General features: G+C 36.3%; 7 protein-coding genes, 1 non-coding gene and 4 pseudogenes across 10 annotated transcripts; 9 read left to right on the top strand and 3 right to left on the bottom strand.

Annotated features, from left to right (window-relative positions):
* The first annotated feature begins 840 nt into the window (after positions 1-840).
* Positions 841-947, top strand: LOC147929389 (small nucleolar RNA R71). The gene has a single exon (XR_015579032.1). It is a non-coding gene; the product is annotated as a small nucleolar RNA R71 (small nucleolar RNA).
* A 13,634-nt stretch (positions 948-14,581) lies between these two features.
* Positions 14,582-18,138, top strand: LOC104738153 (myrosinase-binding protein 2-like; annotated as a pseudogene). The gene is made up of 7 exons (XR_015578792.1): positions 14,582-14,807; positions 14,904-15,335; positions 15,430-15,861; positions 15,958-16,389; positions 16,486-16,917; positions 17,014-17,456; positions 17,556-18,138. The product of XR_015578792.1 is annotated as a myrosinase-binding protein 2-like (transcript).
* A 7,297-nt stretch (positions 18,139-25,435) lies between these two features.
* On the top strand, positions 25,436-26,224 carry LOC147929388 (secreted RxLR effector protein 161 pseudogene; annotated as a pseudogene).
* Positions 26,225-30,985: 4,761 nt separating this feature from the next.
* On the top strand, positions 30,986-54,300 carry LOC147929385 (uncharacterized). Its single transcript, XM_087480594.1, has 5 exons — positions 30,986-31,157; positions 31,247-31,518; positions 52,721-52,728; positions 53,818-54,253; positions 54,295-54,300. The coding sequence occupies exons 1-5, from the start codon at positions 30,986-30,988 to the stop codon at positions 54,298-54,300; spliced, it is 894 nt and encodes a 297-aa protein (XP_087336720.1).
* On the top strand, positions 33,828-43,048 carry LOC104736495 (uncharacterized). Its single transcript, XM_087482665.1, has 21 exons — positions 33,828-34,363; positions 34,465-34,549; positions 34,632-34,671; positions 34,751-34,999; positions 35,283-35,382; positions 35,469-35,543; positions 35,853-35,951; positions 36,399-36,515; positions 36,602-36,717; positions 36,804-36,903; positions 37,591-37,949; positions 38,074-38,401; positions 38,822-39,033; positions 39,344-39,562; positions 39,770-39,956; positions 40,110-40,345; positions 40,709-40,801; positions 40,883-40,984; positions 41,213-41,573; positions 41,795-41,932; positions 42,018-43,048. Exons 1-21 carry the CDS (start codon positions 34,232-34,234, stop codon positions 42,762-42,764), a joined length of 4,095 nt encoding a protein of 1,364 aa, XP_087338791.1. The 5' UTR covers positions 33,828-34,231; the 3' UTR covers positions 42,765-43,048.
* Positions 43,175-46,481, top strand: LOC104736493 (uncharacterized). The gene is made up of 8 exons (XM_010456493.3): positions 43,175-43,850; positions 44,251-44,415; positions 44,512-44,604; positions 44,691-44,806; positions 44,921-45,019; positions 45,105-45,410; positions 45,533-45,697; positions 45,865-46,481. The coding sequence occupies exons 1-8, from the start codon at positions 43,509-43,511 to the stop codon at positions 46,139-46,141; spliced, it is 1,563 nt and encodes a 520-aa protein (XP_010454795.1). The 5' UTR covers positions 43,175-43,508; the 3' UTR covers positions 46,142-46,481.
* On the top strand, positions 46,490-47,578 carry LOC104736492 (uncharacterized protein At4g04775-like). Its single transcript, XM_010456492.2, has 2 exons — positions 46,490-47,038; positions 47,117-47,578. The coding sequence occupies exons 1-2, from the start codon at positions 46,868-46,870 to the stop codon at positions 47,393-47,395; spliced, it is 450 nt and encodes a 149-aa protein (XP_010454794.1). The 5' UTR covers positions 46,490-46,867; the 3' UTR covers positions 47,396-47,578.
* LOC147929387 (uncharacterized) lies at positions 47,746-48,747 on the bottom strand. The gene is made up of 4 exons (XM_087482327.1): positions 48,675-48,747; positions 48,506-48,628; positions 47,878-48,412; positions 47,746-47,806 (listed from the first exon to the last, which is right to left on the bottom strand). The coding sequence occupies exons 1-4, from the start codon at positions 48,745-48,747 to the stop codon at positions 47,746-47,748; spliced, it is 792 nt and encodes a 263-aa protein (XP_087338453.1).
* On the bottom strand, positions 48,794-49,567 carry LOC147929386 (uncharacterized; annotated as a pseudogene).
* On the bottom strand, positions 50,024-52,011 carry LOC104736491 (uncharacterized). Of its 2 annotated transcripts, none has more exons than XM_010456491.3 (6): positions 51,849-52,011; positions 51,610-51,742; positions 50,796-51,526; positions 50,575-50,695; positions 50,366-50,461; positions 50,024-50,251 (listed from the first exon to the last, which is right to left on the bottom strand). In XM_010456491.3, the coding sequence occupies exons 1-6, from the start codon at positions 51,902-51,904 to the stop codon at positions 50,168-50,170; spliced, it is 1,221 nt and encodes a 406-aa protein (XP_010454793.2). In that variant the 5' UTR covers positions 51,905-52,011; the 3' UTR covers positions 50,024-50,167. The 2 variants fall into 2 exon arrangements, with proteins under 2 accessions (XP_010454793.2, XP_087338792.1); XM_087482666.1 differs by having other exon boundaries at positions 51,610-51,754; positions 51,849-51,976.
* Positions 54,301-55,651: 1,351 nt separating the features above from the next.
* LOC147929384 (putative FBD-associated F-box protein At1g05080) lies at positions 55,652-57,117 on the top strand (annotated as a pseudogene).
* An 11,594-nt stretch (positions 57,118-68,711) lies between these two features.
* LOC109128476 (protein RESPONSE TO LOW SULFUR 2) lies at positions 68,712-69,271 on the top strand. Its single transcript, XM_019234865.2, has one exon. It carries the CDS (start codon positions 68,828-68,830, stop codon positions 69,110-69,112), a length of 285 nt encoding a protein of 94 aa, XP_019090410.1. The 5' UTR covers positions 68,712-68,827; the 3' UTR covers positions 69,113-69,271.
* Positions 69,272-70,463: the final 1,192 nt, after the last annotated feature.

The following is a 70,463-nucleotide window of genomic DNA, read 5'->3' as shown; positions in this document are numbered from 1 at the left end:
GCTTGAACTTCACTGTCCTCGGTGACAGCTTCCTTATAGAATTGGATAGCTTTAGCCGTGAACTCCCTTGGATTTTGAACAGCCTTTCCAGGTAGTTGGATTGGCTTAGGAGCTGATGTAGAAGCAATGTTGCTCTCCATGAACTTGGCTTTAGAATTCAAACTCTCAAACTTAATATTCAGATCATTGTAAGAAGAATCCAGCCTCTGGTTTAGTTCAGTCAACTTATTTGCTGCCTCAAGCTGGCCATTTGCTTGTCCAAGTAGCAACTGCTGCATCATAGCTCTTAAATCTGGTTCCTGGCTTTGGTTGGTCTGAAACCTTGGTGGGAGACACATTAGAGCCTGGAAACCTTGTTGCTGCTACTTGGTGACATAATTGTGCTGTTGTTGGGGATGTTGAGGAGGATAGACTTGGTCTTGTGGATTTGCAAAATTAGTACTTCTGTAAGACAGATTGTTGTTCTTGAACTGGTTGTAAGGCTTGAAATCACCTTGGTTCTGTACATAACACAGCTCAGCCATTTCATTCTCCCCAGCTTGAACTGTTGTGTCTTCCTCAGCAAGAAAGTGAATGTTTTTCTGCTGACTAAGCAGAATCTTGTCCAACTTGTCATGCACAGTCTTCAAATCTTTCTTTTACTTCTCATCCTAGACAAATCTGATAGTCTTATCATAGTCTTCATTGTAGTTCCCATCAGACTAGGCCAAGTTTTCTACCAGTTCCCATCCTTCATACACATGTTTGTTGAGGAAGTTGCCACTAGATTCAGTGTCCAACAACATTCTAATCTTTGGTAGAACTCCTCTGTATAGTGTGCTAAGGAGAGACTCATTACTAAACCCATGATGTTGACATTGAGTTTGGTAGCCTTTAAACCTTTCCCATGCTTCACAGAAAGTCTCATTATTCTTCTGTGCAAAACCTGATATTTCATTCCTCTATCTAACAGTCCTTGCATTAGAGAAGAACTTGGCCAGGGAAGCTTTCTTGCAGCTATCCCAGGTTGTGATAGATCCTGTTGGTAAAGTCTTCTCCCACTAGTGAGCCTTGTCTCCAAGAGATAATGGAAAGCTTGAAATTGTCTTCACTTACACCATTGATCTTTGTGAGGCCACAAAGCCTATCAAATTCATCAAGATGATCTAAGGGATCTTCCATTGGCAGACCATGGAATTTGTTTGACTGGATCATTGTGATTAGCCCACTTTTTATTTCTAAGTTATTATTGGCAACTGCATGAGGTACTATGCCAGCTCTTTGTGTATGAGTATTTGGTGCATCTCCTGCTCCAATCTGCCTTGGTATTTGCATTGGTGGATCCATCAGCAACTGTTGTTCCTGTTCCTGAAGGATTCTGGTTCTTTTTTGCCTCAAATCTCTTGGTAAACGGTTGATGTGCTCAATGTACCTCTCAAGGTTCTTGTTTCCTTTCGATCTGGTTTGCATCAACTGACTCGATCACCTACTCGAACTGAAACTCGGTCGAGCACCGGCGCCAAACAATTACTCAAATGGCAACGACGCCAAATTGAAACATATCTTTTTGTGGTTCTTAATCTATGAATGTATGAATGCAATCAAACAACAGACATAAGCTAAGATGAAGATGAATGATCAGGTGGAATGCAAGAGGTTTCAATTACTCTTATGCAGCTACAGTATATGAGATGTCAATCCATATTGAGTAAGATGCAAGCAATCAGGATGTGAACACTTATCTAAGTTAAGCCAAATATAAAAGATGTTTTGTTCTAACAACCTAGTGATAATGATGAAATACAAAATGTGAAACTACTAAGATCAAAGACTAAATGCAAGGTGAACAGTGTAAATAAAAGAGAAAATATCCTAACAAGGGCTAGAATTATACTAATGCAAGACAGTAATGCAGCAGGATTAAACAGGAATGAAACTATAAAGATGCAGAACATAAACAAGAACTCTGGAAAGGAGCTCGAGCAGGCACTCGATCGAGTGACATGTCGAGTGGAATGCTACGAAGAACATAACCAAATTAAACAATCAAAATAGAGCAGGATGAAAGTAAATCAAACAGAAAGCGAATAACAGTGATCAAATAGAGAAATCAATAAACACATAAGGTCCTAGGGATGGATTCATGGGTTGGACTTGAGTTATAATTTCCTAAACTGATCAACAAACATCAATCAACAATGAGCTATCTCTAGAAAATGATCCTCTAATACTTGTTAATCCATTCTCATGACAATAACAATCAAGCTTAGATACTCCTAGATCTAGTTCTCACTAGTTATTACATATAAAAGCAGACATTTAAGATCCAGATCATCATTTGTCAAAAAACACCCTATACAACCAATCTTTTGGGATAGGCACAGTAATCTCTAGCATTAGCTTTATCTAACAACTTAAACATTGGTATGATGATAAGAAGCTTAGGATCTGTTCTTACCCTCTCAGATATAAGAACAACATAGAGCATACCTAATCTAGAAGAGATATTTAAACAATCAAGCTTGATTAGTCTAAGCTACCATAACTCTCATCCAGCCTAATCCATCCCTAAGATCCTAACACACTACTCAAAATCACTAAACATGATGAACAAAATCATAAACCCAGAAATTAATGAAACTTACATGATTAGAAAGATAAGACAGAGATCTACAATATTGAACAAAGAAGTAAACTCAGATTCTCAATACCCAGAAAGTTACATAAGCAACAAGGTAAGAAAATCTAAGGACAGTGCATAAAAGGTAGATGATGTAAACAAAAAGCTAATATTCCCAAAAGGGTAAAAACTAGGTTTTTCTGATATTTTTCTCCCCTAAAGTGGCTTGTCAGCGGCCATAGAGTACAATGGGTTTATATAGGAAGGAAGGGAAGCCCTAAAATGGCTACATGACAAAATAGAGAGGCGGCTCGGTCAACTCGACCATATGCTTGGTCGAGTGCATGGTCGAGTCATGTCTTCTCCTACTTCTTTCAGTCGATCGAGTCCCTCTCCTCACACGGTCGAGTGTATGGTCGAGTGGACTTCCGTACCTTCGTTCTCTTCTGCTCTAGCTCCTTTCTCTGCTTCTCTTGAATGCTCCACTCTCCTGTAGTACTTCTCCATGCTCCATTGGGTCCTAAATCGCCTGTTTATGCAAGAAACAATGTAATGCAATGCAAATCTATTCTAATGCATAAACAGTCCTAAAACTACTCAATGATGACCTAACAAGCTAGTAAATCATGCAAAATATGTAAATAAATTAAGGTAAAACAAGGTAAAATATATGAACATTAGTCGTCCACTCTAATTTTTGATCATCCAATTCATCATCATCTTCCTCATTATTCTTCATTTACGTTCATATCAGAGTGGTGGATCCGGTTCCGGTGATTATTGTATCCGACAATTGGGTAAAAAACATAGATGCGAAAACTTGTCCGGTGTAGTATTGTTGTAATACATTTGTTTACTTTAATTTTCTTTCTTCTAATAACTCAACCGAGAAGCCATATAAATCATCTGTTTACGTTCAGTTTCTTTCTTGTAAGTCAGCTTCAAGCAATATAAATCAATTGTCATATGAATTTATGCAACATTTCGTCTTCCATGAAGTATTATAACTCAGTCGTGAAGCAACATAAATTACCTGTCATATGAATCTTTGCAACCTTTCGTCTTCTAGGAAGTATTATTGTAACGTCCATGGTTCCACCATCCTTAATGGGCCTCACGTCCTCTCACTAGGCCCATGAGCCCATCCATATCTGACGGCCGGTTTGCTATGTCCGGGAGGCTTTAAAGACTTGTTACCGTCCCTACAAATCACCACATGATCTTTCCCTGTGTTTATTCCTCACTCGCACAGTTTCGACAGTCACTTCCCGTAAGGTCACCCATCCAGAGACTACTCCAGCATAAGCACACTTAATTGTGGAGTTCTCTCAGGCCCCTTGACCGAAAAGATAAGTGCACTTTGGTGACATAGGTAGCCAAATCAATTCTTTTAAACCAATCTGCAAGTCTCTGAAACCGGGGTGTAACAATTCACCTCCACTAACAGATAGCAACGTCCTCGTTGTGAACAAAGACCGTCACCCCCTAATGGTGTGAGCCCACTCGACTCCACACTCCTCAGGGTTTGGCTCTGATACCACTTGTAACGCCCCGACCGCCACCTCTTAATGGATCCCATGTCCAATCCCAGTCCATGGTCCCATCATCCTTAAAGGGCCTCACGTCCTCTCACTAGGCCCGTAAGCCCATCCATATCCAACGGCTGGGAGGCTTTAAAGACTTGATACCGTCCCTACAAATCACCACATGATCTTATCCTGTGTTTTGTCCTATCTAGCACAGTTCCGACAGTCACTACCCGGAAGGTCACCCATTCTGAGACTACACCAGCATAAGCACGCTTAACTGTGGAATTCTCTCAGGTCCCTTGACCGAAAAGATAAATGCACTTTGGTGACATAGGTAGCCAAATCAATTCTTTTAAAGCACTCTGCAAGTCTCTGAAACTGGGTGTCACAATTATAACTCAGTCGTGAAACAATATAAATTAGACGTCGTATGAATCTACGCAACATTTTGTCTTCCTTGGAGTTTTATAACTTAGCCGCAAAGTAATATAAATCAATGACAGCGGCAACCAGTCGTACAACATCGATAAAAACCCTCAATCAGCCGGAAAAACGGTTTATTGTAGTTAAACTCAAAAATAAAGATTTGACACATACCAGAACACGAAAATACAAAAATGAGTGTAGACAAAATGTGAGAGAGAGAGAGACGAGCGATGAGATGAGAGAGAGAGAGTGACGAGATATGAGATGAGAGACGAGAGACGAGAATTAGGGTTCCTCGTCGAAATCGTCGAGAGAGATAACTTTTTTCCATTCGTGAACAGTAATACAACGGTTGAGTTTCTCTCTCTTTTGAAACAAAGGAAACTGGCAATAATAACGTGGAAGTGTTTGATGACTTGAATTTTTTTAATATTTTCGGAATTAAATATAAAATATTATTCTAAAGTGTTAATTGTAATTAAATCAAGAATTAAATATATGAATAATTTTTAGAAAATATATAATATATTAGCAAGATTCCGAAAACATCTGAGTAATTTTTTAAATATATTTAACATACAGTACATGGTTAGCTGCACGAGCGGATGCAATAAGAGAGGAAGGGGTCAGCTGACTCCATTAATTTTTTTTTTCTTAATGTTTTTAGTTAGAAATGGTTAGCTGTCTGTCTGTGTTCTGTGCCAAGGTAGGAGCTGCTCATGTCTAAGTTGTATGTCTTCATAATCTGTCCGACTTTTTTTTTTCTTTTTTTCTTCAATAAGTAGAAATCTCGAGGCTATCTGAGTGATTTAATCGAGGATGTTCCTTAACAGGTTGAATGTTCTCAAATGGCTGACATGGCAAAGGAGATTGTCAAAGTAAATGGATTTTTTGATGGTAATTTTCTTGTATGCTCTGTTGTTTTTAAAATGAATAACATATGTTTTGTATCCGCTTTACAACTTTTTGTTTGTATCATCCTTGCAGTTATTATGATTTTGAAAAGGAAGATTGAAGAGATAGAGCTTCCTACTCCTAAAGTGGGTATGTGATTATATATGAATGGATGGGTTACTTTTTGTTGTTTGAAAACATGATGGACAGTGTCTTATACGCTCGTAGTAAATGGCTTGTAAGTTTTACACTTCCACTTTGTTAATTGTTACCAATAGTTTTTTTTGATTAGGCAAATTCGGAGCTGTGTTTGCATTGTTACCAATTCCGATATTATACGCAACATTGGACTCTAGCCTCTTCAACCTTGTTGGTAAGACTATCACAAAACTGAATCCAAACCAAACTTTTTCTTTCAACTTCATGTTTTGATTATACATTTCATGTTTTGCTTTTATTTAAAGCAAGTTTTTGAAAAAAAAATTAGAACTTTGAGTTAAGAAATTTACCATTGAAGATATACTTTTTACTTGTATCTTATGAAAGTTTAGCTTCGAATTTATATTTTTTCTACTTAAAATAATGTGAACATCTTTTTACAATGTTACCGAGATGCTTTTATAAACTTGATCAACTAAATAAGGACGGTAAGAATTAATAGCGTCTCGAAGGTATGTTTTAAACAATTTCACATGTGGAATTATTTAATTTAAGTAAAGAAAGCAAAAAAAAATCAAAAATAACAAAACAAAAGGTACGTAGAAGATTTGAAGTCCTACCATTAATTCATCGTACAAATATGGTCCAACATTCGGTTTTGGTTTTCTGCCTTTCTCCATACCGTAAAACCATTGAAACTTTATAATAGTTATGTATTACGTTTTGCACATTCATCTCTGTCTATTAGTAGTACTTGTTAATTTTAAAACATATATAAATTTTTAAATATATATATATAGAACACAACACAACCACTATCTTTATTTTATTAATTTTGTCATCTGATCGTACAAAAACGCTTACCATACATAGTTTGCTAATTGATTTCTAATTTTTGTTTACCCCTTAAAACCATATCTAGAAATTACAAACTTATTGAGATTTTCAAAACTCTTCTTGGAATCGCCTGAGGTTAACTTTCTTCTTAAAGTGAATTTTGCTAAATGGAAATGGCAATGCATGAACGATGCATGGCAAGGCAACCCATTTACATGTCTGAGTTTTTTGTTTGTTTGTTGATTTATTTTTGTTCTTTTAAAAAAAAAATCTTTTGTTTGTTTGTTAAAGAGTCTTCACTAATGAGAAAAGGAAACAGATTGGGCATGGACTTGGCAGCAGGATATATAGGGGAAAAGCGTTGGTTTGGCCGCCAATATATAGTTGGCGGCTGCGAGAGAGATTTGTGCTTGATCACCACCAAAGTTCAAAACCGAATAGTCAGCACACCCATCTCCGGTAAGTAAGCTGAAGGTTGCCAGCGAGCCCGACCATGCAGCAATATCTCTACCAAACGAACAGGGCCAAACGCAAGTAAAATCTCAGCTAACCCCGTGAACATACTCGCACAAATCAACATTCCGAACGAGACAAATAAGGACGGTGAGAATATAGTGTCTCGTATGATCTTTTTTTTTTTTTTTTTTGTGCGTCTCTCGTAGGATGTTATAATGATTTTCAGTTTTTCACGTGTGGAATAATTAAACCAATAAAGATAGCAAACTTACATTGTACATATATATGGTCCTTACTAATTTAGTGTATTTTTGTTTCTCCATCCCGTTAAAGTTATAAAAACTTTATAATAGTTATTTATTATATACTCATCAGTATATCAGTAAATCTGAAGGTTTTCGAGAGGTTGGTAATTTTAATCAAGCCCTTCTATTCTATATCTATCTAGCATGAATTGAGAACTGGATTTTTGATGAAGTTAATATTGGGAGATGGAAAATCGGAGATGGACAGTCAAGATGACAACCCAAAAATAGAAATCATGAAAATATTATTCTAAATTTTTTGAATAAATTAGATAAATATTAATATTAGTTTAAAAAGTTTAGCATTATCACCAATCTATAAATATATAGTTTACATTTATGCTTTTCTTAGTTTAGGAAACTCATGATATATAAAAGAATGTACAATTATGAGAGTCTAATATAATACATGTTATTATTCTAACACATTTTGTGTTTTTACCCTCGTCAATTATCAGCTAACCAAACAAATAGGTACAGATATACTTTAAAGCTAAGGTTTGAGGCATGAAAGCTAGTCCAAAGATTACGGCAAAGTTTATCCGGTGCTTTAGCAATCTCGGGATATATACAAGCTAATGATTTAAATCCAGTTCAAAGATGCTCCATGTATCAGAATGTTATGGATTCGATCAGCCATATGTATATGCTTTCTTAAGTTAAATAAGAACAAATTTACAATAGAAATTCAGTTGGAGACTTTAGTAAATAAAAATTATAAGAAAAACTTAAAAGTCTTCTACTTTTTTTTTCCCTGATATATTCAACGCGTGAAACTCATTGTAACAATTAACAACTTTCTTCTACTTCACATCTCCTCTCACTTACAGCATCTTTTAGGTTTTTTTTTTCTGATAATATATATTCCACGTACACGTGAAATTCATTATAACAACTTTCTTCGTACATATGGTCCAACCAATTTAATTACTGATTTCTCTATTTATTACATTCATCTGTACACATCTCTAGGTTTTCGAGAGGTTAGTGACTTTAATTTTTAATCAAGCCCTTCTAGCTAGCTAGTATGAATTGAGAGCTGGAGTTTTGATGAAGCTACTTGACGATCTTTAAACAAACAAATACAGATATACTAATTAAACTTAAAACGGTTTCAAATTTTTGTTACCTCTCAAGCCTCTTGAACTAGAGTTCAATTTTAGGATTTGTTATAACCGGATAGATATCTCTAGACGGGTTAGACGGGTGCAACACGGTAAAAATTGGAAGCTGGTTATTATCTTGCTTAAAGCTAAAGAGTGCAATTTTAACATCACAAGAACAAGACTCTCAGACGCTTAAAGCTAAAGTGTGGGACATCAGGACATGAAAACTATTACAAAGATCAAAAAGACATTACTATGGAAAAATTTATCCCGTACTCTAGCAATCTCGGAATGTTTGCAAGCTAATGATTTAAATCCAATTCAAAGATGCTCCCAATATCAGAATGTTATGGATTCGATTAGCCATATATCCTTTCTTAATTTAAATTAGAACAAAACTACCAGAGAAATTCAGTTGGAGAAATTCGGTTGGAGACTTTAAATTTGTAAATAAAAATTATAAGAAAATCTTTAAATTCTTCTAGGTTTTAATTGTTTTTGTCTGATACATTCCACGAGTTTGAAATTCATTATAACAACTTTCTTCGACGTCTTCACATCCCCACATACAAACCTTCTAGGTTTTGGTCTTGATAGACGTTAGTGAGTAAATTAGCAAGAAGGTTAAAAGTGTGAAAATGTAATTAGTAAAAAATAAAAAATAAAAGAATAACAATAAATAGGTAGTAGCATTACTCCACATCCCATAGCACTTCTTCAATCTAAACCGGAAATTAAACCGACTTCACCCCAATTTTCGATATAAACTTCAATATTTTATATCTTTTCAGGACACGGGCGTTACAAATATAATTCATATGCTTTTGCTAGGACATCATTCTCGGACCATTCGTTTAGGGCTATCGTGAGCACCTATTCATTTACCCAAATTTTGGTTCACATAGTGATTTATGATTTATGCACAAAACTCCATCACGCGGAGAATCAAATGAGCAATTCTCATTACAACACTACCCCAATACGATTTACTCTTTAGGTTTCTGCCCAACAATGTTGTATGTTCCATATTTAATCTATCAACTCAATAGCACCAAATTTTGCTCAGTCGTCCATTTGAGGCTTTTCCGGCGAGTAGAGGTTGAATCTTTTGTATTTGGAGTGGCTTCAGCACTGTTCATCCCTCCAAGAGTTACTTGCGTAGAAAATCTGGGAAATTCAATTGCTCTAACATATTGAACACTTTCATTACTCGTTGGAGTAAAAGAATAAAGAGATGGTTGAGATGAATATGACATCATTGATCCATAATATGGATTATAGTTTGAAACAGATGATGGGATTGGAAAATTTGGTGGAAACCCATAATTTGGGATATTTTGGGATTGGTTGAAATAAGAATTTTGATAATTGTTGGGATTTGGAAATGGAAAAGAGTAATTAGTAGAATTTTGGGTAGAATTGTTATTGGGATACATTCCAATAATACTAATAAAATTATATAAAGAATAGTTATTAGAGAAGAATTAAAATATAGTAGAAATGATGATATTTTTTATTGAAATAAAATGAATAAAGTCTCTATTTATAGAGTTTACAAAATAATGAATTTTGATATAAAAATTATTTTAGAAAAAAATTACTTACTACATAATAATTTATCTTAAAATGATAAGATAAGAAAAAAAAATTCTAAAATCTCACTCTCCAATGAAAATACAACACATGTCTCTCTCTCTCATAATTTTTTTTTCTTTATCGACAAACAAAAAAAAAACTTGAGCGTCCGCGCATGTCTTTGTGGTGCTCGAAAATTCAGATTCAACAAGAATTAATCCATATAGGTTTTTTTTTTTTTTTCAACACCCTCATTGCAGTTAGCTAGTCATTAAACAGTTGAATAAATTTTTCAACACTTCTATTATTAATGGTCTTAGTCACAGAAAATATTTAGTTATTATAAAAAGCCATGACAAAACCACAGAAAAGTCACAAATATGAAAAATTTGAATTTCGTGGGTTTTTGTGGTTAGTCGTGGTTAATTTAGCCACAAATTAGTCACAAAAAAAAGCTACAGATTTTAGATTTATAAAAGCTGAAAATTGTATTTTTTTTTTTTTTTTTTTGTGGTTAGTTGTGGCTAGTTTAGCCACATAATAGTCACAGAAAAAAACTGTGGCTATATATATCAACCAATAAGAATCTTAAATTTAAAAAATTTTATGTAGCCACGAATGTGTTGTAGCTTTCCGTGACTATGTGCATAAATTGTAAAAAAAATTATACCATAATTAAGTAGTTTCAATAATTTCAAATATAGCCATTTTTTTACTTTACACTAAAATGTAAGCATTATAATTAACTCTAAAACTAATCGGTACACTATTAACAACTTTATTATCTCTTTCTATATCAATTAAATAATTTGTAATAGTTTATATCCAAACTCATAAGTTGTATCAAATCCTTTGATTATCTATTACAATATATGTTTGTTTGCTTTACTCTATATTTATATCATATTGATTCTAAGTAATGAATTTCAGAATATATCAAATGAACCTTTAACTGAAATATGACTAAGTAGCAAGTAGGAAGAGAAAACCCTCATCGTACTTAGATAGTCCGAGGTGGGAGTCTTTCAGGCAGCAAGCCCAACCACGCAGCAATATATCTACCGTAGAAAAAGGAAAACAAAATCTCAGGTCAACCCGTGAACCCAGTTACACAATATCAAAATTCCGAACAAGACAAATAAGGACGGTGAGAATATAGTGTTTCCTAGGATGTTATAACGATTTTCACATGTGGAATATTTAATCAAACTTAAATATGGTCCAACTATTAAACCATCGTACATAAGGTCCTAACCAATTTAGTTTTAGTTTTTTGGTTTTCTACTTTTCTTTGTTTCTCCGTCCCGTTAAAATTATTGAAATTTTGTAAATATAGTTTTTTTATTACGTCCAACCAATATAAGTTCCTTAATTTAAATTAAACAAGTTTCCTAAACATCAAACTTGTTTTGATATTAATATTATTTTCAAATACTAAAGACTTTAGCACAATTTTAAAAGAGAAATTCAGTTGGAGAATTTAGTGAATAAAAGTGTGTCTCGAAGGGATGTTAGCGTTCCAATGATTTTCACGTGTGTCTTATAAACTGATCGGTGGGTCTCGAAAGGGATATTGCATTGAATTTCACATGTGGAAATCGATATTACAATCAATTTGACAGCAAAGCATTTTCAGAAAAAAAAAGGTACGTACAAGATTTGAAGTCTTGCCATTAAACCATTGTACATATGGTCCAACCATCTTAACTTCAGTTATGTTTTTTTTTTTCTAATAATATTGCACATGTGAAATTTATTGATATTACAACTTTCTTCGACGTCTTCACATCCCCACATACAAATCTGCTAGGTTATGGTCGATAGACGTTGGTGAGTACCTTAGCAAGTAGGTTAAAAATGTACAAAGTGTATATAGTAAAAAATTAAAAAAAAAAAAAAAAAAAAAAAAAAAAAAAAAAAAAGGTGTGTCAATTAATAGGTAGTAGCATTACGCCACATCTCATAGGCCATAGCTCTTCTCCAATCTAAGACTACGAAAACTTTGTAAAAAAATATTTTATATCAAAGGAATACATAAATTTTGTCATAATAAGTAATTATTTATTCTGAAATATATTCTCACTAGTATTAGAATACTACTTTATTATTTAAAAACAGGTGCGTCTTTTTATTCATCATAAGTCGTGAAAATTAAACAGCACGTTATTTTGTAGTCATTTTATGAATTTTTTAAAACCCCATAATCTGAACAATTTAATGATTCCATGTTTCTTATGCGCATATAACAGATACCTCAAGTGTAATATTTAATTAATCATTCACTAGGTGCAGGAGCCTCACACACGAGAGTAAACTTAATTATAATTAAAAAAAAAATGAGTTTGTAACTTTTAATTGTTGACATATATATATTATACGCTACAAATATTTTGTTTTCTTGGTTATATCAGTATTGCCGATTACATAGAGTATAATCTCTATAAATTTATATTTGGTAAATTAATAATCACTGTAAAAATTAATATATACTTCGATTCCAAGTTATATTAATGTAATGTTGGAAACAATTTAGTAATATAATAAATAATATATTTTTTAAAAAAACCTTTAAAGGATTACAAAAATAAATATGAACATATAGTGAAAATGAAAAAGAAAAGGATACTTGAATATGTTGGACTGTAACAGATAGACAGATTCATTGCTGGTTATAAACCGAGCAGTACTGAAAGAATTGTGCTTATAAACCCTAGTATTCCAAAATTAAGGTTTGTGAGCCATAAAAAGTGATAATGGTTAAACCTATAAAAAAGTAAAACTTTTTAAGTAATCTATACTAAATAAAAGTAGGAGCTATAAGTTTCTAAGGCTGTCCACGTAGTATTTTAAACAACCTATCCAGATTTGACCTGTCACTCATTAACATTATTTAAAATTTCCAGAATTTTCTATAGTAAGAATTATTTTAAAACAACCTATCAGGATTTGACATGTCGAAACCTTTTAAAAATTTAAAATACTATAAATATTGATGCAAAACATAAATTATCTTATTTATCTACGTTTGTGTTTTTTATTTCTTATGAGCTATAAAACATATTTTTGTGTATGATTTTATAGATGAGTTAATATTCTTTAATTAATTTTTTATTTTTAGGTCTAAGGAAGAAGGATTGACATCGCAAGACCTTGATTTGATGTTTGAATCAAGTTTTGGAGTTTAAGGAAGAAAGATGGACGACAAACACACATGTTTTATTAGCTATACATAGGCATGACCAAGGTTATGGTTGTCACGGTTATGATTTATTAACCATTGGTTGTGGTTAGAGATTTTGTTTAACCCTTAACTATAACCGTTTAATAAATGGTTAAACGGTTACGTTTAAATACGGTTCCGGTTCAAGCGGTTACGATTATATACGGTTACAGTTATTTGAGAATATGATACAGTTGGTATTATTTGATGATATAATATAATTGATATTATTTATTTAAAATTAATATGTTCTTATAGTGTACTCATATTTCTATATATCATATGATTCATATTAAATAAATTATTATTAGTATATTTATTATGTTTTAAAAATATTATAAACCAAGTAAGGATTTTGGTTGGAGAAGATTCTAAACGTGTGGATCTAAAACCAAATAAGCATATGGATAAAATTATCAATAATTGGATGCATGTCTTGATTATGCTGCTCTTCATGAATTTCACAAATTTTATGAGAAAAGAAATAGTTTTGTTCTTGGAGTTTGATGGGTTAACAAGTTGTGTGGTAGTCTTAAAAAAAAGTTTTTCAGTGGAAGAATGTGAAGAGTTGACGAGGAAGAAGAAGAAAAAGAGTATAACGTAGAACCAGACGGTAAAAGTAACAATGAAAATTATTACAAATTTTGATAATGAAAATGATAATACTAATTTAATTTTTTTATAAGATAATATTTTATTACCGTTATCAGTTTTCATCAAAATATATCTAAACCCAGGAAATACGTAAAATAAAAAAAGAAATACGGTAGTTGCCAAGAAAATACGTAAAATAAGATGTCGATCAAGCTAAAATTTAGTCAACAACTTTTTCCGACTTCACATCTTCTCATTTACAAGTCTTCTATATTTTTTTTTTTCCTGATAATATTCCACACGTGGAATTCATGATAACAACTTTCTATCATGTTTTGGTCGATAGACGTTGGTGAAAGTAACTTAGCTAGGAGGTTAAAAATGTGAAAGTGTAAATAGTAAAAGTAAAAAGGAGTGTCAATAAATAGAGAGTAGCATTACTCCACATCTCATAGCTCTTCTCCAATCTAAGGGTAATAGCACAAGAGGGAGGACTCTCTCTCTCTCTCTTCACTTTTTTGTCGACATTTTCTATTCACACGTTATGATAGTCCGATATGACTTCATCCTTGCTTTCGTATTTCACTTAGTTTTGTCATGCATCCATTGTTGTTTCAACTTATTGTATGTTCATATAATTTTCAATTATACTGAGCCACTGAGGTAATTAGGAAGTACGTTAAAAAAAATTTCAGTGTACTCCTTGGAAGATATAGAATACAATAATATTCTCATAGTAAAAGTGGAGATGTCAATTTATTGTCTCATTAATGATGCGTAAAAAATAGATTTTGTGTTACTACTTCTTCTAATGTTTTCTTTACCAAGTGTCCATTACGTTGTTCCTTCTTTCTTTGTGTGTCTCTGAGATAGGAATTTGATTCTTTCAGGTTTTCACTGAAGTTAAGATATCGAAGCAATGTCTGAGAAAATGGGACCCGTTGGTGGTAGCATGAAAGGTGCATTTGACGATAGTGTTTTCGATGGTGTCAAGAAAATAACCGTGGGAAAAGATATTGATTGTGTATCTTATATAAAGATCGAATACGAAAAGGATGGAAAATTTGAAACCGTGAACATGGGACGATTCGGGGAGAACTAAAAGAGGTAATATAAATAACTTGAATTTGTTATTCTTGAGTATGTTTTTACTAACTCTTTTAAAAGTTTTAATTTTTTTTTTTGATGGAAAATGAAATCAAGTTTGATATGGATTACCCGAAAGAATGTATCACATTCGTTGGTGGAAGCTACGATCAGGTTACCCGCTATAACGCAATGTTGATCAAATCGCTAATCTTCAAAACATCTTATGGAAGAACTTCCCCAACATTCGGTGATTCATCTGGGAAAGAATTCATGCTCGAGGGTAAAAATGGGGGAAAGCTTATTGGATTCCACGGACGCTCTGGTCAGGCTATTGATGCCATTGGTGCATACTTTTCGCTAGTTGAAAAGACAGCTGCTATGGGTGGTAACATGGGAGGTGCATTTGACGATGGTGTTTTCGATGGTGTCAAGAAAATAACCGTGGGAAAAGATATTGATTGTGTATCTTATATAAAGATCGAATACGAAAAGGATGGAAAATTTGAAACCTGTGAACATGGGACGATTCGGGGAAAACTAAAAGAGGTAATATAAATAACTTGAATTTGTTATTCTTGAGTATGTTTTTACCAACTCTTTTAAAAGTTTTAATTTTTTTTTGATGGAAAATCAAATCAAGTTTGATGTGGATTACCCGAAAGAATGTATCACATCCGTTGGTGGAAGCTATGATTATGTTACCCGCTATAACGCAGTGTTGATCAAATCGCTAATCTTCAAAACATCTTATGGAAGAACTTCCCTAACATTCGGTGATTCATCTAGGAAAGAATTCATCGTCGAGGGTAAAAATGGGAGAAAGCTTATTGGATTCCACGGACGCTCTGGTCAGGCTATTGATGCCATTGGTGCATACTTTTCGCTAGTTGAAAAGACAGCTGCTATGGGTGGTAACATGGGAGGTGCATTTGACGATGGTGTTTTCGATGGTGTCAAGAAAATAACCGTGGGAAAAGATATTGATTGTGTATCTTATATAAAGATCGAATACGAAAAGGATGGAAAATTTGAAACCCGTGAACATGGGACGATTCGGGGAGAACTAAAAGAGGTAATATAAATAACTTGAATTTGTTATTCTTGAGTATGTTTTTACCAACTCTTTTAAAAGTTTTAATTTTTTTTTTTGATGGAAAATGAAATCAAGTTTGATATGGATTACCCGAAAGAATGTATCACATCCATTGGTGGAAGCTATGATTATGTTACCCGCTATAACGCAGTGTTGATCAAATCGCTAATCTTCAAAACATCTTATGGAAGAACTTCCCTAACATTCGGTGATTCATCTAGGAAAGAATTCATGCTCGAGGGTAAAAATGGGGGAAAGCTTATTGGATTCCACGGACGCTCTGGTCAGGCTATTGATGCCATTGGTGCATACTTTTCGCTAGTTGAAAAGACAGCTGCTATGGGTGGTAACATGGGAGGTGCATTTGACGATGATGTTTTTGATGGTGTCAAGAAAATAACCGTGGGAAAAGATATTGATTGTGTATCTTATATAAAGATCGAATACGAAAAGGATGGAAAATTTGAAACCCGTGAACATGGGACGATTCGGGGAGAACTAAAAGAGGTAATATAAATAACTTGAATTTGTTATTCTTGAGTATGTTTTTACCAACTCTTTTAAAAGTTTTAATTTTTTTTTTTGATGGAAAATGAAATCAAGTTTGATATGGATTACCCGAAAGAATGTATCACATTCGTTGGTGGAAGCTACGATCAGGTTATCCGCTATAACGCAGCGTTGATCAAATCGCTAATCTTCAAAACATCTTATGGAAGAACTTCCCCAACATTCGGTGATTCATCTGGGAAAGAATTCATGCTCGAGGGTAAAAATGGGGGAAAGCTTATTGGATTCCACGGACGCTCTGGTCAGGCTATTGATGCCATTGGTGCATACTTTTTGCTAGTTGAAAAGACAGCTGCTATGGGTGGTAACATGGGAGGTGCATTTGACGATGGTGTTTTCGATGGTGTCAAGAAAATAACCGTGGGAAAAGATATTGATTGTGTATCTTATATAAAGATCGAATACGAAAAGAATGGAACATTTGAAACTCACGAACATGGGACGATTCAGGGAGAACTAAAAGAGGTAATATAAATAACTTGAATTTGATATTCTTGTGTATGGTTTTACCAAATTTTTTAAAAGTTTAAATTTTTTTTTTTGATGGAAAATGAAATCCAGTTTGATGTGTCTTATCCAAATGAATGCATCATATCTGTTGGTGGAAGCTACGATCATGTTAATCGCTATAAGGCAGTTCTGATCAAATCGTTGTTCTTCAAAACTTCATTTGGAAGAACTTCTCCAATATTTGGGGTAAGTCCAAGTGGGACAAAATTCATGCTTGAGGGGGAAAATGGAGGAAAGCTTCTTGGATTCCATGGACGCTCTAGTCAGGCTATTGATGCCATTGGTGCATATTTTTGGTCAGTTCATGCACCCCAAAAGATTGAACCAGTGGGTGGTAACATGGGATTGTATTCGATGATGGTGTTTTTGAGGGTGTGAAGAAAATAATTGTTGGGAAAGATATTGATTGTGTGTCTTATATCAAGATCGAATATGAAAAGGATAGTAAGGTTGAAAGCCGTGAGCACGGGACAATTCGCGGGGAACTTAAAGAGGTAATAGAAATATTTTGTGACTTTTTTTTTCTTTAGTCTGTTATTATCCACCATTTAAAAGTTTATAAATTATTTGTTTCTAATGGCAAATGAATCCAGTTTGCTGTGGATTATCCCAATGAATGTATCACAGCTGTTGGTGGAACCTACAATCATGTTAACCGCTATAACACAGTGCTGATCAAATCGCTACTCTTCAAAACCTCTAATGGAAGAACCTCGCAAATACTCGGTGAGACAAATTCATCTGGAAAGCCAGTTGGAAAGGAATTCATGTTTGAGGGTACAAATGGAAAAAACCTTCTTGGGTTCCACGGACGCTCTGGTCAGGCTATTGATGCCATTGGAGTTTACTTTGGAACCGGAGGAAATTAAAGAAGAGGGTTACAAGACGGTTTATTGGGTTCATCAGATCTAAGTCCATGTCGTGTCTATCTATTATGACCAATAAAAGACTTACTCTAGTTTCGTAAAATAAGGTACATCCTTTTGGGTCATTTGCAGCTCGAGTAAGCATTTCAGCTTTTGTTTGTTGTGTTTATGTGTAAAATAAGGTCCATGCTTTGGGATCATGTGATGTTATCTTTCCAATATCGTCTTTTATCTTGGTTCATTTTTGTGTGTGTGGGTGTTTTTTGTGATGAAGTTAAATCAAAACGATCTAATATATCACTCTTGTTCACTCTGGCGTTCATGTTTCTTGATATACCAATAAATGTTCGTTCTTCGCATATTTCATAATAAAAGTTTCTAAGAATTAATGATTTAAAAACCCAACAGCATAAATCATTACAAGCTAGTTACACAACAAAATAGTACTGCCAAACTAAAATGGTACAACCTCAAGTCCGTTGTTTGCCAATCCTGTTGGTCGAAACCTGTATAAACCCAAGCAAGTAAACGGTAATTGGGAATAGACTGAGGGAAGAGAGATGATGTATGCGGCCAACTTAATTAATTATGGAACAATTCTTGGGTTCACTCCTAGGGTGAACCCATTCATTCACTTCTCCTTATATTATCCAATGAAAACATAATATGTCACCTTGCATTTAAATTGTAAATATTTTGAAAGATCTAAAATAAAAGAAACAAAATAAACAAACAAAAACTAATAAAAAAAAATCATTAATAAACGTAACATTGCGTTAACGGCGTTGCAGTCTTTTCTTTTTAGGTTTTTGACGAACAATTATAATGGCCATTGATACATACTACCTTCTCTGCCTATGGGTATTAGCATGAACTTCTCCAATCTCTACCCTCCACCCTCTTTTGTGTGTGTATGTATACAGAGGAGGACTATGTTGGTTCATTTAATTTGGATTCAGAGGACGAAACGTGAAGACATTCGTTGGGAACAGAAGAGATACGACGATCCCTTTTTAATTAGATAAACTCATACTGTGAAGTGTGAATTTCCCACTTGTGTACTCCAGATAGACACACATATGCATATATCAGTATTCACACCAAAAAAGAATTCAGAGATGATCATTACCTACAATTAATTTCATATTTGGTGTTGCTCTTAATTCTGAGTAAAGGCAGATATTAAATGATAAAAGTCAACCATATCCCATCGTGAAGTTTAAATGCTTCTTGTTTTGGGTTTATAATTATGTTAGCTTAACCCTCTCGTCATGTGTTAAAAAATGTGAAGCTTGCTGACTTCGTTACTCTTTTTTTTTTTTATAAGTTTGATGGAGATAGAAAGTGTTTTACAACAAGTGTTTTTTTTGCAGAGTTTTGATCTCTGGAACTAAAACATAGTTATAAAAACAGAGTATGAACTATTAGACTCTTGAAGCAAACGAAACTTGGAAGCCGGTCTCATAGCTCTTGTCTCCTATTTTCCAAATGGTAGATAGTTGATTTCAAACTTACTTGTCTATAAATTTGACTAGGCTAGCTGCTGGTTTTGGGTCCTCTTAAACCACATCGTGGAAGGCAACCAGACCACCACAAAATTCAAGCTCCAACCCGGTTGGTTTACTTAAACATATATAGGAACAAAAGAGTCTTGAGTTTTCTAATGGGTTTTCTTCTTCGGGCATATAATTTGATTAAAAGCTTCAAGATTCTGTTCTACTTAGCTATCTTGCAATTTTTTCATCTTGCTTTACACTTGTACAGTGTCTAAAATGTGGAAACGAGTTTTAGATATTCAAGTAAGGATATAACAAAGTTGCAAAACCTTTTTTTAATAGAAAGCATAAACGTTAGCAAAACCAAAAGAGACAAATGAACTATCACCAAAATCACTCGTACAATTTCTTGGCCTAAAGAGTTCTGAGAGTTTTGGTTTGGTTCTTTGTAGCTTTCTCTTCATACTTTGTTCTCTTCATCGGTATTCCTATCCTCTTGCTTGTCCTAAAAGAAAACAGGAAATGTCATATGGATTATAGGAAAGCAAAGCATAAGGATAAATCATTTACCTGCAACACTTGTGAGGCAAATGACGTATTATATAAGGTTGGACTAGTAGTAGCAACAGATAATTGAATATCCAGAGTAAGACTTGAGTCCTGAAACATTTAATCAATTTAATCTTGTCATATTTGGATCAAAATTGGACAAAAAAAACAAAGAAAATGATATATGAAATACCTGAAATGATAACTTTTTTTTTGTTGTAGCATTAGTTGATGTTTTTGATGTACTACGTTTTTTTGTTTCAAGAACATTCAAATATCGACCATGGGGTCCAACTGTTTTGTTCTTTGGCCGTCCAATAGTTACTTTTCTTTTAATTCCGCGAGCATTTGAAACTTCCACGTCTTCTTCTTCTCCTTTCACAGGTTCAACATTTGAAGTTGGGAGCATCCATTCATTAGTTTTCACAAGTTCTTTTTTCTTTTCCTCCAGCTTCTTATTGATATTTTTAAAATTCTTCTTGGAATCGCATGAGGTTAACTTTCTTGTTAAAGTAAATTTTGCTAGATGGAAATGGCAATGCATGAACGATGCATGGCAAGGCAACCCATTTACATGTCTGAATTTCTTTTTGTTTGCTAATTAAGTTCTTTTTTTTGTGTTAATTTTTTTTGTTTCTTAAACAGTCTTCACTCTTCACTAATTAGAAAAGGAAGCGGATTAGGCACGGACTTGGCAGCAGGATAGGGGTATAAGAATATTTTATATTCTATGTGGCCTATGTCTTTCGGTTTAATAATAAAGTTGAAGTTTATATTTAACATTGTGGATTCTAATATTAAAGATGACACCGTGATGAATCAGTTTCGATTAATGTATTAGAATTTGGGTATATTGATAACTCTCTTCCTTTCTCCTAATTATATTATATAAGTAATATATACATGTATATGTTATGTCTATGCATTATTAAGGGGTGTTATTTCGAACCAGTACAATTAAGGGGTGCTGTTACGAACTAGTACAATTAAAGGGTGATATTACGAACCAGTACAATTAAGGGGTGATATTACGAACCAGCACATCTCTTCAAATGTGACTATATATACATGTATATATATGTGTGGTGTTGAATCATTACGGTAATGGTTGTGTTCTCATATTGTGAGAAACACTACCACACCAAAATCACAACAGAAAAGAGATTAGTGATCTTCTTCATCAAAGATCACGTGAAAGCAATAAGGAGTAAGGGAAGAGAAAATCAATTTCTGAAGACTTGAATCTATCATCAAGCATAGAGAAAGCAATGGATCAAGGTTTGTGTTTCTTGTTCTCTAAAACAAAGTGTTCATGGTTGAATTAGATCAAATCTAGATGATTTTTAGATTTGGTATGAGCAAACTAGATTTATTTAATTCACCGTTAGTCAAACGTAATTTATTTGTTTGATCAAGTGTTTACGTATTCATGCAATCTGGGTCATTTGTGATGATTAGAATTGATAACGACATCACTTATGAACCGGTGCGTTATGAATCATTAGTTATGTCTATTGAACGGTTAACGCATATTTAATGTGTAACAATATCACGATTGATAATACTTAATAAAATATGCATGGTTGTTGATGGAATTATAAGGATATGAGTAGTGATGTTTTCATGCACGTAAATATGTTCAGCGATTGACATAGTGGTTATGTTATTCTATTTAAATAGTGAATGGTTGAAAAAATTACTTATCATTAGATAACTGTTTTTTATTGCATACACGTATTCGATTCCAAGTATAAGTGCATGGAACTAGTGAGTTTATTTAAATTCATGTTGTACGTTCATAATTCTGGGTTTTTGTCTTATTGACAATTACCTCATATGAATTCGTAAAGTGAATAATTGCTTCCGCTGCAATTTTTATAAGTTTAGGGTAATTGTGTTCGTCTTTGTTCAAAAAAAAAAGAAAAAAAAGGGTAATTGTGTTCATAACATTAACACAGTAGAAAAATAATTTATACCCATTAAATAAATAAACATTTAAATGTTTATATGTGTATAACTTGTCAGTCATCAAAGTAGCCTTGTTATATTACATATAGATATTAAAATTTAAAATATTCATTAATTGATCATGATTAAAAAGAGATGCTAAAAAAATGCCATAAAAGTTTTGATTGATCAATTATTTTGTTATCTATATTCTTGAAGGTCACCCAAAGGTGGATCATTGAATATAGTTAATAATATTAAAAGAATTAATCATTTTCAATATAGTCAATAAATATGTATACCCAAAGGTAACAAATTTATTTGATTAATATGTGATTTGATTAATTATAAAATTATAAATTTAGCATGGCTAAAAATTGCCCTAAGGTTATTTAAATTCATGCATTTAAGTTAGGCCTTAAGAGTCTGTATAAAAGTGTCAAAGCACTAATAGGTAAGCATGTTTACATGTTTGCAGCTTCTTCAAACTTGTATGCATCTGCTAATTTTGTCGTAAAGTTCAATTGGCTGAATTACGGTGAATGGTCCGATCAGATCCGGTTTGCATTGGGTATAATGGCTTTGGACTCTGCAATACTAACGAATGTTGAACCTGCAGCCATAACAGCAGAGAGCTCCGAAACTGAAAAATCTCGTTATGAGATTTGGGAGCGATCTAACAGGCTGAGTTTGAACCTCATGAGAATGACGATGGCAGAAAGTGTTAAGTCATCTATGTCTAAGACAGAGAAAGCAAGGGAATTCATAGAGAAAATTAAGAAGTGTTCACAAATTTTGGCTGATAAGTCGATTGTAGGAAGTCTCATGAATGAGCTTACTACGAAAAAGTTTGACTGGTCTCAGCCAATTCATGATCATGTGACCCACATGTCTAACTTGGCAGCAAGGTTGTTAACCTTGGGAATGGAAGTTCATGAGAATTTATTGGTCTAATTCATTATGAACTCTCTACCTTTTGAGTTTAGCCAGTTCCAGGTGAATTACAACACCATTAAAGATAAATGAGACTTTAAGGAGTTAAAGGCTATGTTGGTTCAAGAGGAAGGGAGAATTAAGAAAATGAAGGATCATGTTGTCAATCTTGTGGGCTATGGAAATGCTAGCATCAATAAAGGAAATCCAAGTAGGAAGGACAAGATGAAGGATAAAGCTTTCATGAAAGGCCCTGAAAGTCAAATCCAGAAGGAAAAGAAGTGTTTCTTTTGCAAGAAAATGGGACACTTCAAGAAAGACTGTCCGAAAAGAAAGGCTTGGTTCGAAAAGAAAAGGATTCAGTTCGATTCAACCCATAAGAGGACCTGAACAATTCTTGTTCATGGGAAACAGAATGAAGGCACGAATTGAAGGCATTGGGAATTATAAGTTGATCTTGGACACTGGATGTCATGTAGATCTTGAAGGGTGTCTATATGTACCTGAGTGTGCTAGAAATCTTGTTTCCGTTAGTAGGTTGGACAATTTAGGTTTTGTTTTTTAGATTGCACACGGTTTTTTCTCATTGTACCGAAATGATTACCTTAATGGAAGTGATATAAAGTTTTCTGAATCTTTGTTTAATATTGAAAGTCAAGGCATTAAGCGTAGTGCATCTAATGAAAGTTCAGCTTTCTTGTGGCATCAAAGACTAGGTCACATTTCCAAGGAAAGAATTATGAGGTTGATAAAGAATGAAATTCTTCCTCACTTGGATTTTAGTGATCTAGATGTGTGTGTAGACTGCATGAAAGGAAAGCAGACTAAACACATTACAAAGAAACCAGCCACAAGAAGTACTCAAGTTCTTAAGTTAATTCACACTGATATATGTGGTCTGTTTGATGCTCCATCTTGGAGCGGTGAAAAATACTTTATCACCTTTATTGATGATTACTCACGTTCTGGTTATACTTATCTTCTGCATGAAAAATCTCAGTCTGTGAATATTCTAGAGATATTCATTAATGACGTGGAAAGGCAATTAGATAGAAAAGTAAAAGTAGTGAGATCTGATAGAAGTGGTGAGTTTTATGGAAAATTCACAGAAAATGGACAATGTCCTGGTCCATTTGCAAAGCTACTTGAGAGTAGAGGCATTTGTGCACAGTATACAATGCTTGGTACTCCTCAGCAGAATGGTGTAGCTGAGAGGCGAAATCGTACTTTAATCGAAATGGTTAGGAGCATGATAAGTAATAGTTCTTTACCCCTATCATTGTGGACATATGCATTAAAGACTGCAACGTATGTCTTAAACCGGGTTCCTAGTAAGGCAGTTCCTAAGACTCCTTTTGAACTGTGGATGGGAAGGAAACCAAGCTTAAAACATTTACGTGTTTGGGGATGTCCAGCAGAAGTAAAGTCATATAATCCACATGAAAAGAAACTTGATTCGAGGACTGTCAATGGCTTCTTTATTGGCTATCTGGAAAAATCAAAGGGGTATGTATTTTACTGTCCTAAGCATAGTACGAGAATAGTTGAAACGGGAAATGCTAGGTTCATTGAAAATGGTCAAACTAGTGGGAGTGGTGAACCAAGAAAGGTGGACATTCAAAAAGTTCAGGTTGAAGTTTCTTCACATGTTGTCACATCTAAGGTTATTGTTCATATTGTTTAAGTACAGTCAAATGAGGCAATAGAACAACATGATGATGCACCAATCCCAATAGATGAAAGGACAATTAATGAACATGTCGCTTTTCATGAAGAAAATGGTGTACCACAAGAACCATTAAGGCGATCTGGAAGGAACCGTAGATCTGCCATTTCAAATGACTATGTGGCTTATGCTGTTGAAAGTGAATGTGACTTAAGCATTGACGAAGACCCGAACACATTCCGAAAAGCCATGGAAAGTAACAATTCTGAAAAATGGTCTATTGTCGCGAAAGAAGAAATAAAATCTATGGATGATAATAATGTTTGAGACTTAGTAGAGTTACCAAACGGTTTCAAAACCGTTTGTTCTAAATGGGTATTTAAGACTAAACGTGACTCGAAAGGTAACATTGAAAGATACAGGCTCACCTTGTTGCCAAAGGTTTCACCCAAAAAGATAGCATTGACTATAAAGAGATCTTCTCTCCATTTTCAAAGAAGGATTCTCTTAGAATTGTTTTGGTTTTGGTGGCTCATTATGATCTGGAGATTCACCAAATGGATTTGAAAACCGCCTTTCTGAATGGAGAGCTTGAGGAAGAAGTATACATGGATCAACCTGAAGGGTTTGTGACCACATGAAATGAACATCTGGTGTGTAAGCTGAAAAAGTCAATATATGGACTTAAACAAGCTTCCAAACAATGGTATTTGAAATTTAATGATACCATTACGTCATATGGGTTTGTAGATGTTATCGTTGACCGATGCATCTACATAAAGATCAGTGGGAGCAAGTTTGTAATTTTAGTCTTATATGTTGATGATATTTTGCTTGATGCGAATGATATGGGTATGCTACATGATATAAAGAAATATCTATCTAAGAACTTTGACATGAAAAATATGGGTGAGGCATCTTATGTGATCGGAATAGAAATAATTCGAGATAGATGACAAGAATTACTAAGTTTGTCTCAGAAAGGATATATCAATAAGGTCTTAGAGAGATATAGAATGAGTGAATGTTCTGCTGGTAAAATTCCAATTCAGAAAGGGGACAAGTTCAGTAAAATGAAATGTCCAAGAAATGAATTGGAACGTAAAGAAATGGAAAGAATTCCTTATGCATCAATGGTTGGGAGTTTGAACTATGTTCAGACATGTACTCGACCAGATATCAGTTTTGCTATTGGTATGTTGGATCGATATCAAAGTAATCCCGGAATGGACCACTGGAAGGCTGCAAAGAAGGTTCTCAGGTACTTGCAAGGCACCAAAGAGTTCATGCTTACATACAGGAGATCTGATGACCTCGAGGTCATTGGATATTCAGATTCAGACTATGCCGGATGCGTTGATAGTACAAAATTGACGTTTAGATATTTGTTCTTGTTAGTTGGAGGAGCAATATTGTGGAAAAGTGGAAAGCAGTCTGTCATTGCTTCTTCCACTATGGAGGCCGAATTCGTGGCATGCTTTGAGGCCACAGTTCATTCATTGTGGCTGTGGAACTTTATCTCAGGGCTTTGGATTGTCGACAACATAGAGAAGCCGCTGAGAATTTACTGTGATAATTCTGCAGCTGTTTTCTTTTCAAAGAATGACAAGTACTCAAAAGGTGTTAAACACATGGAGATAAAGTATTTGTCTGTCAAAGAAGAAGTGCGGAAACGTAAAGTGTCTTTTGAGCATATTAGAACGGATATGATGGTTACAGATCCGCTAACTAAGGGATTACCACCCAATGTGTTCATTGGCCATGTAGAGTGTATGGATGTTATAGATAAGACCTTGCTGTTTTGATTATAGGATGCTTATTATGTATGAGACACTATGAATTCACTTAAAGTTATGTTTTCGTTTTTTATTAGACATGTTATCATTAAAGTATGTGTATACATTTATGGTTTATAGATAACATAACTGTTTTGAGAATTAAGGTTTTTCTCAATATAAAATAATAATATAAAATTTGTGATACATGGAAGGGAGAATGTCGTTCAATGATGTGTGACCGCCATGATTTGATCATTTTGATTTTATTTAAGTCATTAAAGGTAAAGAGAACTTGATATTAAAGTGCGCATTAAAGTTATTAAACCATTAAGTTGACACAAAGGCCAAGTGGGAGAATGTAAGAATATTTTATATTCTATGTGGCCTATGTCTTTCGGTTTAATAATAAAGTTCAAGTTTATATTTAACATTGTGGATTCTAATATTTAAGATGACACCGTGATGAATCGGTTTCGATTAATGTATTAGAATTTGGGTGTATTGATAACTCTCTTCCCTTTTCTTAATTATATTATATAAGGAATATATATATACATGTATATGTTATGTCTATGCATTATTAAGGGGTGCTGTTACGAACCAGTACAACTAAGGGGTGCTGTTACGAACCAGTACAATTAAGGGGTGCTATTACGAACCAGTACAATTAAGGGGTGCTATTACGAACCAGTACATCTCTTCAAATGTGACTGTATATACATGTATATATATGTGTGGCTGTTGAATCATTACAGCAATGGTTGTGTTCTCATAATGTGAGAAACACTACCACACCAAATTCACAACAGAAAAGAGATTAGTGATCTTCTTCATTCAAGATCACTTGAAAGCAATAAGGAGTAAGGGAAGAGAAAATCAATTGCTGAAGACTTGGATCCATCATCAAGCATAGAGAAAGAAATGGATCAAGGTTAGTGTTTCCTCTTCTCTAAAAAAAAGTGTTCATGGTTGAATTAGATCAAATCTAGATGATCTTTAGGATACATAGATTTCATAAATATAGAAATCTAAATTTTAAGGGGAAGCATTAATTTGGTCGCAAATATATAGTTGGCGGCTGCGAGAGATTTGTGCAGTGATCACCACCAAAGATCAAACTGACTAGCCAGAACAGCCATCTCTGGTAGGCAAGCGGAAGATTGGTAGCAAGTTTGACCATTGTTAGTGTGGGATTTAGCATCCCCAACATACTGATCTAAACCAAAGGAAAACCGGATAGCTTAACCAGGAATACTTTAGGCCATCCAGATGGACCTATAAATGGAGGCCCCATAGGGACGACTAGCCGACCTCTAAGATCGTTTCTCAAGTCCAACCTGATCATCATCAGAAGAAACTTTCTAAATTTCGATCCAAAGTACTAGGAAAGTAGACTTATTTTGTAATCTAAGCTCTCAGATAGATGAGGGGTATCCCCTCCAACAATTAATACAAAAAACATAATTCTTCATTGTTCTTGAGCAAAACCCTAGTTTGTTTTCCAAGAGATCTTAATCTCCTTTTTATTCATAGCTTTGACCGAGTTTTCTTGAGAGAATTCATAAGTGAATTTGTTTCCTACTTTGAACAAATTCATTGTGAGAAATCTTGTTTCCGTAATGGGCGCCGTCTGTGGGGACGCTAAGTTCTAAAAAAACTTTCTCTTCTAGAAACACATCGAAGTTTCCTTCAATTGCAACCATGTCTCAACCTTCGAGCAACGAAACCACTAGCTCGGTTCTCAACCAGCAGGACGACTCCTCCATAGGGAATCTCTATAACCCTGATGTAAGAACGGGGGCTGAATTACCGGCTGTAGCAGTGGCTGAAGTACTACGTGACAGACTTCTTGATGTACAACCTAACGAACTTCCCGATAGACTGCCTGAAGTACTTATTGGAGAGAACCAGCTTGTACCAGTTAAGGAGAACTATGATATCCTTCCGATATGTGCAAGAATCAGAAACAAATATACTTTGGAGCTGACCACTGGAACTAGAAGTGATGCGGACCTTCAACAGGCTGAAAGATCATATCGTTGGAATGGAACCGTTGAACTCTTTTTCCCTTATCTAAGGTTTTTCCCAATGGGTTTACCTAGAAAGGTTTTTAATGAGGCAACCTCCTTCCACATATCTTCCTACACATATTTTAAGGAGGAAAATCAAAGAGAGCCACCCTTGTTTCGAGCTAGTTCAAGACTTGGTTCATGGAGCCTTTTCGCAAGTCAATTAACACTCAAAATGGATCTTTCCATAAATGGCTCAAACCAAAGCATCCCTTGGCATCCTGGAGAGCTTCTATATAATTTGGAGACTTCACCACACATCTTAGGATGCACCCCACCTCACTTGACAAGGCCAATCAAATTAAGGTGCAACTTTCCTTATTTGGATTTGTTTGTCTTTATGACACAACGCCTTTTTCCTTATTCAGTGTTGCGCATTTGTGAGACTCTCAAGACCATCCAGAAGCTTCCTAGAAAGTATCTAGGCATCCCAAGAAACCACAACTTCGGCCCCAAGTTATCAAGACTCAAGGAGCATCACAAGTTTTCCAATTTGGCCGATATTCTCATTCAATTCCCAAAGACCATAATTATCATTAATTGTTGAGATTTCTTTCTTTATTTCAGCATATAGATGTTGTACTTGAGCCTTTATATAAGCTCTATTACGTTTTACTTTTGAAGACACGTTTTTAAATGATAAGAAATTTCAGTTTCCTTCAACACTTTGTGTTTTGAATCAAATCATTGTTCTTGCGAGTTCTAGGTAGTTTGTGGAATCAAAAAACTTAGGTTTCGTGTAGAGCCTATGATCCTTTCAAGGAATAGCCCTTGGATCATATTTTCTATCCCTCGGTGTTGTGGATTCATCATCAAACCGGTTACTCTCCATCAGATTGCTTCCGCCAAGTTAATAAGTCTTTGAGTCCGTGAGTCTTGTCTTGGTGGATTTCGAGGCTTGTAACATTGGTATCAGAGCTTAAACGCTCCTATCTTACCAGGTTATTTCGTTCCTTCTTTTGTTTTTATTTTTTTTTAGTTCAGTTTCAAAATTTCTTACAAAAAAAAAACTATAAAAAAACCTGTTTTTCGTCTGTTATATTGCTTGAATTTTATAAAATTGAAAAAAACTCATAAAAATTATTTTCCTTCTGTTTTAGCTTATATAAAGTCTTAAAAACCCATAAAAAAATTTGTTGTTAATTTTAAAATTCGTTTGCTATTTCTGATTTCAATTCTGTTCCGATCTGTCTCAGTTTTTGTTGTTTGGCTTGCTTAGTTCGGATATCTATTGATCTCTCTTATTTATCTTTGAATTTTGCCAGGAACTATAGGTGACGAAAATTCTATCACACTAGAGACCATCATGACTACACTCACTACCATGAACGTCAACATGACAACCATGTCAACACGGCTCACCCAACTGGAGCAAATGAATCAGAATGCACCACTACTCGGCCAAGGAAGGAACCTACAGCCTGAAGTTTAAGGAGGCAACTATGATCCTCATCAAGACGAGGATCCACCAGACTTACAACCTCAACAGCACCACGTGGCCTTTGAGCAACACAATCGAAGAGCTCAAGGAGACCGAAACCATGTTCGTGAAGATGAGAGAAACCTACCACCTGAAGTGAAGCTCACTGCACCTACCTTTGCGGGAAAAATTGATGCCTCAGCTTACTTGGAATGGGAAAAGAGGATGGAGCACCTCTTTGAGTATTATCACTACACGGAGCCAAAGAAGATATCCCTAGCTGTTGCGAGTCTCACGGATCATGCCCTAGCATGGTGGGATAGAGAAGTCGCTGAGAAGAGGATGCTTAGATACCAACAAATCACACGCTGGCCTGACATGAAGCTTGAGCTTCACAAAAGGTATGTAACACCTCACCGCGATTTACTAAAACAATTTTGTGCTTTGTTTCAGGGATCTAGGAGTGTAGAAGAGTATTATGAGGAATTTGAACTCATAAGAAGTCGTCTCGAGCTTGAGGAGACCGAGGAGTCTCTCATGTCCCATTTTGTAGATGGTCTCCAAGATCGTATACAACCCAAAGTGGAGACGCAGCCCTACCACTCCCTACAAGTTCTACACCTCGCTATGCAACGTGAGCAAAAAATCAAAAAGAAGACAAATCCTAGGAATAAAGCCAAAGACACCTCGTGGAGCCAACCACAACCCACAACGGTTCAAGCACCACCTCCAAAAAATATAGACAAAGGAAAATCCATTGTTGTTGATTCTCGTTTCAAATCAAATGTTCACCGTGCTGAACAAGATAAGTCCTCTAACTCTCAAAGATCACATGAAATAATTTGTTATAAATGCCAAGGCAGGGGACATGTGGCAAAAGAGTGCCCCAACAAACGAGTCATGCTGATCACTACTGACGGTTATGACTCACAAGATGAAGTCGACCTAATGCCAGCCGATGCAACCACTATCTATGACGATGAAGGCGAGCTGCTAGTCATACAAAGAGTACTCTCAGCCCAACAAACAACGAATGAGCCCAACCAAAGAGAAAAATTGTTTCATTCTCGTTGCACAATAAAAGATAAGGTATGTTACTTGATTGTGGATAGTGGTTCTTGCACTAATATTACTAGTGTTACTGTTATTGAGAAGCTAGGACTCAACACCACTAATCACCCGAGGTCGTAGAAGCTCAAATGGCTTAATGACAAAGAGGAGATAAAAGTGTTAAGACAAGTTGAAGTGCCATTCTCTATCGGAAAATACCAAGATCAAGTCTTGTGTGACGTTGCACCCATGCAAGCTGGGCATGTTCTACTTGGTAGACCTTGGCAATATGATCGTGAGGTCCAACACAATGGTCGTACCAATCATTATTCGTTTTGCCTCAACAACCGCAAGTTTAATCTTGCTCCATTAGACCAAAAAGAAGTTCGTGCAATGCAAGAAAAATCAAAGGTATGTGCTAGTACACAGTTTAGTTGTTATGTCGATCAGACTTATTTTCCTCCAAACATGGATATGTCGCACTTGTTTTTCCAAAAGACCCATTTTCAGATTTTGGAGCTAAAAAGGAGCAAACTTCAACACCCCATGGTGTATCCATCACGGTGAACCACACGCCTACACTAGAGCTGAATGCTGCAAAAGGAGTCTACCACTCAATGATGCTCCAAGATGAACCACCTGATGCACCAATCCGCCATCAAACAAAGCAATACCAAGGTAAGACTTTAGAGTCCCAAAACCGCATGAAAGCTAACTTGCTTTCTCTTGGTGCAGATAAAATAGTTTCGAGGTTGAAACTCATTCAAGGGGGAGGGGATGATGTAAGAACAGGAGCTGAATTATCGGCTGTAGCAGTGGCTGAAGTATTACGTGATAGACTTCTTGATGTACAACCTGACGAACTTCCCGATAGAATGCCTGAAGTACTTTTTGGAGAGAACCAGCTTGTACTAGTTAAGGAGAACTATGATATCCTTCCGATATGTGCAAGAATCAGAAACAAACATACTTTGGAGCTGACCACTGGAACTAGTAGTGATGCGGACCTTCAACGGGCTGAAATATCATATCGTTGGAATGGGACCGTTGCACTCTTTTTCCCTTATCTAGGGTTTTTCCCAATGGGTTTACCTAGAAAGTTTTTTAATGAGGTAACCTCCTTCCACATATCTTCCTACACATATTTTAAGGAGGAAGATCAAAGAAAGCCACCCTTGTTTCGAGCTAGTTCAAGACTTGGTTTAGGGAGCCTTTTCGCAAGTCAATTAACACTCAAAATGGATCTTTCCATAAATGGCTCAAACCAAAGCATCCCTTGGCGTCCTGGAGAGCTTCTATATAATTTGGAGACTTCACCACACATCTTAGGATGCACCCCACCTCACTTGACAAGGCCAATCAAATTAAGGTGCAACTTTCCTTATTTGGATTTGTTTGTCTTTATGACACAACGCCTTTTTCCTTATTCAGTGTTGCATCTTTGTGAGACTCTCAAGACCATCCAGAAGCTTCCTAAAAAGCCTAAGAAACCACAACTTCGGCCCCAAGTTATCAAGACTTAAGGAGCATCACAAGTTTCCCAATTTGGCTGATATTCTCATTCAATTCCCAAAGACCATAATTATCATTAATTGTTGAAATTTCTTTCTTTATTTCAGCATATATATGTTGTACTTGAGCCTTTATATAAGCTCTATTACGTTTTACTTTTGAAGACACGTTTTTAAATAATAAGAAATTTCAATTTGCTTCAATACTTTGTGTTTTGAATCAAATCATTGTTCTTGCGAGTTCTAGGTAGTTTGTGGAATCAAACAACTTAGGTTTCGTGTAGAGTCTCTGATCCTTGCGAGGAATAGCCCTTGGATCATATTCTCTATCCCTCGGTGTTGTGGATTCAGCATCAAACCGGTTACTCTCCATCAGATCGCTTCCGCCAAGCTAATAAGTCTTTGAGTCTGTGAGTCTTGTCTTGGTGGATTCCGAGGCTTGTATCAAACCCTAACTTTCGGGCTGGCGTCCCCTATCCAAGTGTCATCACGCCTGTTCCGCCGTTAGCTGTCTACCATTTCCGTGGCCAAAGCTGACCGGTGAAGATTCACAAGCCCCGCATGCCGAGGCGGGCTTGATAGGGATAATCAACCTAGATACGGAACAGTTAGGCGAACAATGGCTAGACGACCAATCTCCAAAATCACCTTCGGAATTTTTTTCCTAAGTCTGTTACACAACACCTTGGATATGATCTTGTAACTTACATTACAAAGACTAATGGGGCGAAATTCAAACATCTCTCTTGGTCTTTCATTTTTTGGGATCAGAAAAATATTGGTCTGGTTCAATCTAGGACTGAAGCTTCTGGTATTGAAAAAATCGTTGACCATTTTAATTACATCGTTCCCTAGATATCTCCAATAACGTTGAAAGCATAGACTAGTCATACCATCTGGCCCTTGTGCTTTATCGGGGTTTATGCCAAAGACCACCTTTTTATTTCTCCATCAGACGGAGGATGTGTAAGAGCCATGTTCATCTAGGTGAGACTTTAACCGATAAATAGCGTAGAGCTTCTTCCATCCCGGATTGGCTTGATGCAGAAAAGAGATTTTGGAAGTATTGAGTTGCAACCTGCTCTATTCCTTCCTCTGTTTCAATTGTCATGTCGTCCTTATCTTTAAGGCTAATGAATAATGATGCGATTCCTAGAGCGTCTTTGCTTTGTTATGGCATGGAAAATTTTAGTATTACGGTCTCCTTCTCGCATCCAAGTAGCCCGGCTTTTCTGTCTCCAATCTCTTCATCACGAAGCGCCTCACATAATTGCCATTTAAGCAATACTTCCTCTTGTGTGGATACCAAATCCTGGTCTTGAGCCAAGTCCAGTTAATTTTTTAGTTCTTCAATCTTTTTCTTGGCATTTGCCGGATTATGCTTTTTCCAAACATATATATGGTCTTCCTGTATGAACAAATCTTTGAATGAATCCACTGGCCCGTCAGGTGTAACCGATCCCCATCCTTAAAAAGAATTCTAAATCAAAATCTAGTTCTGTAAAATACTAAAATCTAGTCATTTTTCACTTTTACCACCCAACCCCCACAATTAATTTCTGTAAATGGAATGTATCTGCGACGTCAAAAAAGAAAAGAAAAGAATATATTGCGACAATGGAAAGGGCTAAAAATGTTATTGGGCCTTTTTTTTGTTTTGTTAATCAAAGTGGCCTTTGCAATTCGCGCTTTTACGCGATTCGCGTCTGACGACACTACCGGAGTTTTTGTTCGGCGATTGTAGTGGTGGTGGATCCGGGCATTTTCCTTGATAACCGCGGTGGATCGTAATTGATCTGGATCTGGTAATACCTCTGCTTGCTTTTTCTTCTCGGAAATTTTGAGTCTGTTCAGGAGTTCTCGTGATTCCGAATCCGAATCGTTCTGTGCGGATGTAATCGTGCTCAAATTTTGAGTTGTTTCACTGATCTTTGGAGAGGACTGTGTGTGTTTGAGAGAGAGAGAGAGAGAGAGAGAGATCGAAATGTTGCGCGCGAGAGCATTTCGGCAGACAAATGATAAGATTGTGAAGATTCAGGTACATCCCACGCATCCATGGCTTGTTACTGCTGATGATTCGGATCACGTCTCCGTTTGGAATTGGGAGCATCGTCAGGTCTGCTTTCTATGGAGATTCTGGATTTGATTTTTTTTTTTTGGTTTCGCTTCTGATTCCGAATCGTGGATCTTTCAACGTTTATGACTGTTTTTTTCTAGGTGATTTACGAATTGAAAGCCGGTGGAGTTGACGAGCGTCGTTTAGTTGGTGCTAAGTTAGAGAAGCTTGCCGAAGGAGAATCCGGTGAGTTCATTTATCAACTTGTATTCTATTCTGGTGGAAATGAGTTGCTCTGTGTCCTGACTTAGATTCATGTTTTGCTCAGACTATAAAGCCAAGCCTACTGAAGCTATTCGAGGAGGAAGGTAATAGATCTTTCCCTCGATTGCTCCTTTTGATATGAGGAAAATGTGACTTATCCGATTCAATGTTTGCAACTACAAGTGTCAAGCAGGTGAAGTTTTATGATGATGATGTGCGTTATTGGCAACTGTGGCGCAATCGCACCGCAGCTGCTGAATCTCCATCAGCTGTCAATCATCTCACATCTGGTTTCACTTCTCCTGCTCCGTCGACTAAAGGCCGGCATTTTCTGGTTATCTGTTGTGAGAATAAAGCCATTTTCTTGGATTTGGTGACAATGCGTGGTCGTGATGTGCCGAAGCAAGAGCTTGACAACAAGTCACTTCTCTGGTAAGTTCATTCTGTTTTCTCTAATCTTGCTTGATTCTTGGAACCCCCGGAAAGATGTATGTTCTATTACTCTATGCTTCCAATCCTCTGAGTCGCTTGAATCCTGAAAAGACCTCCATTAGTAACTACGTCGAAGTTTTTAGTTAAATGTAGACGGTGCATTAGTTCTGCATTAGTTGAGCCCCTTTTTATCTATTGTTTCAGTCATTTTTCTAACAGTCTTTCTACTTTTCCGTTTATTTCTGCTCTGTAAAGTTGTTAGAATTCTTTCTTTTCTTTGCAGCATGGAGTTTCTTTCCAGATCATCTGGTGGTGATGGCCCTTTAGTTGCATTTGGTTCAACTGATGGTGTCATTAGGGTTTTATCAATGATAACATGGAAGGTTTGTTTTCCAAAACTTGAATGTTTGTTTTGTTATCCTGCTGTTATCCATCTGGTTAAATTCCTTGAATGTTTGCTTCCTTGCAGCTTGCACGTAGATATACAGGGGGCCATAAAGGATCAATTCATTGCTTGATGAATTTCATGGCATCATCTGGCGAAGTAACTACAAATTCTCTCAAATTCCCTTTCTTTATTGCTCTGAATTATTATTTTCAAGTTGTTTACGTAGTAGCATCTGACAGATGGAAGTGTCATGCAATGTCATATAATTTAGAAAAACATACGCAAGATGACCTGCTAAGGTTGACTAATATGTTAAAAGAAAGTGGAGTAGCCAATTTACTACTAATTACGAGCCTTCGTTTCCTATAATTTGACGTTTTTAATGAACGCTTATCAAGTTTTTTCTCTTCGTTATACATGTGCAATACATGATACCAGCCATTCTGTGTCTAATTGCAATTGCAGGCACTCCTTGTTTCAGGTGGCAGTGATGGCTTACTAGTACTGTGGAGTGCCGAACATGGCGCTGACTCAAGGGAACTTGTACCCAAGCTTAGCTTGAAGGTATACTTTTCATGCCTACTCTTTAATGTAAAGTTCAAGAGAGGATATTACTGTGGCTGTTCAAGTCTTAAGCCTGGCAAGATTGGCCAGAGTTGGTTACACCTGAGTAAAAGGCACCATTGTTCTTAGTTTCATTCTTAGTTTCAATGAACCTTTGAAATTGAATTCTGTGTCTGTTTCTGAATGTTGCATAACTAGCATTTAAATTTTTTCGTACATGCTTTTGTGATTAATAGGCAGCAAAATGTTTAGGGGAGTATGACATTCTCGTTTTGTCTTTTGGTTTAACAGAAGCGCTCTTGTTTGCTTAGTTGAGTCTATAAGTTCCACTTCTCTGTTACCCTTTTTTCATGATATAAAAATTTAGAATCCGGACTATTTTTGTCCTTCCAGATATGGCCTTGTAAAAGATTTTGCTCACCCTTGATGTTTTTGTTCTGATTTTAGGCACATGATGGTGGAGTGGTAGCTGTCGAGCTGTCAAGGGTAAGTGGCAGTGCTCCACAATTGATTACAATTGGTGCTGACAAGACATTGGCCATATGGGACACAATGACATTTAAGGTAATGTTGTATCTCATCTCATGTAAGGATCTTGAATATTTTACCGATCTCTCTTTTTAACATGCATGTCTACTTTTTCTCTACAGGAGCTGCGTAGAATTAAGCCTGTTCCAAAACTAGCTTGCCACAGTGTTGCATCGTGGTGCCACCCTAGAGCACCAAACCTCGATATCTTGACTTGCGTTAAAGATTCACACATATGGTACTTTTGGTTAAACATTTGGTACTGTCTATGGTAAATATCTTTATGTATATTAGATGAGTGTCTAACTGTTTGACTTTTCACAGGTCTATTGAGCATCCAACTTATTCAGCCCTGACAAGGCCATTATGTGAACTTTCGTCCTTGGTTCCACCTCAAGTACTTGCAACCCACAGAAAACTTAGGGTAATTACCTCAATCTACCATGTATCATGTCGTTTCTTTCTGCCTGCTAGTTGTATTCTACTTTAGTAGTTATTTATTTTTTCTATTACTGTGAGTAATTCGTGAACACGTATGAGCATGATAATTGCTCTCCTAAGCTTTTAAGAGCTGCATATCCATTCTATGTGCCCCACAAAACATTAGCTTGGCTAAAGTACTAAAGTTGGTGATCTGTATAGAAGGGCACTTGGCAATGCAAAGATATTCCGACTCAACTAGACTAGGAATAATAATAAGGGTAGAGTGCAGTCTATGATAATTGGTTACTTCTTGCTGAACAGTTCCATGTGTACTTTCCTAACCATTTACAAAAGCCTTTAGATTGATAGCTGTTTTGAACGCTGTTCTGAACGCTGTTTTGAACTCTGGATGTATCAAAAAGAAAAATTGCAATGGAGAACTTAAGTAACCTACTAATGTAAGATGATGATAAAAGAGCACTTGCAGCATGCGAATTTTGGAAGTTGTTTTTTTTCAGAATTTGCAGATGATTCTGGGTATATTTTCTACTTGAAATTGCCAGTAGATTTTCAAAGATTGCAGGTTAAGAATTGCTTTATTATAATAGCATTGCTTCTGTGATTCTTTCGCTTAAGTGGCTTGCATACATTGGCAGTACCCGACCATAGTTACTTTTTATCTTTTCAGGTCTATTGTATGGTTGCACATCCTCTACAGCCGCATCTCGTCGCAACTGGTACCAATGTTGGTATTATAGTTAGTGAATTTGATCCCCGTGCCATCCCTTCTGCAGCTCCTTTACCAGCATTGCCTGGAAGTCGGGAGAATTCAGCTATATATATCCTTGGACGAGAATTGAAACTCTTGAACTTTCAATTATCCAACTCAGCCAACCCAACCCTTGGCAATAATAGTGCCTTGTCTGAATCAGGGGTATCTAAGGGAGATCCAGGTGAACAGTTGACTGTAAAGCAGACCAAAAAGCAGATTGTGGCACCTGTTCCACATGATTCATACTCGGTTCTTTCTGTAAGCAGTTCAGGGAAGTAAGTTTCTCAGCTAATTATATTTTATGAATAATAAATTTCTTAGCAACTCAGCTAGTTATATATCATGTATGTGTTGAATGTTGTCAGGTTTTAGCGAACTAATTTTATTCTCTGGTTGTAGGTATGTGGCAGTTGTATGGCCTGATATTCTGTACTTCTCTATCTACAAGGTTAGTGACTGGTCTATTGTTGACTCTGGAAGTGCAAGATTGTTGGCTTGGGATACATGTCGAGATAGGTTCGCGATACTAGAATCTGTGTTACCTCAAAGGATGCCTCTAATCCCAAAGAGTGGTTCATCGAGAAAGGCTAAAGAAGCCGCTGCAGCCGCAGCTCAAGCGGCTGCTGCTGCTAGTGCAGCTTCATCAGCTAGTGTCCAAGTTCGTATTCTCTTGGATGATGGTACCTCAAACATACTAATGAGATCTGTAGGAGGTCGCTCTGAACCGGTATGTGTCTTTTTACTTCAATCGTTGCATTTGGTAACCTTTTTTTATTGTTTCCTGAACAATAGTCATCTTCGATTCAATTCATCATTTTTTTCATCTATTTCAGATTCTCTTGACGTATTCTAAAGCAGATCCATTGAATAACTAGTCTAAATTATGCTTCTACGAATTTATGTGCTTTAGTTTGCATTGGAGATACTGAAAAATAAACAAATTCAAACTTGAAATCCAATAGTTTATTAATATGCGTTTGACCAAACTTGGAATCCAGTAGTTGCTGAACATTAGAATCTTACGCATCGAGAAATCAACTGGTGGTATACTTTTTCTTAGTTTTGCAAAATTAGCAAAGGTAGAAGAATGTCACTGCTTGACTTCTAGGTTAAGCAACAAACTTACACTTCAAAAATTGTCTTGCAGGTCATTGGTCTACATGGTGGTGCTCTACTTGGTATCGGCTATCGCACATCCCGAAGGATTAGTCCTGTTGCTGCAACAGCTATTTCGACCATACAGTCGATGCCGCTCTCAGGATTTGGAAACAGCAATGTTTCTTCGTTTTCGAGTTATGATGATGGGTTTTCGTCGCAGAAGTCTGCTGAGTCTGCACCCCTGAACTACCAGCTCTACAGGTGATTAGGGTCTCCATCTTTTTGTAATGCTAGGCTCATCTCTTTTAGCACTCTTTGTTATAATATTGTGTGCAAGCAGCTCACTGATGGGCATAATCAGAATCTTTTTTCCACCTCTGAGATGTCTGGTATAATATTGTTACTCTTGTTTGCTTGAACAGTAAGCAGTGTTTTTGTTACATTTTTGTTACATTATGTAATCTATACTGATGCCATAGTTACATTTTTGTTAGCTGTACTTTGTGTTTTTTTTTTTCGTGTTAAAGTATTTCAGTTACATATTAATCTAAATGGAAGTTTCAATTTGTAGTTGGGAAAATTTTGAGCCAGTAGGTGGTATGCTACCTCAGCCAGAATGGGCGGCATGGGACCAAACAGTTGAGTACTGTGCATTTGCTTATCAACAATACATGGTCATATCGTCCTTGCGCCCTCAGTATAGATATCTTGGTGATGTTGCTATTGCACATGCTACTGGAGCTGTTTGGCATCGCAGGCAGCTGTTTGTGGCTACACCAACCACTATTGAGTAAGATTATTGCTCTATATATGATGCACGATTTCTCGTCTGTTTTTTGTCAATTACCTTGAATCCTGCTTCAACTTGGATAAGACAAATTTTAGAAGTGTCTTACGGGTAATGTGTATGACCTTTTGAAAAATAATTTCATTGATACGGCTACCTGAATCTGTTACTTTCTGAATACTAATACTTCTTCCATGCCTGGATTTCCAGATGTGTCTTTGTGGATGCGGGAGTTTCTGAAATTGATATAGAGACTAGGAAGATGAAGGAAGAAATGAAAGTTAAGGAAGCCCAGGCTAGAGCAGTTGCAGAGCATGGAGAGTTAGCCTTAATCACAGTAGAAGGTTCCCAGTCTGCGAAGCAAGAAAGGATATCTTTAAGACCACCCATGCTACAGGTGAAATTTCTTTTACATGGGATATATGTAACTATTAGAAGCTACATATATGTAACTTTTTCTTTTTTTTTTTGTACTTCACATTTGTCGACTTATGTCTATCCTTGTCAGACTAACAAGAGTCTTCCTCATGAGTATACTTTTTAATTGTAGGTGGTGCGGTTGGCTTCTTTCCAAAATGCCCCATCTGTTCCGCCATTCTTATCATTGCCAAGACAATCAAGAGGTGATGGCGATGACATTATGGATGAAAGAAGGACCAGTGAGGTAGCTGTAGGTGGTGGGGGGGTATCAGTGGCTGTTACTCGTTTCCCAGTGGAGCAAAAACGACCAGTGGGGCCTCTTGTTGTTGCTGGTGTACGGGATGGAGTTCTTTGGCTCATTGACAGGTACCAAGAGTCTCCTGTTCTTACCTTCAGACAGACTGTCTCTTGTTAAAATATTCCTTGTTATATGCAGACTGAGAACTGGTGAATTGTTTAACTTCGTTGGAGACTTGTATATTCAATTAGATTTTGAATTTTCCTTTTCATTCTTAGTACGCACTAGGTTGGCTCGTTGACATCTGACTGTTTGCATTCAAGGCTTCCACGAGCACCAAAAATATGTTTTCGCAGATTTTACCATGTTTCCACGTTTGTTATTTTGAATACTATATGTTGCCAGAATCTTCATTTTAGTCACTTGAATGATTATATAAATAATAAACCTAAGATCGAAATTCTTGTCTGACACTTCCATTTTCATGGTAGGTACATGTGTGCTCATGCCATATCACTGAATCATCCTGGTATCCGCTGTCGCTGCCTTGCTGCTTACGGGGATGCTGTTAGTGCTGTTAAATGGTATGTATTTGATTCTCAAAATCCTGTGTTTACGTGAGTAGGAAAGTAGCTGGAATGGTAAGACAACATTTTGTTGCACAGGGCAAGTAGGCTTGGGAGAGAACACCATGACGATCTGGCACAATTTATGCTGGGGATGGGATATGCGACAGAAGCTCTTCATTTGCCTGGAATATCTAAGAGGTAATTAAGAATGTTATTTTTTGGTGCCGCTATTCCTTCAATTTGGTTCTGACGATGCACACTTTTCTTTAGTCTCTGAATTGTTTACGCTGAACAGTAACAGAATACAGTGTTTCACTCATGTATTAAATCCTCCATCCTAGCTGTCATCTCACACGAAAATGCCATTAGTGATTATTTTCTCATTGCCTTAGGTTCGGGGTTTGACTTAGCTTTATGTTTTCTCAGGCTGGAGTTTGATCTCGCAATGCAGAGCAATGATCTTAAGAGGGCTCTTCATTGTCTTCTCACAATGAGTAATAGCAAGGACATTGGACAGGATGGTGCAGGCCTTGATTTGAGTGACATTCTTTCTTTGACAGCTACTAAAAAGGAAGATGTTGTTGAAGCTGTGGAGGGAATAGTGAAATTTGCAAAGGAGTTTCTTGACCTTATAGATGCTGCAGATGCCACCGGGCACGCCGACATTGCTCGCGAAGCTCTAAAAAGACTGGCAACTGCAGGTTCGGTCAAAGGCGCTTTACAGGGTCATGAATTGCGAGGTCTTGCATTACGCCTAGCAAACCATGGAGAATTGACACGCCTAAGTGTATGTCTGCAATTTCTCTTTCATTCGGGTTCGAAATTTCCTTTTCGTAATTTAGGATACCTGCAGAAATGTAGAGACCGTTGTGTTGTTCACTAGACAGGATCTACATAACTAACTATTGACGAATATGTTGTTTTGAAAATATTTATGGGTTATGCTCTTGATTTCATACTTTGTACCTGCAGACCCCTAATTGAAAGGCTATTTTGACATTGTTGCAGGGTCTGATAAACAACCTGATCTCCATAGGCCTCGGGAGAGAATCAGCATTCTCTGCTGCAGTTTTGGGAGACAACGCGCTCATGGAGAAGGCATGGCAAGACACGGGAATGCTCGCAGAAGCCGTGCTTCATGCCCATGTAAGATTTCATATTATTTACTTTTTGCAGTTTATAAATAGACCTTGTATTGTTCTGACTTCACTGCTGTAATTTATTCACACAGGCACATGGTCGTCCTACTCTAAAGAACTTGGTGCAGGCTTGGAATAAAACGCTGCAGAAGGAAGTTGAGCAAGCTCCATCTTCTAAAACCGATGCTGCAAGTGCGTTTCTGGCTTCACTCGAGGATCCAAAGCTCACGAGTTTATCTGATGTATCCAAAAAACCTCCAATCGAGATTCTACCTCCCGGAATGTCTTCAATCTTTGCTTCCATTTCTGCTCCCAAAAAACCTTTACTCACGCAGAAGACTTCACAGCCAGAACCAACAAAGCCATTGGCGCTCGAAGAACCGGCTAAACCATTGGCTATTGAAGCTCCTCCATCTTCTGAGCCAACACAGACCGAATCAGTGCCTGAAACTGCAGCCGTTGCTGAGTCACCCGCACCTGAAACTGCAGGCACTGCTGATTCTGCGGCACCTGAAACTGCAGCCGTTGCTGAGTCACCAGCACCTGTGGATGGACAAGTGACAGAGACAGTGTCTGAACCTCCTCCTGTAGAAAATGAGGAAACTTCTATAGAAGACAAAAGCGATCCGTCTTCAACTCCAACCACAGAAGCAGCTGCAGCCACAGAAGATACTAGCCAAACAACACCGCCGCCTGAATCTGTTACAACAACGCCGCCTGAAACTGCTAGTGCTACAACAACAGCGAAACCAATAGAGAATGCAGCAACTGAGAAGCGAGAAGTAACCACTTATCCTCCAATAAGAAGTCAGCCAATTGACTTTGATTTCTTGAATTAGCACCAAACTTTGCATAGAAGATCCCAAAATGACGACAGCAGAGTGTATATCTATTAGATATATTATTCAGAAATCAAAGCTTTGTGGCCAAATTGAGTAGAGGAAAAAAAAATACGATAATGTTCACGACATTCAATTGTGTTTGATGTGTTTTTAGTTTTTTGTATTGTCATTTTTGCATTTATTTGTCATTATTAAATGGTTTGTATTATCTCTCTGTGAAGCGTGTAAAACAATTGCAGGAGAATTTATTAGTATCAAAATGTTATTTTTTTTTCACCTAATCGAGAGGAATGGATTTAATTTCCATTTGACACATGACAATAACCGAACCATGGAACTTCGAATTGGACGTATTCGTAGATGCTACAACAAATGTATAGATAGATTTGGCCCTTAACGACCGACTTGTGTGAGAGAGAGACCCTGCTGTCAAATGTATAATACAACCGACTTGAAACCCTCTGTCTCACACTGAAGTATTAAGCTTTGAGTAGGTGCAAAAAAGAGAAAAGTGAGATTGGGTTGTTGTTTCTGTAATCGTCTGATTGGCGATAAAACCTCTCTTCCTTTCTCATCTCTCTCTTCCTCTTTCTCTCTCTCTCTCTCTCTCTCTCTCTCTCAGCCCTAAGAGAGAAGCAAAAGGCTCTGCGCCTTTTCTTCAAGAAAATTCACCAGAAAAAAAAGCTTAAATCTTTATCGGAATTGAAAGGTTGGGTTTTGTTTTGAATCCTGGTAAAAGCTATGTCGCATATGGTGTTTCAGAGCGTCGTTGCTCCCAAACCCTTATCTCCACTCAAACCCTGTTTACCTATCCCTCGTTCACTACCCAATCTGCCTTGTAAGCTCCGTCGCGGCTTCGTTAGGGCTACCTCCTCTTTTCTTGTCGATGATTCAGTTTCGGGTCTCGAGCGCTGCTTACAATTGCCTACGGGAGTTGAATTAGGCCCTTCTTCCTCTGGTTCCTTCTCTGCTAGTACTCAGATGTGTCCTGTGATGAAAGGCAAGTTTGGTTCCGTAGGAGCTGTTACTTTGGAAAAGGGGAAGCTTGATATGACCCAGAAGATATCTGAGACCAGCCCTGAGGTCTTACTCTCTCTCTCTTTTTGCAAGAATTTTCATTATAGCAATTCTAATCCAAGAATTAAGAAGTAGTTTGGTGAAATTCTCTCTAAAGGATGTGTCTTTTATCTGTGGTTTGGCTACATCAGCATGTCGTTGCTTGTTTTATCATCTCTGTTATGAATTTTTTTCGATGGTTCATCAAGTTTGTGTAGTGAGAGTGGCGAAGTATGAGTAGCACTCGCCTCAGTCTCTAGCAGTGATTGTGAACCACTAGACTTTAGTCCTGCTTCTTTGTTCGATGTGAAAGTATCTTTATTCTGGGTCAGACATTGATTGATTTTAATCCGGATAAGTTGATCATTTATTTCCACCGATCAGAAAAGAGTGTTTTGTGAATTTTCTATATCATGTTTCATTACAGATTGCAACTGGAGGAGGTGGTGGAAACATTGGAAAGAGTATCAATAACGGTGGTGGTGATGGAGGTGACGATAATGGTGATGATGATGATTACTTTGATGAATTTGATGATGGCGATGAGGGAGATGATGATGGGCTTTTTAGGCGTAGGATGTTCCTCGCAGAGGTATGAGAACTTCACGCTTGTGTTTTGTTGATTTTTTTTCATGTATTTTATTGTCTTGGTGTGTCATCCAGTAACGACATTTATGTTATTGTCCAGCTTTTTGATAGGAAATTTGTTGATGCTGTGTTGAATGAATGGCAAAAAACAATGATGGATTTGCCTGCCGGTCTCCGTCAAGCTTATGAAATGGTGTGATACCCTTTAAGCTTTCCGTTATCATGAAATGGTGATTTTGGGATGCTGACATACTTGAACTTACGGAAACTTGTATGCAGGGTTTAGTCAGCTCAGCACAAATGGTGAAATTCCTTGCCATAAATGCCCGTCCTACAACAACTAGAATGATCTCCCGTGCTCTTCCTCAGGGATTGTCGAGGGCCTTTGTTGGCAGGTAATTTATCGGTTTCTTCTGTGATCTATCTATACCTATGGACTTCATTGTCTCCAAGTAGTTTCTATACTGTCATACTATATGCAGTTTTAACTAAGCGACTGCCTTGTGTAGGATGTTGGCGGACCCTGCATTTCTCTACAAACTTCTTTTGGAGCAAGCTGCCACTGTTGGATGCTCGGTTTGGTGGGAGGTGAAGAATCGTAAGAATAGGTATGTTCCTTTCCATGTACCTAAACTTTGTAGGATTTGTAGCTTCTGGTTTCTTTCCCTAACATGTACTCTCTATGATTTGCAGAATAAAAGAGGAATGGGATCTTGCACTTATAAATGTTCTTACTGTATCAGCATGCAATGCAGCTGCTGTTTGGTTGCTAGCTCCATGTCGTTCCTATGGAAACACATTCCGGTTTGACCTGCAAAATACACTACAAAAGCTACCAAATAATTTATTTGAAATGAGCTATCCTCTTAGGGAGTTCGACTTGCAAAAGAGATTTCATTCTCTTTTCTACAAGGCCGCAGAGTTGTCCATTCTTGGACTCGCAGCAGGAACTCTCCAGGGTTCGTTGTCAAACCTTCTGGCAGGAAAGAAGAAGAACAGGTCATCACATATTTTCTGTTTCTATCCGGGAATTACACATATCTTGTTTCACTCGGGCAGCTTCTCTGTTTCTTTACCAGCTCATGCTTGACTTATAACTTATTGTACCTTTGTTCTGACAGAGTATCTGTGACGGTCCCATCTATCAGCACTAATGCTCTTGGTTATGGTGCATTTCTTGGAATATATGCGAACTTGAGATATCAGCTGTTATGTGGATTTGAGAGATCAGTGAGCAGCCACTTTGATGTCATAGGAGTAGCACTCTTCTTCGGCACTGCCTTGAGGTATGCCTCTATTTCCCCCACTCTCCTCTCCCACATATGTATATAACATACATAATCAGGACATGTTGGAAGTTTGGATTTTGTATTGCAAAACTCTGTGTTAGGGCTTAGGAAACCATTTATCTGTGGATCAAGAACGTTGATAAATATGGATGGATCTGGTACAGGATAATGAACGTTCAATTAGGGGAAAAGTCAAGACAGGTATGGCTAGGTGTGGAGGCAGACCCACTGGCGCAGTCAGATGATCTGCTGGCAAAAGCATACAACCGACCCTCAGAGGAAGCAGTAGCAAAGCCATCGTCAAGATGGTTTATCTCAAAGAATGCAATTGTCTCAGGGCTACTTGGGAAGAAGCAAGAGGACTCAGTTTCAGATTCTGCACCTCCAAAGGCTAGACGAAAAAGGATTGTGAGGAAGAAGGTGGCTACATCTGCCTCTTAAATAACCAACAAAACCTCTACAATGTCGCAATTTTCACAGTCCATGAAAGAGCAACAGTGAGGTTATGTTGTTCATTTGAGGCACACATGAAAAGTTTTGTTGCCAGGGGAAGAAGGGATCACCAAACTGGGCGAATTGGAAAAGCTCTATAGCTTTTTTTTCTTTATGACTCAAATCTCACAAGTTATTAAGTGCTTTTGGACAAAGACATTTCTATTTTTTTAGGTGTGGTGATATGCTATCTTTGGTTAAATCTCAAATTGCCATTCTGTATTTTCACCTTTTTTTTTTTTTTTTTTACCTTTCTCAGTGTTTCTAATAAAATAGCCACATATTTTTATGTTTTAGGTGTTTTAAGGGGCAGACAGTCTATTTCTCCATGGGAACTATCGTATCGAACCAGATAGAGCCGTTCTTTACCTTCGGTCTATTTTTCCCCGAAATAAAAGTTTGAAATCAATTTTCCCCCGAGTCGAAAGTTCGAAAGCTATATCTCCCCGATTCTGGATTATAGCGGTTTAATGTCTAAACCAGAGACCAAACCATATATGTCCCAAAAATAAACCAATTGTTGAACCAAATTCCTCCACCTACCCGACCCGTTTATCATAAAACCAAGAATCAAAACCTAAAATCAATTTTCACTTCTTGCATAATCGATTTTTCTTATTGAATTTGCTTCTTCTTCTTGAATTTGCTTCTTCTTTCACGAGTTCGAGTATCACAATGAGTAATGTGTCAACAAATTCCACCGAATCAAGTTTCCGTGCAAGAGGAAGGGTTATCGGTGTCCCAAAGAGATGTTGGTGCGGGGAAGGAATCATGGCTTTGACATCGAAGTCCGATTCGAATCCGTACCGGAGATATTATCGGTGTGGGTTTGCAGTAGCCAATAAGGTAATTGTTTTTTCTAATTTTGTGTATAACATTTGATTTGTTTTTCTAATTTTGTGTATAACATTTGGGTTGTTGCAGCTTAGAAACGATGAACACACATTTAAATGGGTTGATGAAGCTTTTGTCAATGAGATAGATACATTAGATGCAAAGACTGTTGAACTTGAGAAGCAGCTGAAAGATATCAGAACAGAGAGGTTTGAGTTGGAAAAGATGGTTTATGAGAAGATGGAGAAGGAGATATTTGAGAAGGTTGAAGATGCTTTGGATGAAGCCAAATCAAGCAATAAGAGAATGATGCTTATCATAGTATTCTTATGTATGATCATGATTGGTCTCAGTAAGCTACTAGGTTGAACAAGAGATTCAGTGTTGTTGTTAGTTTGTTGTTGTTAGTTTGTTGTTGCTATGAAGACAATTGTTGTTAGCTTGTTGTTGCTATGAAGACAATTGTTGTTAGTTTGTTGTTGTTAGTTTGTTGTTGCTATGAAGACAATTGTTGCTATTGTGGTAATGAGAATGAGAAGTTAAATTTCAGAATTATGATATTGATCATAGCCGTTCATAAAACATTCACCAAAATACATCACTAGCAAGTTTTAAGAAGAGACAAAAGAAAAAAGACATAGGGAATTACAAGTCTATGTGGTCGAAAATACATTAAGGCAACCACAAAATTAGAACCCTATTTCTACTTAGCTACTTGATTAAGCTTGAGTGAGTGAACCTTCACTTGGTTCCCCTTGACTTGGCTGCAAAAAAAAATTAAAACATTGTAACATTAGTAAACCAAAACAAACTCTATAAACTGAAACCATGAAAAGGAAAATACATTCACTTTGGCAAACTCTTTCTTGTGGAACCTAGAATTATGATTCGCTTCTCCACAAATGCCACAATGCATGATTCTTTTCTTCTCCTTTGGTTTCTTCTTAGTTGGTGACTCATTGACACCCTTCTTCCTCTTTTTGTCAGGCTTTTTCTTCTTACCTTTATCTTGATCTTCATCATCTTCATCTTCATCATTTGGTATACACACATTAGGAGCATTTGTCTCTGGCCAAAACCTTGGACCTCTCTGTGGAACCAGGCCTTCGGTGTAGTTTCTTCTCCACATAGCTGTCCTGAACCATTGACAGACATAGTTCTCGGCTACAAGTGTTTTCTCGATGATGACTGCATAGGCATGTTCACATGGGATGCCACATATCTGCCACTTCATGCAGGAACAAACCATCTTCTTAAGGCAGACTCTATGTTTATCTAAACCATGATGTACTTCATATGTTCCATTTGTGCTTGAATAAACCTTCGACTCACACGCATACTTATGCTCTTTAGCTAGAAACAATGCAACATATGGAGTGCAGATCCCTGCAAACAAACAATGCAATCATTATTGTTTAAAACGAGACCTGTGTGAGAAACAATCAAACCATTGATAATACTAAAAATCATTGAAATTACCTGTGTGAGAATAAGATACTGCAGACCTTCTGGCAATCCTCACCATCGCAAGTCGTTTGATTGTCTCTAGCATAGCAATAAATGGTTTCTCCCTTGCCTTGTTAATGGAGCTGTTAAAAGACTCTGTGGGGTTATTATCAACATCTTCACCATGCTATTGGATAAATACCATTGTTAGCATCTCTACCTAAAGCTACCAAAAGCTGTCCCTTGACTTTATTCTTTAGGAAGCAACCATCCATTCCTATTAAAGGCCTACAAGTCTCTATCCATGTTCTTCTTATGTTGTCAAAACAAACATAGAACCTATTGAACATGTCTTTCCCTCCATCATCAGTCACACATTCAACCTCTACATGTGAATCCTTGTTAGATTCTAATATCTCAGCAGCATAATCTCTTAATCTAGCAAACTGTTCATCATACTTCTTATCAATCCAAATTAGTGCCTTCTTTCTAGCCGCCTGACATTGATGCCTAGTGACACTAATCTTCCACCTTTCCTTTATGATTTCTTCCATTTTCATTGGCATGAAGTACTCAGGATTATCTCTAAACTTATCAATAAATAACCTAGCTATATGTGGAACCTTGAACATCTCACATTCTCCATTAGGGATACAACTATGCTTATCATTAAACTTTCTAATCCTCCACATGTTATCACTTGGCAGAATTGCGGCATACACCTTCCACTCACACCGTGAACCATCATCTCCATTACAACCAACACACATAAAGCCAATTTTATCTTTATCATACTTGTATTGCTTCAAATTGTTTCCAGTTCTGAGAACATAGTCCGTCACTGCTTCTTTGAAAGCAACTCCACTGAAGAATGTCTGCTTATCGTACAAATGCCCATCACCGCGCCTGATATGTGTATGAAATGGCTTTGTACCGTCACCGTTTTCATCGGTATCACTCTCCGGATACACATCATGGCGGACTGGTGGTTCATCGACGAACTCATTCACCAACTGGTCGATTTGAAATTCATCTCTCATGTGCTTCTTCATCGAAATCTCCTCCGAAGTCTGCATCTGCCAGGACAATCGCCATTGAAGCTGTTTTCCCAAAGAAATTTAAGCAAAGAATTAAACTTTGATCTAGGGTTCTTCGCAAATTTGGGGATTTTTAGTTTTAGGGATTTTTGGATGGTGAATCGAAGTTTAACGGGTCGAAATCGGGTTTATTTTGGTTTAATTTGGGTTTAGTTTTCTTCTAATCGGTTAAGTAAATAGTAAACTGATATATGGGTTAATTGATGAAATAGAATTAAACTGTGGAGATATAGCTTTCGAACTTTCGACTCGGGGGAAATTGGTTTCGAACTTTTATTTCGGGGAAAAATAGACCGAGAGTAAAGAACGGGCTTTATCTGGTTCAATACGATAGTTCCCATGGGGAAATAGGCCGTCTGCCCGTGTTTTAAGTGGTATATAGTATGGTGTTCAAGTAACCTTTGTATGTTGAGGAAACTTTAGACGTCTAGTCATAATAACATAGTCTTATCTATGAATGATCAACAGATTCAATACTAGTGCAAAATATATATAAAATACCAATCTTATATGAGCTTTTTCTTAGCACATCACAAAATGTTGGATATGATACAGAAGTATACAATGGCAACCATTCTTCAATTTTTTAAGGCAGGCACTAGAATTCAACGAAGTGGCTATCAATGGTCTTGAGCTTATCCAACTCCGCTCCTTCAGCAATACCAGTATCAACGTACAACATCTGTATGCATATTATATATCATCATAATATTTACCCAATCACACTAATACAAAAATCACTCAACTTTATGCCAAATAACAAAAAAAAGATGGATCTTAGAGTTGCGAGCTGAACCTGATACTCAGGACAAGTCAATGTGTGAGCTCCTCTTTTAAGATGTCTCTCCCATCCTCTCTTCTCTATAAGCGCTTTCTCTATAGCTTTAGTAAACTGCATTCACATTCAAGTATCACAATCATTAATCACATTCAGCTTTAGTAAATGTTGGCATATGCTTGAATGCCAACATAGTTTCTTAATTATGGAAAAAACAGTATACTCACATCAGCCGGATCCAAAATCAGGAGATTGTATTGGGGAGTAGATGTAGATGTAGTTCCTTGCAAACGTCTCTGAATCCCAACAATTGTTCTCGAGTGTCCTTCATGTTGGAAATACAAGGGCCTGCAGTACACACAATAACATCAACATCAACATCAACTCACCAGCCGGCCTTATATGTAATGTGTTTTGAGGTTATAAGAACTGAAACAGAACCACCTACCCTTTGTTTGTCATATGAACACCCGAGGAAACATTTAACCTGTTATCTGAGAAGTAATTCCAAACCCAATTCATCAAAACGGCTCCTTTGCTGATCCTAGAAGAACTAGAACCATGAGAACCAACTGTTTTCCCCGTCCCACTACCGCCCTTTTTAACCACATATCTGTCCATGGGACCATATGACTTTACCTTGGGAGCAACAGCAGAACCAGGAACTGAAAGATACATTGATTTAGACTTCTCAGGAGCAAAATCAACAACTCTGGCTCTTAACCCGAAAGAGCGTAACAACGCAGCACACTCAGTGGTTCCAATCCATCTCTTCGAACCGTAGATTCTAGTATTAAAATGAAGAGCTCCAGAGACATCAAAACCCTTGTCCCAAGCTAACTCGAGCCAACGCTGGAGCGAAGGAACATCAGGAACAAAGTTAGAGCCACCAAAGAGAACTCTTTTAGCTTCTTCTCTATGAGAAATCAAATGAGAACATTGCATTTGAATGTTCTTCCATCCACATCCCCAACCTTTATCTTCCTTTGATGATTGAAAATGATCAACAAAGCCTGATAGCAAACTAGTACTACACTCTAAAGGCTTCGATTTCGATTTTAGTTCGGATTCCAGACAGTTCCTCAGCAAACAAATCAAACCACCATGACCTATACTGTAGAATTGACTCTTGATCTGTGAATGAACCAAGGAGGCAACATTGTTGCAATTGTCCAAGTTCTGCAGAAATGAAACAACTTTCTCAATTGGGTACTCGACTTAACGAGGAAAGAAGATTTTGAAGGGTTGTTAGAAAGCATTACAGATGATGACGACGCAGAAGAAGACGAAGGATGATCAGAAGAAGAAGAAGAAGAAGAAGAAGAATAGGCGAGTTGCAAAGCCAAGTGGTGATCGTTTTCGATTTCGTCGTCTTCGAAGTGGGAATTCACATGACTGAGTCAAACCCTCCGCCGTAAACCAGACAGACACATCAAGACCTCGATAGATGATACAACTAAAGGAAGCATATAGAAAGAGATTAAGAAATTGTTTGTGTTACCTTTGGATTAAGGTGAGGGGAAGCGTAAAATTGCAGACAGGACACAAAGCTGACATTTTTTTTTTATGTTCACGGACAAAAAAGGGAGACACTTCTTTTTTTTTTTTTTTTTTGGCCTCCTCTGTGTTGTTTCCTCGCCGGGGGAAGTAACACAAAGTTGAGATCCTCCGTCGTAGATCAAAACGGCAGCGTTTTATTTGGAGTGCGTGCGGGTGCATTGACTATTACTAATTAAATTCTCTTTACAAATTAAATTCTTTAGTTATTTATTTTTATTGATATTAAAAAAAAGGAGAAAAATAGTAAATCTTACAAAAAAAAATTCTTTTTTTAATCACCAAATCTTACCAAAATATATAAAAACGTTATTCTTAATTTTTAGTTTATGTTAAAAATAAATTGAAAAGAGAGAGAAAGTAGAAATAATAAATCTTACAAAAATATAGAAACTATTATTCGATTTTTTTTTTTTAACACACCGTTGTCTTAATTTTTATTTCTTTTATGTTAAATATAAATTGAAGCTACAAAAAATAGAAAATAAATAAATCTTATAGTCCTACAAAAGTTAAAATAATATCACCCTAAACCATGAACTGCCAAACCTCTTGTGCGTGTATAATACAAAGGAGAGAAAGAACAAAGAAGAAGGGGGCTTTTGTTAGTTATCAGCTCAATGCAAGTTGCGTATGCGATATCGATACTAATACACAAATACATCGCAACTATTTGTGAAGGAAAGAGCTAAACGTCGTCGTCATCAGAGATTTGGAGGTGAAGACAAAATCAGTGCGTTGCCCGACGATTTGCTCGTGCATATAATGTTGTTTCTCCCCACGAAAGATGTAGTGGCCACGATGATTTTGTCAAAGCGATGGCAGTATGTTTGGACGATGGTTCCAGTACCTCAATAGACAAAATCGGTGTGTAGCGTTATTTCAACCTCACTCTTTTTCTGATTGTTAATTATGATTATACTAACTAGCGCTTTTCTCTGTTTTCTTGCCTTCATTGTAGGCTGCATGGTGTAACGCTATTGACTTCTCCAAGCTAATGGAGTGTAATATAACCCTTTTAGGTGAGTTTGACTGGTGGGAATCACTAATGGGATTGCTACAAAATTCTCCTAATCTTAAAGATCTTTACATCGACCAGGTTTGTAGTTTCTTTCATATCAGTTATGATGGACTATATAATTAAAAGTAAGAGTTAATTATTTTGTATCCTTTTTGTTGTGGCTTCACAGACATTAATTGATTCAACTTGAAGAGGATTTCTTACTGGCATGGAACGAACCGAGTTCCGTTCCCGGATGTTTCTCAGCCTATCTCGAGATATTTGAGTGGAAAGGATATAAAGGACGAAGTAAGGATAAAGAAGCCATAAAATATATCTTTGCCAACTCCAAGTGTTTAAAGAGGGCTGAATTTTCTATGAAATCAACCTGCAAGGTTAAAGATAGAGAGAAGATGATGAAAGAGTTAGAATCTATGTCTAGGGTTTCCACATCATCCCAACTACTCTTCTCCACTCAATTGGAATTTTCGAGCTTTATGAATGAAATGTATTGAAATGGCCCATGCATGGATATAATGTGCCACTCAATTATAACTATTTTAGTTATTCGAATTATTTGAAACCAATATCATGAAATACTTGTTTCAGATGATAAATTTGCTAAATTTTGAACATAAATTGTTGTTCAAATATATAGTAGATAGTAGAGATTTTAACTATAGTTACTCTCCTTTGAACATAGAATGCATCATGTTAGAATTATGTAAAAGATATATATTAAGAAATGATCTCATCTGCAAGATTCATAAGCGAATATTTCTAAATTTACACCATAGACATGGCTGGTCATACTAGGAACGAGATGCTAATAAGGTAAAAAATATGGGATCTACGATGCGATCATCTTTGCTAAGCCGGAGATCATATTTGCTATCGCTCTCCCATTGAGGAGTGATGCGGACATCAGAACTAAACCAAACCGAGAGCATGGCGAACCAACTGGTCCACACACCAAACCGGTCCACGAAGAGTATCTTGGAGAATCTTTTCCCAAATGGAGTTCTGATCAAGCACAAAGAGATGGGTTAATTATTCATCATCAAATTAACCCTAAGAAGTCCAATGGTTCAAGAGGGATCAAGCATCATCATGTCAAATCACCTCATTGTTGGGATATGACTGTTGCACTCTTGATCCCTTGTCTAGGGTTTTTCCCACTAGGTTTACCTAGAAAAGTTTTTAATGATGCAACACCAAGTCATCAAGGAATCATTTACCATTCATCTGATTCAAAGATGGCACAAGAAGTCATAGCTGAAGTACTTGTTGGACTACTCGCTGGACCTGCTGAACTACTCGCTGACAGACATGTTGACCTACTCGCTGATGTACTTGAACTACTCGCAGATGAATCAGACATCATTGCAAGCTATGAAGAGTTTCGGCCTTTTGACACTTGGACCAGCTTTAGAGGAAGCCCACACCCCTATTTAATTCACCACAAGTCCCCAGCTCATGGAGAACAACCCATGAGAAGACCCAAGTCCAAACCACCCTTTGAATCATGTTTGATATACTTGGAGCCTGAAAAGGAAACTTCCATTTGCCTTTACTTGGACGTGCCTCAAATCTACATATGGGACCCATGAGAGCCTTTACATCCACTAGAGAATATTTGGAGGATATTCACACACAATAATAGCCATTGGATCAGGCGAATTCAATTATATTATTACTTGCCTTTTTCGGACCCGATTGTCATCAATGCACAACGACTACTTCCTATTTTATTTTTGTGCATATTCGAGTTTCCACAAGTGCCTAAGAAGCTTCCAAGACGTCATCACTTCCTCCCCAAGTTAACGAGATACAAGGCACATCTTCTTGCCTTATTTGGACTGATTCTACACTTAATGGTCCAACGATCATATTTTCATTAATTGTTGCGATTTATTTCTTGTTTTAGAACACTAGAACGTGTAGCTAAGCCTATATATGCTCATTATTTCGTTCATTGTATATTATCCTTGATCATTTTAAAGTAATAGAAATGTTTTCTTCTTTACAAAGTTTGAGTCTTTGTACTGCTTTGTTCTTTAGTTCTTTGTGAGTGATTCACTAAGTGCTTCAGAATCCTGCGGATTAAGTTTGTTGAGTGATTCAACATCCTTCATTCGTTCATTGATCGAGCGATTCGATTATCCCACTGATTGAGTGAGTCAATCACCCATCTATCCATCGCACCACCCCTTGATTCATGAGAGAGTGCTTCAGAGCCAGCTCGTGAATTCCACCTTCCGCAAGATAAGCTTCGAATCTCTTGATCCTTTTGTGATCTTGTGACAACCCGTCCCGTGGACCCCACTAGCATCACTGCTAGCTTGCCCCCATAGGCCCAAAGCTGGCCCTGCAAGGCATCGATCCTAACCCCTCACCGTGGCAAATGGAACTACTCATCCAAATCCACAGTAGGTTATTGGTGCGACAGGCGTTCCTCGAACCCTGGTCCCCACCCTTTAACAACCTTCCCACAAGACAAGTTGCCACCAATCCACACGATTTTTTTTATTTTTTAACACACTGTTATTCTTAATTTTTATTTATTTTATGTTAAATATAAATTGAAGCCACAAAAAGTAGAAAATAAATAAATCTTATAGTCCTACAAAAGTTAAAATAATATCACCCTAAACCCTGAACGGCCGAACCTCTTGTGCGTGCATAATACAAAGGAGAGAAAGAACAAAGAAGAAGCACTGGTGTAGGTGTAGTTTTCAGGTATAAAAATGTTTGGAAGGGGGGTTTTGTTAGTTATCAGCTCAATGCAAGTTGCGTATGCGATATCGATACTAATACACAAATACATCACAACTATTTGTGAAGGAAAGAGCCAAACGTCGTCGTCATCAGAGACTTGGAGGTGAAGACAAAATCAGTGTGTTGCCCGACGATTTGCTCGTGCATATAATGTTGTTTCTCCCCACGAAAGATGTAGTGGCCACTATGATTTTGTCAAAACGATGGCAGTCTGTTTGGACGATGGTGCCAAAATTTGGGTTACTTAATATCAAAGATGATACTCACAATGCATTTACTGGCGGTTTATTTGGTCGTTTACTTGGCCGTTTATTTGACAAAAGTGATCACCAACAATGGTGTTTATGGCAGTTTGTTGACAAGTCGTTACAACTCCACAAGGCACCTGTGTTAGAAATATTAGCGATAGAACTGATCCGTCCTTTTAGATGTCATGTTGATGTGGGAAAGTGGATTGCAAATGCTGTTGATCGTAGGGTGCACGAGCTGGCATTGGTGACCGCATGGACATCGGTGGAACCTGCCCATTTGCCTAAGACCCTTTACACATGTGATAGGATTGTTAATCTATATCTTGTCGGCAATATTCTTGTGGATGTTCCTTCTCGGGTTTTCCTCCCATCCGTCGTAAGCATTGTTCTTTACCATGTGCTGTATAAAGATGAAGATTCCCTTTTTCGGCTTCTGTCGAATTGTCCTACTCTCAAAAAATTTCTCGTGAAACGGCATCACCATGACAACGTGAGAAATTATAATATAAAAGTCCCATCTTTGGAAAGCTTGTATTATGAAAATGTTCTTTCTGGAGTGCACAATGAAAGATCTTTGGTTGTAGATTCTCCGACTTTAAAGAAATTCATCTACAGCGATGTTTCGGGAGATTATTGCTCCATTGAGAACAAGCCTTGTTTTGATAAAGCAAGTATCGACTTTATTAGTCACCCTGATGACAAGTTTATGAGATCTATTTCCCCGGTCACAAATCTTCAATTATTTTTGGATGTTGCATCGGTGTGTAGTGTTATTTTGACCTCACTCTTTTCTCTTATTGTTATTTATGGTTATATCACCAGCGCTTATCTATGTTTTCTTGCTAGGCTGCATGGTGTAACTCTATTAACTTCTCCAAGCTTATGGAGTGTAATGTAACACTTTCAGCTGAGTTAGACTGGTTGGAATCACTGATGGGATTGCTACAAAATTCTCCTAATCTTAAAGATCTTTACATCGACCAGGTTTGTAGTTTCTTTCATATCAGTTATGATGGACTATATAATAAAAATCAAGTGTTAATTATTTTATATCCTTTTTGTTGTGGCTTCACAGACATTGATTCAAACTGAAGAGGATTTCTCACTGTCATGGAACGAACCGAGTTCCGTTCCCGGATGTTTCTCAGCCCATCTCGAGATCTTTGGGTGGAAAGGATATATAGGACGAAGTAAGGAGAAAGAAGCCATAAAATATATCTTTGCCAACTCTAAGTGTTTAAAGAGGGCTGAATTTTCTATGAAATCAACCTGCAAGGTTAAAGATAGAGAGAAGATGACGAAAGAGTTAGAATCTATGTCTAGGGTTTCCACATCATCCCAACTACTCTTCTCCACTCAATTGGAATTTCCGAGCTTTATGAATGAAATATATTGAAATGCCCCATGCATGGATCATATGTGCCACTTAATTATAACTATTTTAGTTATTCGAATTATTTGAAACCAATATCATGAAATACTTAGTGATTCGAATTATTTGAAACCAATATCATGAAATACTTGTTTCAGATTATAAATTTGCTAAATTTTGAACATAAATTGTTGTTCAAATATATAATAGATATTAGAGATTTTAACTATAGTTACTCTACTTTGAACATAGAATGCATCATGTTAGAATTATGTAAAATATATATATTAAGAAATGATCTCGTCGGCAAGTTTCATAATCGAATGTTTCTAAATTTACACCACAGGAACCCGCTCTCCCGGCAGGCCGACAAAACCAGCCAAACCAATACGAACGCCCACGCTACTTATTGGCTCTAAGGCATTAATCATTGTTCCTTCGCTATCACTCTCCCATTTAGGAGCCTTCACATATTTGTGGCTAAGTCTTGTTAAGATCTACATCGTGGTTGTATGAGCATAAAGTAAATAACACACAAGCTTTGTTAACGGGGTTCGGTTTTTCCTACATCCCCGGGACCTAGTCCAGAACAAATCCACTAGAACAAGATAGCAATTACAACTGCATATGATACAAGCACTATTATGCCTACCATTCTTTTCTAGATGAATACCATCAAAAGATCTCTCTATCTTGTTGATGGGGCGATACCACATATCTTGTGTGCATCTCTCGAAACTACCTTGAAGCGCGCAAGTCTTCATGAAACGCCTTCTCGGTATTTATATCAATTACCCAACCTCTAGGGTTAGCAACTTTCCTATTATACAACAAATAGGAATTGGGAGATTAACAATTGCACAACCCCTAAGATTGACAATTTTCCTATTATACAACAAATAGGAATTTCCTGTTATACAACAAATAGGAAAGTTTCTCTCCATGATCCATCTTGAATCGTGTTCATCCAGCTCAGCCGCCGCCACTTAGATTGTCCAAGTCGGCCTTAAGATTATGTACTCAAACTCTTTAAATCAGCTTCTTGTACTACTTCCTGTATTAACGTCGACTAGTACAAGAACTGGTTCAGACGTTTGATACATCTAACTGCTCCTCTGATATATCTAACTGCAAAGTTCTTGATTCAACACCTTATCTTCTTCTCTGCTTTGTGTCAATAACTGTGTCAGCACGATCACCAAGCGCTACTTAAGGTCTGGTGTACCAGTACTTGAATCAACTTAATACTTCATCCTCTGTATCAACTCTAATAGCATTTGTATTAAGTAATACTTCATCCTTTGTGTCAGTTCTGTCCATTGTCTTTGTCTTAACTATTGTACCATCACTGAGACATCTATGATGTATCTGTGTATCCATGTCTCATCCATTACAGTCACTTATTAGAGATTTCACCATATGTTCTAAACCTTATAAAACTTCAGTCAACACAACATCTTCAATCTCTCCCTTGGTGATTGAGTTTTATAATCTATGCTCCTTTTAAAACCAGCTTCAGTCGCTCCCTTAATGATGGACTTTTCAATTATGTGCATCTTATAAAACCAGTCATCACAATATCTTCAATCTCTTCCTTGATCACTGAGTTTTAAATCTCCTTCAATCTCTCACTTTAATGCTACATCATGTATTATTCTTGAAAGATCATGACATCTTCATTCTCCCTCTTTTTAACTTAGTTTGATACTCAAGCACATTATTTAATCTCTAATCACTAGTAGAGCTCCCCCATAATATTTGCTCTTACCTCACAATAAACTTGACGTTCTCTTCTCCCCCAGCTTGAGTGCAAACTCAGTTAAAACAATTCACAAGTATCTTAATTCACCCATCTAAAGTGCTTCATCTTTTCATAGCATCTTACGCAGTCTTGAATTTAACCAGTTGCTAAACATGCCTTTAATGCACCCATCTTCTAAGCATAAACTTTGAATTTCCTTTTACTTGTTTTACTGGAAGCAATTTCTGCAGCCCTGCAACTATCCTCTGTTGTGTTGCTCATCACTTCTCAGCCTTGAGTACTCTACTTATTTGCATGAACAATTCAAAAACTTATTCATGAGAAATTGGGTAACCTGAGATGATCCCTTCTCATGCGCAACCTTGAATACTCCTTGAAATTGTGACATAAACATCTCCACCTCATAATCCATTTCTGAATCCATATGAAAAAAAAATCTCGAACACAAACTCCACCAGAAATTATAGCAACCAATATAACCTTTTAGATTTTTCTGTGCACTACTTGCTGCTAGCTTTTCTTGTAGCTATCTCACACGAACTGATCCAGTGAGATTTTTATATTAACATCATGAATTACCTTGAAATTTGCAGATTCTTGAAACTTCTTTTAATTCAGTTCATGTCCTCAAGACCCATTCTTCAAATCAAGTCCTTAAAACCAGATCAGAAAACTCCCCCATTCCAAAAATGTGTGAATTCTCCCCCTGCTTTTGCCTCTAATTGTGTTTGAGAGCTAGACCGTATTTTGACATCTTGTATTCCTTCTTCATATACTTTTGGGGGCATATTCTCCCTCTTCTTATGCAAATCTCTCATGCTTAAATGACAACCAAGATCAACATCCATCATGAGTTACACGGTGGATAACACTCCCCCTACACGAATGCATCACATTTGTCCCATGCTTGGCTGCTCACGTATTAAATCAAAACACACTTGTGTATCATTAAACTGCAACTATTTCTGTTCAACTGCCTTGTCTTCAAACTGAGTTTCTATCTCAATGGCCTTGTCTTTTAACCAACTTTTGCAGCTTACTCATTTATAACCAGCATCCATCAGTATTTCCCCCTTTAACAAAAGGCTTTCTAAGACTTAAACCTCCTACAGCTTTCTTAAGACAAGTCTCGAACCAATTCTGAACTCATGACACTTCTGTAAACCTTCTTTTAGTAGTGATAAAATCTGTGATTTTTTTTTCGTGAAGATCATGATGCTTTAGATATCCGGATCTTTCAACCGTTGACATCATACAAAAAACCCATGAGACTCATTCCCTGAATTGCTTCTCTAGACTGAAAACATACTGCTATGTTTGACACATATGAATGATTTGCAACACTCACATCCCTCTTGCAGTCTTTACACGAGTAACATTCTCTTCATCCTTGTGAGAAGATCTCATCCAGTCTCATGCAGCCATATAACCTCAAACAATCCTGAAACAGAACATTACTTGTTTCTTCATACTTTCTGCAAACAACTCTTCTTTTCATCATAAGATACTCCTTTCTAACACAAAAGAGCACAAAACTCTGCAGACACATCAAACTCCCACAATGGAACCACATTATTATGTTGATGATGAACACCTAACTCTGTACGCCACATGATTCTTTAAAACCAGAATGAAGGCTCCACACAGTCTTTTATTTGACACTTGTAAGGGACAAATCTTCTTTTTGGCACTTCATAAGCTTCATTCCATTCTGTATTCATTTGATCCTCCTTTTGATATCACCACCGGAACTGGTAAAAACTGAAACTTCAGAAAAAAAAAACTGTGCTGGAAACACACTGAAGATGCTTGAATAAATCACAAACCAACCGTCAAAACTTCAATCCAACCGTTGGATCTCAAGTTCGTAATAGCATCAAGCTTCCCACAAAGTTTCAGCATGATCGGACTATTTTGGGATCTCCAAACCCTATCTTGAAGTTGCTATCTTGAAACAGATTTTTGTTATCTTTCTCTGCCTTACAGAAAAATCTTCTCTCCTTTGATGATGTTAACAACACTGAATTTTCCTACACACATTCTGAAGAAGAACTCTAGTTTTGTGACCTCTTCTTCATTACATATTACAGCCAGTGACACCGAACAAATCTTGTCATGTGCTTGCTACCTCCTAAATTTCTTCATCTATCTTGATGCAGTCTTGATGCAGAGCATAAACGGAGTAGCACAACAACCCAGAAAATTAAGAAAATTGGTGAGGATATCAAAAACAGCCATACGAAGCCATAGGAGAAAACAGATTGCGATTTCGAATTACGGTTTGAGAGTTATGGCCAAAATCCCAACACAGGTCGGGAATGAAACAATGCTACGAGCAGTCAACTTTGAGATCAAATTCCTGTCAAACCAAATGGAACCAGAAGGTGATCTTTAGTTCTTTAAAAAGATCTCGCTCTCAACTTTTCAGAACATCTTTCAGAGCTAAAATCCAAGGTCTGTAGCCAAAACAAATGAGGATGAAAGAGTCAAATCTGATACTGAAAACTGCCTTCAAAACCTGAAACTTTCTTCATTATCCTTCCTCTGAGCTTCTTTTCTTGATTAAGAGGTGTATCAAACTTCGTCCTGATCATTCTACCAGCACATCGACATCCTTAAGAACCATATTACATAGGCTCATCCTTTATTCATCAATCTTTCTCATGGCAAGAGCCATTGTTAGCTGTATCAAGAACAAAAATCCCTTCCTCTTTGCTTTGAACAAGAATATGAACAAGCTCTTGTCCTTTTCAAATCGCAAGACAAGAGATTTAGCTTCTCACCATCAAACCTCAAAGCATAACCAAAAGAGCCAGCCCATGTAATCTCCTCATTCTAATGAACGTAGCTTTAGAGATAAAAACTATAGCTAATCATTTTGTTGTCTCGTGATTCATCTTCATTGACCCAACTTCAAACACTATGCCTCTCCAAATCCCCAAATCACTGGCAAGCTCAAATTCAGCTCCAAAACTCTAACGATCATCTTTAAGCTCCCCCTTAATCAACTCATGAGCTCTCTTAGAATCTTCATATACTCCCTCTCTTTCCTCGCTCAAACCAATGTCTTTCACTTGAAGTACCACACCATTAGATCCAGACATCTTAGTTCTGAGTAGACTATCATCAAACCTCACAACTTTAACTTGATTCCAAATTGATGTTAAGATCTATTTCTTGTTTGTATGAGCATAAACTAAATAACACACAAGCTTTGTTAACCGGGTTCAGTTTTTCCTACATCCCCGAGACCTAGTCCAGAACAAATCCACTAGAACAAGATAGCAATTACAACTGCATATGATACAAGCACTATTATGCCTACCATTCTTTTCTAGATGAATACCATCAAAAGATCTCTCAATCTTGTTGATGGGGCGACACCACACATCTTGTGTGCATCTCTCGAAACTACCTTGAAGCGCGCAAGTCTTCATGAAGCGCCTTCTCGGTATTTATATCAATTGCCCAACCCCTAGGGTTAGCAACTTTCCTATTATACAACAAATAGGAATTGGGAGATTAACAATTGTGTCTCCTCCTATTTCTTCTTCGTTTCCTCTCTTTCTTCTCTTCTACTCTTCTTGTCTTCATTTTTATTTTCTTTGCTCTTCTTTTACTTCTCCGACGAAACTCATATGGGCTACTAAAAATTTTCGCCTTCTCTCTCCCAAAAACCCATCTTTGCATATCTTTGAAGTAGTATATCGCTCAAGAAACCCCATGCACCATCGAACAACAAGATTCCTTCATCTCTCGTTAAAGGCTTTTCTTGGGTGCTCTTGCTTCACTACAAGTGATTCCAAATTTCCAAAGGTGATAAGGTTTGGATACTTGGTAGTTTATTCATCTTTCCGAAGTTCTCTGATAATGTTTTCTATAAATCGAGTAAAGATACAATATGTATGAGTATTGTTTTGCTCTTTTGATGTATTATCTTATTGTTGGCGAGTCTTAAGTATGAGTTTTTGAATCTTAACACATTGAGGTTTGTACATTTTGTAGCCAATGAGGATTTGATAACGAGTAAGAGATCCTTTGGGGGTGTTAGCTAAGTATTAGCTTAAAAAGAATGACTTGAGTAGATGAGACAATGAAAATGAGTAAAAAAATAATACTGCCTTGCTCTTTCGATGTCAATGTTGATGAGGTAAACTCTTTTTGAATCCTCTTGCTCAAAGTCAACTTATGAGCCTGATCTTACGAATCTGAAGACAATGAGGTTTAAGTTATATATTATGTAACTTGTATCTTCTTGCCTTAAATAGTTCCTATGGAATACACTATCCTCTTAGAGAGTTCGGCTTGCAAACGAGATTTCACTGTTTTTTCTACTAGGCTGCATGACTCGCAACAAGAACTGTCTAGAGTTCATTGTCAAAAATTGTAGCACGAAGGTAATAAAAGAACTTCTATTTAAATCAGGGAATTACAAATATCTTGATCGTATTTTGCATTTTTTTTTTTGGCTTATATACAGTAACCGATTCAATGTTATGGGATGAACTCAATTCGGATCTGTTTTCTCCTTTATTTTTGATATTAGTTTTCCTTTTTAGTTCTGAATGATGTGATGATGATAGTATATATTATTTATGATTGATGAGTTGCGGCCAATTTTGTAGTGAGTAGTGAAGATACTTTTGGGTTATAGCCTGGACATTGTGGTCCGGTAATTCGGGTATACCCAAACTCAAACAAATTATGAAAAAAAACTAATTTTTATCTTTTTATAAATTTTAAAACACATGTATATATATAAATATTTAAAGTTTCATATAAGACAAAGGAAATAAATAGCAAAGTGGTTTAAGATGCACTCTTAAATGTTAAAGGTATAGGGTTTGAATCCTATAAATGCATTTTTACATTTAATTTGAATTAGTTCGGATCTTTCTTCGGGTTTTGGGTCAAGATAATATGTCAAGGCCTACTTAACGTAATGATTGTGTTCTAAGTTCTAACGGAGTATATATTGTAAAGGTATAGAGACACACAACACACTGATATACACTTGGAACGCGCAAGCCAACGCTTTTCTCTTCAATCTTATTAACAAAATTTATCTCTTACAATGATACAATTTTGTCTTGGCCCTTACTCAACCTATTCTACCCAATAGGATTGATCCCGACTAAGAATGAATCTGAAACTTTCTCTTTTTTATCTAACACAACACCCTGTGTAGATCTAAGAGAAAAAAAACAACCCTCTCTCTTTTTATCTATAAGAGACGAAAACCAACCTTCTCTTTTTTCTATCTAAACTCTCACCAGTGTAGATCTAAGAGGAAGAAAAACAATTTTTTGCGCACTTAATCACCTCCCTGATTAACGTCACAGAGAACTGGGAACACACCTTCTAAAAAATAGGATTGATCCCGACTAAGAATGAATCTGAAACTTTCTTTTTTTTATCTAATACAACACCCTGTGTAGATCTAAGAGAAAAAAAACAACTCTCTCTCTTTGTATCTATAAGAGACGAAAACCAACCTTCTCTTTTTTCTATCTAAACTCTCACCAGTGTAGATCTAAGAGAAAGAAAAACAATTCTTTGCGCACTTAATCACCTCCCTGATTAACGCCACAGAGAACTGGGAACACACCTTCTAAGCCTTATTTTTCTGGCTTCGAAGTTTACAACTGTATCAATATTCTAGAGTGCTCAACTTGTCTCGTGGCCTACTCCTAGAATATATATACACGACTTGAGAAACCCTAGAAGGCGAATCTCCAAGTATCAAGGGATAAGGAAACTGTTTGCTCTCAACCTTATCTTTTCCTTATTTGTTGTTAGAGAATATTCTTCATATTTCCAAAGATAAGGAAACTGCTTGCTGCTCAAGTTTATCCTCTCCTTAATTTCCTATGGAGAATATTCTTCATATCTCCAAGAATAATCTCGTCTCTATCTTCAATGCCAAGTCATCAACTTTATTCGACACATCATCACATCCACTCACATCTTGCCACGTCAGCTCACACATCCACGTCAGCACCTCGAACGTATGTGATCTGATGCAGCTTCCTGATTGATAAAAGGCTCTGTTAGGCACAACGACTTGTTCTTCACAGCGAGTTGTTCCAGAATCTGCATTTACATATATGACGGTTCCATCGATCATCATAAAAATGCTCCTTGTTATGGATTTGATAGATCACTTTATTTTCATTGGAGCAAGAGGATTCAAAAAGAGTTGACCTCATCAACATTGACATCGAAAGAGCAGGGCAGTATTATTTTTTCCGGGTCCAGATAAAAGTCTCTAGGAATATATGCGAACAGTAATGTGGATTTGATAGATCACTTTATTTTCATTGGAGTCATTGATCATCCTTTGTTATTGGCTTGATCCGGTCTTCCGTTCTTTCTTTCACACATTGGAAGTTTGGATTAATTTAACTCAAGTCATAGGACATATGACACCTTCGATAATGAACAAAATCAAGCCATAAGGCCTTGGCCCATTCTTTTAAACTCCCATCTTCCTAAAGGTCTGGACTCGGTGAGAGTGAAAGATCTTGGAAGTTGGAACACTAAACCACTATGCTATCAAACATCGTATTTTTTATTTCACCATTTTTTTATGTTGATCTTGCAATATTATATGATTGGAACTTATTTTATTTATGTACGTAGATATAGCGGTGGTTCTCAAAGTGACGTGACTGAGTGTTTTAAAATCTAATTGGGATATTTCTTTATGAATGAGGATAAATTTATTAATTAATTAGATATTAAGGAGATAATGATCACTGATCAGTATCCATTGAGCATAATCAGCATATTCCAACTAAAGATTTCAACAGTTGGCAACCCGCCACTCTGTGTTTTCCCGTATTAATTTTAAAAGTCGATTTCAAAATTCGACCCATAATTATTTTACTCATGGTTTTGTTTGTGATTAACTCGTTCCCTAACCTCACTTTGACAAAATAAAATAAAGACGAAAGAAAAGAGTCACCATGACTCACTAAACCGGTAAATAGTCTTGGATTTCACCAAGGGAATCCAGATTTGAGCTCCTATTGTAAAATTCTCAACATTAACAAATATAATAATAATAAATTTTTCCTCAATTCTAAAATAAATTTTAACTCAACTGCAAATTCGAACCTTCAATAAATTTAAGGCATATGATTTTTCAGTTTTTTCTTTAAAAGTTTTAAGAAATTTTGAATCTTACTTGAATCACCCTACCTTTTGAGGTTGGTTTGTTGTCCAAACATGATTCACAAAAACATGATAAAAAAAGAAACATATGCACGGCATTATTTTTGTTGATCACTATGACACCATTCATGACCAAAGTCTTCTTAGTTTTCCGTTTACCCATTTACATATACACCAAATAAAGAAATAGCTCATAAGTAATTTAAGAATGAAACATCGGAGCCGTAACTTTAACTATACAAGAATAGTTGTCAAATCGTGACTGCCCTTGACTTTCGGAGATATTGGTCCAATTCAGAGAATGAAGTGGGAATATGGTTCACGTCGACAAGGCTTTGTGCTCGAAATTAACGGCTATAATTGGCGAAATATATTAGTGGAAAGGATAAAGGTGAGAAATTGGTTTCCACATTCCTTTTACCAATTAAGAGAAATAGTGGAAAAAATGTTTTCTCCATATTCTTTGGAATAAACAACCGAATACAATAGCAAAACGGAAGAAATGTTTACATTAGTTTTGTGGAAATGGAATTGAGACGAATGGAACGTATAAATAAAGTTACAAAGTACATATATTTTATTAGTTATATTATTTTACTCCATTGTTCATTAATGTATATTATATACTTTCTGATAAAATATTAAATTTATTGATTTGCAGATATTAAATTATTTCTAGAATGAAAAAAAAAAATAACGGAAGTGGAAGTTTGTAACAATATTTAGAAATCAAAGAAGATCCATGACCACGAGACTTAAACCAACTTTAGAGGCCCTGTTGGTTTCACTGTTGTGCGACTTTTTACGGTGACTGCTTATAAAACGGTTGAGTTTTGATTTTTTTTTTTTTTTTTCAATTTAGGTGTGTCATATAGAGAAGAAAAAATAAGAAAAGTATAGATCTAAAATTTTGTCAATGGCAATTTGATTTGGTTTTGCCGATCTATAAAATGAAAAAAATGAGCGACTGTCACTGTTTCAAGTAAAAGCTTTGGGTTGTGTCGCTGTTTTAATTGGCGATTCAAAAATTTTTAAAATTCAGATCGCTATGACAGAAAGTAGAGGAGATGAAGAAGAGATAAAAAAATATCTGAAAGGAAGTTTACTCATTGTCGCAGCGACTAACTTTCCAAACAGGGCCAGAGAAGAAGAACAAGTTTGGACGAATCATGGTAACAGAAGGAAGAACTCACCTTGTTTCAGTCTACCTTTTCAATGGTACGTATCAGATGACTAGTAAGGAATCAGGATCAGCTAAAGCTCCATATAAGTCGCCACTAACCTCCATTCAAACCATGTACAAGGTATAGGCATGCAACTATGCAAGAAAAATAAGGTCTTGTGATTCATCAGATTTTATGCATAATATATAAGTCAATTAAGTGTCCCCAAAGAACGAGTTCTAGCACCCGTTGAGATACGATTCCGAATCGCTAACCATGTGTATAGAACCATCAAATACCATTTGAAAACCAAAATAATCTTGCTCAACTTTTTCTTTTCTCTCTTCATACTAATTTACAAATCTTACTTTTTGTAAAGTAGTGTTTGTTTGGTGGTTGGAAATTGCTATGTTTACTTGTATCTATATTCAATTTTTAATGCAACGAGTATTTTGCCTTTGAAACAAGTGGTTCAAATTTTCAATAATATATTTTTAGTGTCCAGTCAACGTTTTCGCCAAGAAAACGTATTCAAAATTGATCATGCACATCTGACAATTTGTTCGAAAAATATGATTATTGCAATCTTTGCTTAACGATTAGTCATGAGTGTTTTGAACTAAGATTATAGAGGATAAAATAATATCTTGACATTTCGATGGTAATTAAAATTTCAGTTAAAGTCATTTTCAAGTGTAAATGTGTAAGGATGGTTATGTTAGTCATAACTCATAACACAAATGATTGATCAATTAACATTGATATATAGCAGTTAGATTATTAAAAAAAAAAGTAAAATTGTCCAACATAAATTTTAAAATCCAGCTTATTCATTTGCCTAAAAATCTACTGTCATTTATTTAAATATTCATTGTAAAATTGCAAATACTCTATATTTTTATAAAAAAACAAATGTCTTAGTTTATGTTAGATTATATTTCATTTTATAAATAATTTTCCATATGTATTATTAAAGTAACTAGAATTCTATACTCAACCAATAAATTTTACTGTATTTGATTTGTATCCCTTCTTTTTTTGTCTTCTCTAAATACATATTCTGTCTCTAACCAATAAATAAACCAATTGCATGGTACCACTAAAATATCAGAAGTTAGTAATTAGATGATCCAATTTGGATCCAACGTCATTATCAGATATATAATTATAAAACTAAAAATAATGATCTAGAGGAAAGAAAAAAATCTCACAAGAAAAAAAAAAAAAAAAAAAAAAAAGAAAACAAGAGAATATAGATAGATACATTGAACCTAGACATATATATACCAACCAAAGCTCAGTCTCAAAGACGTCTATTAATAAGGAACGGTTCAAGAACCAAAAAACAAACCACAAAGCAAACAATAAACAAAGAAACTCAAAGACACAAACAAAAAAAGTCTTTAATTAAAAACCTTAAAATGGGGAAAGGAGGAAACTATGTGACGGTGGCGGCTTCGGAGGTGGAGGAGCTACGGAGGAAGAACGGAGAGATGGAAAAGGCTGTGGAGGAGATGAGGAAAGAGATGTTGCAGCTGTGGCGTAGAACGCAGGTGGCGGAAGAGGCGGAGGAGCGTCTCTGTTCTCAGCTAGCCGAGCTTGAAGCTGAATCTTTAGACCAGGCTCGTGATTACCACTCTCGCATCATCTTTCTCATGAACGAGCTTTCTCGTCTCTCTTCCGACTCAGCCTCCGCCTCACCGTAGAACAGCACATGTAGATATATAGGTTCTTCTTTAGTCTTTTCTTGTTTAGATTGTTGGATGTATCCTCCGATATGTAGAGTTTTGTTTTGTTATATCGAAAGTGGATCTCTTCGAGATTTCTATATAAATCAAAAAAACAAAAAAAAAAGTTGAGACGTATTTAATTTTTATGTTTGAATAAATCGAATCTAGTTTTTTTTGCTAAGAATGTAAATATTTCCTATAAAATGAAAACGATTTAGGTTTACAACTGATGAAACAAAAATTCATAATTACAATTTTGTCCATCCACTCAATCGAAGTGATGAAAATGAAACTATTTAAATGAGTTAGATGAAACGATGATGATTTTTAATTGTTCTTTCTGGATTTGATGTTGGAGATGAAGGTAGACCGCAAGCCGAATTGCAAAAGACTTTTATCACTCGAAGCATTTCACTAGACCTCCAAGACTGAACCGTCAACGGTAGATAACACAAAGTCCTCGATATGTCACATACATCTTCCGCGTCTTGTGAGAGCAACCCGAAAATCACAACTACGGCAGATAAATAGAATGTTATTTAGAAGATATTTAAGACTCCTTTTGAAAAAGAAAAGCCAATCAATACTAGTATTTTTGCAACAGTTTTTGCTCAAAAATGTTTTTTGGAAAGTTTTTACATTTAGTGCTATTTAATGCTTATATTCCTATCCAAACAAGTTTAGTTAACTTTCTCTACTATCTTTGTAACCAAACACAATTAAAATATTTTAAATATCCATATACTGTATATAATGTTTTATAATTAATAAAGATATTTATAAGATTATTCCAAATGAAAAAAAAAACTATTCTCCTATCATCTCTTTTTGATTTTAAAATTTACATGTAGTGAATCATCATATAATACATAAAATTAATAAAAATATATATATTTTTCCTGCATATATTGTGATTTGAAATTTTTTAAACAAACATATATTACTCAATTAATATAAAAAGTGTGTGTTCAACATACATATATAGTAAATTATAAAATTTTAAGAAGTTTATAATTTATAACTAATAGATCTAAACTTAATAAAAAGTTTAAAATTATAAATACTTAAACATATTAAATTTTCAAAATTACACAAACGAGTTATATTATATGACAAGTTATATGACATGACATGATTAAATTAATAATACTAAAAAATAAACTATCAGTAATATGATATATCAATACGAGTTAAATCCTCATTTTAATGTTTTAACAACACAAATATAAAATATGTTGAATCAAACTGATTTAAGTAAGATTGTAGTAAAGAAAAATTATTGTGCAGTATACCACGATTTATATATTAAATTACTAAAATTAACAAA

This window comes from Camelina sativa, chromosome 13 (assembly GCF_030686135.1).
Source record: "Camelina sativa cultivar CO46 ecotype springtype chromosome 13, ASM3068613v1".
NCBI lineage: Eukaryota > Viridiplantae > Streptophyta > Magnoliopsida > Brassicales > Brassicaceae > Camelina > Camelina sativa.
The sequence above is the reverse complement of the archived record's forward strand: the minus strand, read 5'-3'. Positions and strand labels throughout refer to the sequence as shown.

What these genes read in the sequence shown, in the direction of transcription:
- LOC147929385 (XM_087480594.1), top strand. Translation starts at nt 30,986, where the DNA reads ATGCAAGCTGGGCATGTTCTACTTGGTAGACCTTGGCAATATGATCGT. An exon ending in AAAATCAAAGGTATGTGCTA is followed by an intron (nt 31,158 to 31,246) that starts GTACACAGTTTA and finishes ACCCATTTTCAG; the next exon opens with ATTTTGGAGCTAAAAAGGAG.
- LOC104736495 (XM_087482665.1), top strand. Translation starts at nt 34,232, where the DNA reads ATGTTGCGCGCGAGAGCATTTCGGCAGACAAATGATAAGATTGTGAAG. An exon ending in GCTTGCCGAAGGAGAATCCG is followed by an intron (nt 34,550 to 34,631) that starts GTGAGTTCATTT and finishes TGTTTTGCTCAG; the next exon opens with ACTATAAAGCCAAGCCTACT. An exon ending in GAGAATTGACACGCCTAAGT is followed by an intron (nt 41,574 to 41,794) that starts GTATGTCTGCAA and finishes ACATTGTTGCAG; the next exon opens with GGTCTGATAAACAACCTGAT.
- LOC104736493 (XM_010456493.3), top strand. Translation starts at nt 43,509, where the DNA reads ATGTCGCATATGGTGTTTCAGAGCGTCGTTGCTCCCAAACCCTTATCT. An exon ending in TATCTGAGACCAGCCCTGAG is followed by an intron (nt 43,851 to 44,250) that starts GTCTTACTCTCT and finishes GTTTCATTACAG; the next exon opens with ATTGCAACTGGAGGAGGTGG. An exon ending in TTCTTCGGCACTGCCTTGAG is followed by an intron (nt 45,698 to 45,864) that starts GTATGCCTCTAT and finishes GATCTGGTACAG; the next exon opens with GATAATGAACGTTCAATTAG.
- LOC104736492 (XM_010456492.2), top strand. Translation starts at nt 46,868, where the DNA reads ATGAGTAATGTGTCAACAAATTCCACCGAATCAAGTTTCCGTGCAAGA. An exon ending in GGTTTGCAGTAGCCAATAAG is followed by an intron (nt 47,039 to 47,116) that starts GTAATTGTTTTT and finishes GGGTTGTTGCAG; the next exon opens with CTTAGAAACGATGAACACAC.
- LOC147929387 (XM_087482327.1), bottom strand. Translation starts at nt 48,747, where the DNA reads ATGGATGGTTGCTTCCTAAAGAATAAAGTCAAGGGACAGCTTTTGGTA. An exon ending in AGTATCTTATTCTCACACAG is followed by an intron (nt 48,413 to 48,505) that starts GTAATTTCAATG and finishes GTTTGTTTGCAG; the next exon opens with GGATCTGCACTCCATATGTT. An exon ending in CACAAGAAAGAGTTTGCCAA is followed by an intron (nt 47,807 to 47,877) that starts AGTGAATGTATT and finishes GTTACAATGTTT; the next exon opens with TAATTTTTTTTTGCAGCCAA.
- LOC104736491 (XM_010456491.3), bottom strand. Translation starts at nt 51,904, where the DNA reads ATGTCAGCTTTGTGTCCTGTCTGCAATTTTACGCTTCCCCTCACCTTA. An exon ending in CTTCTGCGTCGTCATCATCT is followed by an intron (nt 51,527 to 51,609) that starts GTAATGCTTTCT and finishes TCATTTCTGCAG; the next exon opens with AACTTGGACAATTGCAACAA. An exon ending in GTTCATATGACAAACAAAGG is followed by an intron (nt 50,696 to 50,795) that starts GTAGGTGGTTCT and finishes TGTGTACTGCAG; the next exon opens with GCCCTTGTATTTCCAACATG.
- LOC109128476 (XM_019234865.2), top strand. Translation starts at nt 68,828, where the DNA reads ATGGGGAAAGGAGGAAACTATGTGACGGTGGCGGCTTCGGAGGTGGAG.